Here is a 72,089-nt window from a genome sequence, read left to right as displayed (position 1 = left end):
ATATGGCCGCTCTTTGTTAGTTCATATTGAGAACTTACAGTAACTGGGATTTTGAGTCTCGTTGAGACCAGTATTGCTTCTAGTAATTAAGAACAGATACAAGAATCAATTAGCATACTAAGTATATGAACATCTCCTGAAGAATTTCATGATAACTTAAAAGATAGGTACTGGTAGAATATAGTGTATGTACTGCATGCATATATTTACTGACCTCATCAATTTTTATGTATATACTTGAATAGCATTGGACAATCTTACATCAAAGAACCAACCGCGTTCTGAAAAATCCAAATTCTGAAGGACTAGGGTTTACATGCATCTTGCTTAAGGCTTCCTGAAGGAGAGCTTGTATAATTTGAGTTTATGCTTAGTTTCATTTTTGGATTACAGATCAATTGTATGTTTTGTAGTACGTTTTATTAATGTTGTAGTTAATCGATATGTAGTTTGTCAATAGAAACTATAATACTACAACTGTGAATGTACCGTACGTGAGTTGAAAAAAATGTCTAATATATGAACAAAGAAGTAGCCAAGGATGACTTTTGAATGCCTCCTAAAAAGAGGTTTAGTTATGACAACCTAGTTGGATTCTCACACCGTCAACTTGGCTAACTTGACAAGCTCTTTTCTCTTCATGCTCGATCCATCTTCTCTTCTTTATATCTATATCGACTATATATGCGCATATTTTCTTTCTGTTAACTTTTTTTTTCTTTTTAATCAAAGAGAGACTATTTCATTAAGAGCTACCTCAATGGAGGTGCCTGTGATCAAAGTTGAGTACATCAAGAATGCAGTCCGGCACAACATCAAGCCAGACTATATGTTGCATAGCTTCAAAGCCTATTGCTGCAAGCCTATGAGCTACCATATTAGTAGAACGTGGTGCATGGCATATTTGAACAGAGGGGATATTTGCAGCAGCTTGTTTGATGCCATGAATTAGTCCCCCATTAGCGATCGAGTAGAGCATGATCCATGCATTGAACTTCAGCCACAGCTTCCATACAGTCACTTTCGACTATTACCTGCTGAAGTTGTAGTGCGTTGACTAGATCAAGCCCCGCCCTGATGGCAAACAGCTCACACTGTTTTGGTGAAGCAGTATGTGCAATTGGACCAGCAAAAGCGGCAATGAACTTGCCGGTAGTGTCTCTAATTACACCTCCAATACCCCCTTTCGTCTGTTGTGGCAGAAATGCAGCATCCACATTGAGTTTAAAATGTAGAATATACTGTAAATATTTACTTTCCTTGTATGTGTAGATTACGTATTCTGTATAATTGTAGGAGATCCCTTCCTATTAGGATTACACTTGTATCTCTATATTTACCTCCTAGCTGGAGATGAATAGATTATTGAAGTATTCCAAACACATCGAATTCTTATTTTCTACTTGGTATCAGAGCAGGTTCAATTCTTTGAACTTGCACTGTATTATTCTGAAACCCAAATACCGAAAAACATCACCAACCTTTGAAGTCAAACCATCTTGAAACTACCGCATACCTTTACTTTATTAATCCTAGCCGACAAGACCTCCTGCATAGCCGACAAGACCTTCTCCTGCAGTTTAATTAAGTCTAGCAGCACACCTTAGTTTGATTAAGTCAAACTGACAAGCCTCCTGCACCCTTGTTTGGTTACGTGTAGATTGTTATTTTCTGCTCAATGGATGACCCAGCAACCCTTGCACTCCACAACATGCCTCCAATCATCAACCATTATCATACCACCGCTCAAGATAACTCAGCATTTCCAACCGGTGTTGCCTTGAATGAATCCAATTACACCATATGGGCACCTCTTATGAAGATGAGGATTGGAGCACGAGGAAAAGTCGGCTATCTCACTGGAGCCAGAGCTGCACCAGATGAGAACTCTCCTGAATTTGAAGTTTGGGCCACAGACAATGAAAAAGTGAAGAGTTGGCTCATCGATTCCATGGAGCCTTCACTCATGAATCGGTATATCTGACTCCCAACAGCTAAAGATGTTTGGGAAGCTATTGAGAAGACCTTTTATGATGATTCTGATGAAACCAGGATTTTTGAATTGAACAAGAAGAGCTTTGGAGCGAAACAGAATGGTCGAACTCTTCCTACCTACTACAAAGAATTGGTGGGAATGTTTAAGGAGATTGATCAACGTATGGCCTCTCAAAATAACACAGTGGCTGCAATTGTTCAAGAGACCACTGCCATGGCACGAATGCGAGTTCACATGTTTCTTAGTGGACTCGATTCAAAGTATGATCAAGTCCGTGGTGAGATTCTGCGCAAAGACCCGAAATTCGACTTGGAGCAAAGCTATGCCTATGTTCGAAAGGTACATTCTGAGAGGCAGGCAATGGGACACGCCTCTGAGTCCACTGTCATGGCTGTCCAACGCAAACATGGTTCTCTCCCAGGCTTCTCAACTCCTCCACCACGCCGCCCTCCGAGTAAAACAAATCCATATGCAAATACAAAGTGTCCGGTCTGTGGAGATTTGGGTCATAGCAAGCAACGGTGCTATGAAGTAATTGGCTACGTACCCTGATTGTCACCAAGAAACAGCGAAAGAACCTTGGAAAAGCTGCCGTGGCTACTACAGAGGAAGAGCAACCATCTAATGCCTCCGCTAATGTAGCACAGTCAGATATGAAGGGTAAGATATCTATGAATAATTCTTGGATAATTGATACAGGTGCATCTGACCATATGACTAATGATCCTAGCCTCTTGAAAAAGTTGAAACCCTCCTCTCAAAATATTGTTTCTACTGCTGATGGTACCCCAACTCCGGTTACCAGAGAAGGCTCTGTTGTCCTATCTGACACATTAACCCTTGACTATGTATTGGTTGTCCCTTCATTAGCATATAATCTCCTATCTTTTGGTCAGATTATTCTAGCACTAGCATGTATTGTGACTTTTTATCCCTCTTTCTGTGTGTTTCAGGACATTCTGACTCGGCGGATTCTTGGTTATGGTGTTAGAAAGGGGAAACTCTACTACTTGGATCTGACAGAAAGTGGAGAGCAACAGCTGTTAGGACAAGTGAATCAGGTCAATGGAGTAGAAAATGCTAAGGAAACAATGTGGCTGTGGCACCGTCGATTGGGTTATCTGTCTTTTAGTTATCTTAAGAAACTACAACCTTATTTGTTTTCGGTTGTTAGTGATTCAGATTTTCATTGTGATGTATGTGAACTAGCTAAAAGTCATCGGATTTCATATTCACCTAGTCTTAATAAAAGTCCCATTCCGTTTATGAAGATTCATTCTAATGTTTGGGGTCCTACCAAGATCCCTTCTCTTTTTGGAGCTCGATATTATGTGACTTTTATTGATGATTGTACCCATATGACTTGGGTGTCTTTATTGAAGAACAAGAGAGATGTGTGTTCCATGTTCAAAGAGTTTCACAAGCTGGTGTCTACACAGTACCAACAGACTATTCGAGTTTTCCAATCTGACAATGGCGGAGAATATGTTAATGGCCCTATGCAGGAGTTTATGCAATCTCAAGGAATTCGACATCAGACGTCGAATTCGTATACTCCTCAGCAGAACGGATTAGCAGAAAGAAAGAATCAACAGTTGCTTGAAGTTGTCTGTGCCTCCTTGTTTGGCATGCATGTACCTCGTGAATATTGGGGAGAAGCTGTGAAGTCCGCTGCCTACCTTATTAATCGTACTCCTTCTCGGGTGATTGATTTTCAAAACCCTCAGCAGCAGCTTCAGAAACTTCTTTCCCTTCCATCGTTACCTAACCTAGAGCCTTGTGTGTTTAGGTGCGTCGCCTATGTTCATATTCCTAAGCCTCAACGCAGCAAGCTTGATCCCCGTGCCCGTAAGTGTATATTTCTTGGCTATGCTGAATTCCAAAAGGGATATCGATGTTATGATTTCTTACTGGCACTATACATGTCTCTCTTGATGTTGCTTTCGTGAGTCCGAGCCTTATTATTTAGGGGGAGCTTCGGAGTCTTCCCTTCAGGGGGAGAGAGATTGTGAAGGAAATCCTCGAGATTCATGTACGTTTGAAGAATTGGAAGCCTTGGAATCAAGATTTGGGGTTGGAAATTCTCCAACAAGGGTTGAAAACGAAACTAGGGCAGTAGGAAACAGAGAAGAAACAGAAGCTAGGATGATTGATGGTGGGCCGGTGGCCGTGGGGTCCCCATCTAGCCAACATTATGACATAAACGAAAAAGAAACAGGAGCTGGGATAATTGATGAAGAAACAGAAGCTAGGATGATTGATGGTGGGCCTGTGGCCTGGGGTCCCCATCTAGCCAATGTCATGACTGGTTGAATAATAAAGGGAAGGGATTCTTCTGTCCCCAAAAACCCTGTGCCAACCCTGTCTCCACACTCTGATTGGCTCAGAATGATTAAACAATGAAAGAAAACTTAAGATAAGGATTTTTTAATCATTCTGAGCCAATCAGAGTGTGGAGACAGGGTTGGCACAGGGCTTTTGGGACAGAAGATTTCCTTCCATAATAAAGATGCATCCCAAAGTGGCTTTGTTCCTTCCAGCCGACATCATGAATTCCAAAGTGGTCTTGTCCCATCCAACCAACATCATGACAAGTCAAATAGGACAGATGCATCCCAAAGTGGTCTGGACAAGTCAAACAAGGAGGAAACGCCTTCAATGCGTCCTGGAATATATGACACACCCAATGAAGATGATATTATTTAGAGTTCTCATCTGTCAGAGTTTTTACCCCTCTCTACATCGTCAACTGAAGAATCCGCTGCGAATGTTCCTCAGGTACCTTTAATTTCGAATGAATCATCTGGGGTAGATAATATTGAGTCTAGGAAATCACAGAGGGTTACCAAGGGTATTCCTAAGAAACAGTATGAACCAGACATCAAAGCCAAAGCTAAATATCATATAGCTAATTACATATCTAACCATAGGTTGTCTGGGTCACATGCACTTGCTGTTGATCAATTATCTACTGTATCTATTCCTATTAGTGTACATGATGCATTGGCGGATCCTAAGTGGACTCAAGCGATGAATGAAGAACTAGAGGCCTTGCAATAAAACTTGACTTGGGATATTGTGACTATGCCTGCTGGAAAGAAGACTGTTAGATGTCGTTGGGTGTTTACAGTAAAACTTAAAGCTGATGGGAGTATTGACAGGTACAAAGCCAGATTAGTTGCCAAAGGATACACCCAGCTCTATGGAATTGATTATGAAGAGACGTTTGCCCCTGTAGCAAAGATCAACACTGTTCGAATCTTGATTTCACTTGCAGCAACTAAAGATTGGCCTCTACATCAGTTTGATGTGAAGAATGCTTTCCTCAATGGAAACTTGGAGGAAGAGGTGTATATGGATATGCCGCCAAGAGTCAAAAATATGCCTTGTGATACTAGCAAGGTTTGTAAATTAAAGAAGTCTCTGTATGGTTTGAAGCAGTCTCCTAGAGCTTGGTTTGGAAGGTTCTCTAAGTCTATGAGGATGTTTGGTTATAGACAAAGCAACTCGGATCACACCTTGTTCATCAAGCGTAGTCAGGGTAAGATTACCGCTCTGATAGTATATGTTGATGATATGATTGTCACAGGGGATGATCTAAAAGAGATGGAGGCTCTACATAAGTATCTTTCTAAGGATTTTGAGATGAAGGACCTTGGGCAATTGAAGTACTTCCTTGGAATTGAGGTTGCAAGGTCTAAGAAGGGGATTTCTTTGTCTCAACGTAAGTATGTACTTGACTTGTTAGCTGAGACAAGAATGCTTGACTGCGGACCTATTGAGACACCGATCGAGATGAACCACAACCTCGCCATCTATCCGGATCAGGTTCCAACTGATAAAGGAAGGTACCAACGTCTAGTGGGGAGGCTCATTTATCTTTCTCATACTAGACCTGATATTGCTTATACTGTGAGTGTGGTTAGTCAATTTATGCATTGTCCCAGTGAAGAGCATATGGATGCAGTACATCGTATTCTGAGGTATCTTAAAATGGCATCTGGAAGAGGTTTGTTGTTAAAAAAGAATGATGAATTGGAAGTTGGGGGGTACACGGATGTAGACTGGGCTGGTGATAAGACTGACAGACGGTCTACGTCTGGGTATTTTATATTTGTTGGAGGAAACCTTGTGACTTGGCGCAGTAAGAAACAGAAGGTTGTTGCTAGGTTAAGTGCTGAAGCTGAATTTCGAGGTATGACACATGGAGTTTGTGAGATGTTATGGATTCGTAATGTGTTGAAAGATTTGGGTTTTAAACTCAAGAAACCTATGGACTTGCATTGTGATAGCACGTCTGGTATTGAGATTGCTCATAATCCTGTTCAGCATGATCGGACTAAGCATGTGGAGGTAGATCGACACTTCATTAAGGAAAACCTGGACAGAAAGATTATCCATTTCCCCTTCGTGCATACAGAAGATCAATTAGCAGATATTCTTACGAAATGAGTGTCAAGGAAAGTGTTTGACAACTCGATTGGCAAGTTGGGCATGATCGACATCTATGCACCAACTTGAGGGGGAGTGTAGAATATACTGTAAATATTTACTTTCCTTATATGTGTAGATTACGTATTCTGTATAATTGTAGGAGATCCCTTCCTATTAGGATTACACTTGTATCTCTATATTTACCTCCTAGCTGGAGATGAATAGATTATTGAAGTATTCCAAACACATCGAATTCTTATTTTCTACTTAAAAGCCCCATTTACAGCAGGCTTCCAAGTGTGTTTCTGCTGTGTCGTAGTGCGTGTAGTGGTAGTAGCTCTAGCTTTTTGAAACTCCTCGAACCATGCAAAGCTGCTTAGACAGATATCTGATGCAGTCTGCTTAGCACCATTCCAAAGACAAATGTTACGGTTTTTCCATAAGGCCCAGACTATCATCAGTAACTTTGCAAATATTTCAGGCTTGAGACTGGTGGCTCTTTCCAGCATCCAGTCCTTAAAGTGAAGTGGAGGAAATGTAGTGTCCTATAAGTTAAAAGGGTGAGCCCTCAGAATCTCAAAAGCACTGAGCATTTACAGAATATATGAGCTACATCTTCCGCAGGATGATTGCAAAGTAGGCACTGCATAGGGCCCTCGTACCCTTTTTTTTTTTTTTTTTTTTAGATCAAATTGTAAAATGCATTAATTAAAGGCAACAAGCCCAGCATAATACACACAGCCCAAAAGGGCCAAAGACACTAAGCCCAACAGGGCAAACAGCATAAGCCTAAAACATGAACAAGATCCCACAAAGGGGAGACAAAGCCCAGCCCAAAAACTGTAATCTTCATCTTCCTCAGCCAGATCAGAGAACCACCGATGGAGGGGGGTGGAGGTATTTCGTCGACGCCGATCAATGGGTTTCCGGATGCCAGATCCATTTCTTTTTCCCCGGTCCGAAGAGGTTTGGGTTCCCGTGAAGGAGATCCCAGCCTCACGCCTGTCACGGGGCTTGAACCATGTGATTGCTTGTGACAACTGCCGAACAGATCGGTAAACTAGACAACCACCCAAGGAAAGGAAGGGAGGAACAAACAAACGGTTATCCACGAGGAAGCTTCGACGGTGGAGGAGGACTGTGGGGTGGTGGAGGGTAGTGGGATGGAGGAGGGTCTCAGATCTGGTGATTAGGATGAGAGAAAGCAAGGTTTGGATTGGGTGAACTGAAACTAAACACAGAAGGAAACACGGCTGGGACATGTGCCCGGGCAGGGAAACCACCCTCCCTCACAAAGCCTTCAATCTAGATCTCACCGGAGCGGATCTAGATCTAAGCTCAGAGGGAGGGGGGGACGAATGGTTACTGTTTGGGGTTTCTGCTTTCTAGAGAGAGGCGAGACCTTCTCTCTCTAAACACGAAGTATAGAGTCGATCTCGAGTAGGCAAGAGAAACATATCATATAGTTAATTGTGAAATGCCTATTAATGCATGAAGAGAACAATATTAATTGTTAGAAAGATTAGTTTCAATTATTTCTTTACCAATCTTTTGTAACCAAGAAAGAATGAATCCAACTATTGTTAGAAAAGATTAATTTCAATTACGTACTAAACAAGCATTCAACTAGCTTCTTTTTTTTTTTTTTTTTAATTTCTCATTCCATTCTTTCTTGGTTAGAAAAAAAAGGGAAAATGTCCATTTATCCAAATTTGAGCAACACTAACCCCACTTACCCAAACATCTTATGAGATTGCCCACTTACCCAATAATTTACATATCTTTTGCCCTAATACCCAATTAAGTATTTTTTTTATTGTTTTCTATTTATTTTTAGGACAATTTTTCCCTCCCTCACTTTGTCACTTAGAGAGAGAGAGTCATCGGAGATTTCGCCGGACTCCGGTGGCCGGATTCAGACAACCGGTCACCGGAATCCGGCCACAGGACCGTGATCGGATTCCGACAACCGGTCACTGGAATCCGACGTCCGATTTTATTGCCCCCCCCCAATAATCTTATTATTGCCCTCCAATAATCTTATTATTATACCCCCCAATAATCTTTTTACTGCCCCCCAATAATCTTATTATTATCCCCAATAATCTTTTTACTGTCCCCCAATAATCGTTTTATTTCCCACTAATGATCTTATTATTGCCCAACCAAATCATAATAAACAAAACAATCACTACTAGCAACATCCCATATTGAAATCGGCCAATTTTTCGGAGAAACAAACCACCGCAACAACATGACGAAGTTGGAGGAGCTCCTCCTCGCCTGCGCCTTCTGCCGCTACGACACTCAGAACTGGGACTCAGTCGCCGCCCAATTCCTCAAGCGCAGTTCTAACCTCCACCGCCTCACTCCTCAGATATGCAAACGTAAGTTCCACGACCTTCGACGCCGCTTCAACCACCTCAAAGACGCCGTTTGCAATGATGACGACGCATCCTCCCCTATTCCATGACTCGATCGTCCGCGGCTGTTCAGATCGGAGAGAGAGAAAAGTCCCAGTGATTCGCGCAGAGAGAGAGGTCACAGTAATTCCAATCGGCGACGGCATCCGTGGCTGTTCAGATCTGAGAGAGAAGTTTCCGGTGATTCGCACTTTGCAGAGAGAGAGAGAAGTAGTCACGGTGATTAGAGAGAGCAACTTCTTAAGCCACTGAGCCACCGCCGATGAGCGACGCAATTCGACCTACCCAGATTTTCAGGTTTCTCCTTCCACGATGGCGACGACGAAGCCTCAGATGATGGCAGCCCAGGCCTCGACGATGGAGAAGCCGACGGTGATGGCCACAAAGCCGTCGAGGAGTTGCAGTGGCCGGAGCGAGTTGACTCGGATAGATCGACGATGGAGGACGCGGATTTGTGTATGTGAGTGTGAGAGAGAGAGAGATGCTTTGCAATTTTTTAATTATTTGGAGGTTAAAATTGTCTTTTAGTCTTTTAGTCTTTAAACTAGGTAAGTGGGCACACTAATCTCTTAATGGAGTAAATGGGTTCATATTAGCCCAAATTTGAGCATTTAGTTAAGAACCCTAGAAAAAATTGGTGCGCTACATAGTTGTTTTATTATATTTGTTGAATACTTGACTGCATTTTCCATTGCTCAAATATAAAATAGTTGTGCAAAGAAAACTAGCAATATTGTTGCATCAAATGAGCATAATTAATTTAGAGCACTCTGTTCTTAATGGTGAACCTAGTTTCCATTGTTTGGAAGAAGGTCCTCTATGGCATATGGATCAGTTTTAATTTTGATGTACCTTAATGTTCTTAGTGCATATGGTATGCGTGTCCCAATTAGGAAAGGGAAACCATGTCTTGTTCACTCAATGTTCAAGGAGTTTGTTTCTCTTCGGATTGCCATGGGATGTGTAATGCTTTACTGCTTTGGATTGCCATAGGAGAGGAACTTCAGATAACAAACAGCAAGTATTCCATACCTGTTTAAGGAAAAGACAATTGTAGAGGAGAATTGAGAGAATAGTTGTGTCTTTCATTAATAATATGAGCCCCTATATATAGGGAGTACATGTACATAATCTTTGAGTACAAGAAATCTTATTCTAATTAGAAATAGGAATCTAGAACATTCTCTCCTATTACAACTATAGAAAGTAAGCCTAGTTTGGTAAGGCATACATAATCATCCTGATATCCTTCAACACTCCCCCTTGTGTCTTCCAAATGTGATGTCATCGTGACACCATGGCGCTTCAAATGTTGCCTCGTTAAAACCTTGCTCGAGTAATAAAAACCATGTGGGACAAAAACAACCTCGAGGAGGAGAAAAAGAGTACAACACGCCCTTCACTATTCGAGATCAAACATGTACATATCATGCCTCCCCCTGATGTCGAGATCTCCCCTTGATTGCTAAAATCGTGGGAGTTCGGATAATTTTCGCATTCTGATACTCTTCACATATTTCTCGAAAGTGGATTTAGGTATCGACTTAATGAATAAGTCCGCTACATTATCTTCATATCAGATTTGATTTATTTCAATCTTTAGAAGTGTTTGTTATTGCTGATTATAAAAGAATTTAAGCGATATATGCTTGGTGTTGTCGCTCATGATGAAACCTAGCTTCATTTTTTCAATGCAAGGTGCATTATTCTCATACATGCACGTAGGTTCATCTGTGGTAGACTTCAAACCACAAGTTATTCGAATATGTCCAACTGTGGATCTCAACCATATGCATTCATGAACTGCTTTATGAAGAGCAATAATCTTTGCATGATTTGAAGAAGTAGCGACAAAGGTCTGCTTTGTAGACCTCTAAGATATCGACGTGCTTCCCATGGTAAAGACATAACCAGTTTGGGAACAACCTTGTGTGGGTCAGAGAGATACCCTGCATCAGCAAAATCCATCAAAAACAACACCATCGTTTTGACGGAGGGAGGGAGGACGTCGGCTACCCTTGGTGGCGGCGGTGGTGACGATGGCCTTCGGGCCTATGGAGTCCGATTCCATCTTGTCGTCCATTCTTTTCTCTTTGTAGAGATAGAACAAGCCCATATCTATCGTACCCTTGAAGTATCGAAATATTATCTTTACACCAGTCCAATGGTGTTGCGTTAGCGCATGGCTACATCTAGCCAACAAGTTCACAACAAATGAGGTGTCCGGTCTTGTATTGTGTTAAGTACAATAATGCGCCTATTGCACTTAGGTAGGGCACTTCTGCCAATTAAATGTCTTCGTCATCATTCTTGAGATGAAACGGATTCCTCTTAGGGTCAAGACTACGGACAGTCATGGGAGTGCATCTTGACTTTATTAAAATGCCAAAGCATTCATTGACACAGTATACAAGTTATATATCCAAATAAAACCGTGTTCTCCCAAGGTCCTTCATCTCAAACTCGGATTTCAGGTGTTAAGCGGTTTCCCTTAACTCATCAAGGGTTCCAATTATGTTCATCAACATAAACTGCGACAATTACAAATCCGGAACTTGTCATGGAAACGCGCGGGCATAGTTCATCATATCCCGTCCCAATCAAGTAGTCACTTATTGAGCATTACAACCTCATTACAAACTCACTTTGTGGCCTAGAGCCACTTGATTTGGGTAAATGAAGTCCATCAGGGACCTTAATTCATGTATATTTTTGTATCTAGATCCCCATAAAGATATGTAATGGTCACATTCCTAAGCTGCATGTTCAGTTATTTGAAAACTACCAAACTGACAAGGTAGTGAAGTGCAATGACATCCATTAATTATAGAAGAATATGTCTCCTAGTAGTCGATTCCAGGGCGTTACGAGAAGCCTTGCACCGGCGAGTCTATAATCTCTTTCTTCTTATCACGCTTTCTAACGAAAACCTATTTATGTCAACATGTTTTATGTTAGGAGGTATCGACATCTCTGGCCGGTAATCCTTCCTCTTTGTTAGTGAATCCAATTCTACCTGAATGACATATTTCCATTTAGGCCAATTTTCTCTACGTTGACATTCTTCAATGGAGCAAGGTTCGATGACATTGGTCTCAATATTCCACGTCTTCATGTACACTAGTGTAGTTTGTAGAGATCTCTATATTCACAGGAATTGGTTCTAACATTGAGGCGTCCCCCAACGATGTCTCTTGAACATAAACACAATCTAGAATATTCCCATGAGACAGATTTTGAGTATCAATTATCAATGGATCAGGTTGTGCCAAACTTGCTCTCAACTTAGGGAGAGAATCCATCGAACATATGGGTCTCCTACGCTCTCTAGCGAAACCCACGGCCTGTGACAGCATTATGCCACCTTGTGGCGTCACCATGCCACCGTTCATGGCGGCAGGGCCGTGCCCAGCTCCTCTTGGTGGCGCCATGTCCTCTTGAGGGGACATCAATCCTTGTAGGCATGTTTGCTGCAGGCATATGTGATCTCATCACTTTTAAGGGATCTATATGAGACATAGTGGGGACAGACCACGACAATGCTTGTCATTCCTGTTGAACGTTGACATTCTAATCTCCCCCTAACGACGGGAAGATTGTCTCATCAAAGTGAAAATTTGCAAATCTAGCGGTAAAGAGTTCTACATAGCGGACTGATAGTTGGAGATTTATATCCAACACAAATATGTATGCATTTGTCGCTAATGACCCATTTTGATGCGCTGCGACGGCGCGATTGGCACATAAACCGCAAACTCAAATATGCGTAAGTCCGAGATATCAGACTGGCACCCAGTCACTTGCTGTAATGCAAAGAAATGTGAGCGGCGGTGGGTCGTAGATGAATTAATATAGCTGCATGCGATATTGCATAACTCCAAGCGGAAATCTTGGTGCGCATTACCAGTGTCTGGGCTACCATCGTTGTTGTTTAATAGTGGTTTTCCGCAAGATCATTTGGATGTGTACATGTGAATATAATGTTCAACATCAATGCTCATTGATATGCAATAAAGGACTTAAATATCGAAAATATCGCCGAAATATCGACGATATTTTCATCTTTTTGAGTGAGCGATATATCCTTTGCCTTCCAAGAGAATTTCGTGCGAGATTCCCTAAATTTTCCGAAATTTCGGGAAATATCAATAATCTGGCGAGATTTCGGCTAAATTTCCGCATCCAACTTCCTATTTGCTGATTTCTCTCACATGCAAATTCAACCCACGTCCCCACCACGTGACCAACTAATATTCAGACTAAAATTTTCAATCAAAAAGCAACTTGGGGTTACCAAGGTTCGGACCTTCGTCACCTCAATACTCTTTAAATGCCTTGACCAACTCGGCTGCACTTGCCCTTGTGTTATAATTGCAAGATTCTAATATATATTTGTTTCCCTACGAATCTGAAAACTTAGGTAAATGTCCAATCAATAACTAACTTACAACCAATCAATATATATTCCTTAGTATTTACCAACAGTTCAAAATTTTTACAATAACATTTCAAGACTACAAAGGGGAGGTATCATTTAATGACTATTCTTCACAATACACTCAAGACTCTACAAATAGAGATGATGAAGATAATGAAGATTTTGTACCTCATAGGTCTTCTACGTGGTTCTAAGTTACTTATGTAATTCAAGGTGTAATATATGATATGTACAAAGAATGTATATAAGGCGTGATGACCTAGCTTCCCATTAGGTTTCTAGCCATCAAAAAAAAAAAAAAATGTTTATTTCAAAAAATTTAATAGTTGTCAGCGATTCAGACAGTTACTGTTTCATCTTAAATTGTTACAACTCACTATGTAACAATGTTTATTCAAGGTTTTCTTTTCATATATAGTAGATAATTGATCAAACAAACATATCCAAAACTTTCACTTAAAATTTCCATATTTTTCTTCAAATTTCCATCATTTTTCTTGATTATTTACCGAAATCGATATATCCACGATATTTCCTCAAAACTCGATATTTTGGTCATTGTATGCAATAGTCATCGAAAGTCTTCAATGTAAAACTCTCCAACATTATCAAGTCGAATTGACTAAATGGGATGATCCGGGTAGTGAACATGTACGTAACCATATGATCTGGACTAGGAGTTTATCATAAGCAGCATTATGAGTGGACGATAGCGCAACATGTGACCAGCGTGTCTGCGCATCAACCAACATCATAAAACATCTAAACGGTCTGCAAGTTGGTTGAATCGGTCCACTGAATTCCCTTCGATTCTATGAGAACACTTCTGTCCTTTGCATAGGATGGTCTCAATCCTAGTTTAGCTAAAAGCAGGCTTTGCAGAACAAAATATGGGCCTTAGAATCAACCAATGAGGATTTTGGTTAAGCCACAAAGTCACAATTGACTTGAGAAGTGGAGAGAGGAGACAAATCTTTCATGTATGGCGTCAATGCCATCTCCACACCGTAGGGGGATGACGGTGCCGGTGTTAGTCTGTCGGTGGTGGATGGTGGCGGCACCTTGAGGCATGGCGGCGGTCTGTTTCCCTCCTTGAATCGATCTTTGATTCCTACTTCTCTTCATTCTGAAGAATGGATGTCTGTGTGAAGTCTTTAATATACGGATCATTATATCACGACTTGGGTGTCCCAAACGGTCATGCCAAAGCCTATATGTGTCGGTGTCCCAAATGTCATCTCTTATGACGTTGTTGGACTCAATTACTCGCATAGTGGTTACATATAACCCACTAGAGCGACACATAATTAAGCTTTTCTAATACTCGTTTTCTTCCGTAGTCATTAGAGGCAATGCAAAGGAACTCATGTCCATTCTCACTATGTGTTTACACATGAAAACCATTGGCTCTAATATCTTTAAAATAATAAAGTTCGAATTAAGATATGTCCAAGACATGAAATAAAAGAAACTGATACTTTATTAATAATAGCCAACGATTACATCAAAGTTTCTTACCAAAATCTAATCCAAAATAAAAATCAAACTTAGACAAATCGTAGTCACTCAATCCTTTCAGTAACTCCAATTTAGTTGTGACCAGGTAAGGTAAATCGAGATTTTGGTGGAGCTATGCTCTCTTGTAAAATCGTTCTCTCAGTTCAGACCTTTCCTAGACATCACAATTAATTGGATGGGCCTAGTTGAGAAAGAGTTATAACTATTGTCATTTATTGATTTAAGGCAAAATGCCATTATATGAATTCTTGGAAATAGAAGACCATTTAATCAAAATCAACAGCATCAACAATGTTATTTCCGTCGCCAGATTTGAAGTCTGCAATAGTGACATTGACGTCATTGTCATCTCTATTATCTCCTTCAGCTGTGAGATAAGCCTCATGCTTTCTCATATCTTTATACACTACTACAAAAAGGTCATCTGACGACGGTGAATTTCTGTTGTGTGATGACCAAGCTCACTGTGGTCTAAGTGAGTGTTGTGTGATTGAAAAATCAGACAACGGTGATTCACCGTTGCACCGTTGTGTGATAATAGTTTGCTCAACAGAATACCTATTTTTATTGTGTGAATTCTGCACAGGCATGTGCCTAGCATGGCATGCACGGGGATGCCTCAGTACATTCAGACAACAGAAGAAGAAATTTTGCTGTCGTCTGAGATTCATAACACATAACATATATAACTCATTCTTTGTTGTCTGAGATTAATAACACACAACATATATAACTCATTCTTTGTTGTCTGACATAAGTAACACACAACTAAAGTGAAATTATCTCCCTTGTCTGTTGATTCACTCAGACAACAGAGATGATTTTATTTCTGTTGTGTGTTATGAATCTCACACAACAGAATTTTATTTTCTTTTGTTGTTGGTTGTTAGTTCACACAACAACTATATTTGGTTAGCTGTGGTATGAATATTGTAATCAAATTGGGTAACAACCAGTGATTGTTGTAGGAGAAGCCTCAATTTTGAACTCTTTTACAGTCATACAACACATAGTTTTGTATTGTGTTGTATGATATCAATGCTAGGTGAAATTGTACAAAATCTGCTAGAGATTATTACCAATGAACAATAATTTTATATTAATGCTTAAAGTAACTTTGATACATCAAACAAACTCCAATCGATTCACCATATACAACTTTATAAGCATTTAAACATTTCATTGAACTATGCCTTCCAATTTCATAAGCTATACAAGATTGTGTTCAATCCTCACCCACAAGTAATGCTGCAATATACACCTTATATAGTGCAACTTGTTTTTCACTCGCATTACAATGCTTAAACCAATGCTCTGAAGATCCACATCTATAGCATACCTCACTCTTTAATTGAGATGCACCGTGTGCATTAGGACGTCCCTTAGGGACGTTGGCGGCAGACTGGCTGCACCATCACGGCCGACAAAGCCGGCTTTTCCTCTCCACACTGGTCAACTTTTCCACGTGTCCGCACATCGATCTGGCGGTTTCCTTCCTTTGTATTGCGGTTGTATGGACTCACACATCCATTTTGCTGTCCTTTAGTTTTAGAGTTCCGCTCTTTGCGCCCTCCTTTAGATGCGCTATTATAATTCGTCTCGTGAATGCTCTTAGTTCCAACGGGCCTTGAATTATAGTTTTTCACGAGTATATTGTCATGTTTCTCAGCAACTGACATAGCAGTGATAAGCTGATGAAACCTCGTGATCCGTCTAGCATTGCACTCAAGCCTATATTGCTTTGCAACCATTAATGCTGAAACGGAGAAAGTTGAGAGGGTTTTCTCAATTAATTCCTATTCTGTGAGCTCTACTCCAAGAATCCCATTAGTAGTGAGGTGATTCTTGACGTTATTCACCCATTGGTGATAACCAATGTCATTCGAATCTAGTTTAGTGAAGTCGACTTTTTGTAGGTTTGCATTCGACATTCAAAAACGAAGGAGAATAGATTAGTTTCAGAGTAAAAACTTCCACGACAACTAATATAAGATTTTTGAGCCTCTTTGCTACCAAGAAATCGATTTTCAAGAAGTTTGGATTAGACCGAAATAATGATGTTTATATATATGGTCAATTTTGATGCTTACGAACGCTCTTAGTTCGTAGTTTAGCGTGAACTCCCCACGGTTCCGCTTTAAGAAACGAACCCATGTTACAAGAAAGATGGGATGTAGAAGAAGGGAAGTTGCAAGTCCTCGAGAAAAAGAAGAATTAAAATTAAATTACAAAAAGCAGGAACTTTAATTTAAAACTACTTGGTGCTTTCTTGATGCTTGATTTTCTTGTTCTTCTTTTCCTTGTAGCCTTGCGGTTTTCTTCCCAAAGCCTTGCGCAGAGATGGTGGCGCGCAGGAGGTAGAGTAGGATTCTAGGGTTTCATGGCAAGAAGAGAGAAGAAGAGAGTTTTTGGCTTCTGATTCAGGGTTAGGGCTTGTGCTGATAACGTGTTTAAGGAAAAGAGAATTGTAGAGAGAATTGAGTGCATAGTTGTGTATTTCATTGATAATAGGAGCCCTTATATATAGGGTGTACAAGTACATAATCTTTGAGTACAAGGAATCCTATTCTAATTAGAACTATGAATCTAGAATATTCTCTCTTATTACAACTATAGAAAGTAATCCAAATTTAGTAAGGCACACATAATCCTGGTATCCTTCAACAATACCAAATATTTTGTCTCAGAAAAACAAACAATTTATATCATGAACTATGAATGATTTAGCCGTACTACCGCTATGGCGCGCTCATTATATTTCTAGGAAAATATTGAAGTTCTCCCAAACAGACTCGGTGATAGCTCGGCCTTGAAGTTTGTTGGCTTTAATTGCTATATGGGAAAACAAATTGGTACGTACCAGTTGGCTGTAGATCACCAAAAATCAATTTCTTTTCTCTTTTTTTTTTGGCTGAATAGAGGGTTAAGAAAGGCAATGAACCTCCTTAACGCCTCAAAATTTATTTAAAGAAGTTAAAAGAGATACAAGGAGAGGGGGACTAAGCCAAAACCTCTCTAGTAAATATCAAACACACAATAAACAAACTAGCGAATGCGAAACTGTGGAAGACCTAAATGGTCACTATTACATGATGAGAGTATGAATGGAGGAGTCAAATCCCACCAAACCAAGGTTGTGGAAGTAGTACCATAGTTTGCCAACAAGTCTGCAACTTTATTACCTTCCCGAAAAATGTGAGACAAGCGAAAATGCATCATCGAAATACGGTGCAAACAATTCTGCCACTGCCCTTAATTGCAACGGAACCAACTGGGGAGAGCGTATGAAATCAAGGACAAGAGAAGAAAATCAATTTCTTTTCTTAGCTGCTGCCTCCCCCTTTTTTTTTTCTTTTTTTTCTTTTTTGTAGCGATTATTAGGGAAGAAGACATGCCAAACGAACGTAAAAAATCGATCTCACTTTAGAACACGAGCATTACTTGAGGGTTGACAACTGCTAGGTTTTTGTGATGAAGTCTTAATCATTGACTTCGTGAGTAATGCTACACAATAATTCAAAGGAAGATACAGAGCATGAAATGACTAATTACATCAGATTTCTGTTGGTTATAATTCATTTCTAATTTCCTAGATTGATACAAACTAGAATATCATTTTCCTTGATCAAGAAGATAAAGCTAATTACTTAATTATGTTGTAGTTTCCCATACATATACGTTAACCAAATCAATTATCATAGATCATGAATGGGTTTGGTTAGTATTTTGTATTATTGTGTGTGTTTCTTCCAGAAAACTCATTACGATAAATAGATATGCTTGTTTGATTATCAATAACTAAAACAGTTGACCACAAATCTGTATTATGATATATGTATTACTCAAATCACCATCTACCAACAATAAGTCAATACCATTAATTTTAGACGATAATGTTAATCAATTGGAAGCATTGGATTTGGTCTGCTAGCTACTACTTGTCCCTCTCGCTATATATGTTTAAATGAAGATCAGGTCGGCTTTAGCAATCATGCTAGTCAATGCCAAAGAATAATCTCTTGTATAATCACAGATGATATTGTTTAAAATCAATACTCATATACAATACAAGTCCTTGTGAATGAAAATTGGTTTCTCTTCATCAATAGAAGCATTTGATAATGGAATGGTCAGCAGATCAACTGCTGAAATGCACGAAGATTTAATTTATATATATACTTTAAATAAAGTGTCTAAAAAGATTAGATGAGCACGCTTAACACCTCCTAAATCCATCATTAATTAATGAGAAAAGAACTAAGCAAATCTATATTTAGTCAATAATGAGCAAGATTTTGAATATTCGCAGCTAATTCCAACGGGTTTATGGCTTGGTAACTAGATTTTGGGTATAAACTCAGACATCAGCTAATCGATTCTATGTCGATCCTATGAGTCTCGATGTAATTGTTGCATGAATTGTGGGGTTGGTTTGGATGATTGAGGTTTGCATGTTTTCTTTTCTGGTGTACACCAACTTCGATTCGATGATGTTGAGATGGACCATAATGATGTGTTTCACACACAAAGCATGATTATCAAGTGCACCCCAAATTGGTTCGAAACATATGTAATATATTCAATACTTTGCCTCCCACTTTCTTTTACTGAAAAGTAATGACGAATGCGGCATTAACCTTTGATAAAAAGACGTATGCTTTTGAGTAAAGGAAGATAGGGTTATTTGTAGCCTATGATAGTTGTGGGGATAATAAAGTTATACCGATAATGATTGATATTGCCTTAACCTAGCTTGCTTGTCTGTTTATAATTTTATTCTATATCGATCGTAATGGAACAAAAAGTAAAGTGACCAATTAAGAAACACATTAGAGAAAAGTATTATTAGTTTATAACTAGCTAGAAAACCTAATCAATGCAACATATGGAATAATTTAATCGACTACAGGAGCATGTCATACTCGACGTCCATATTCTTCTGCTCAAAGTTTTGCAGCAAAATCTTCAAAGAAAGATTTTATATCAATCCACAACTATTTTATTGATCAATTATACTTGTTTAAATTCTGAGGTATATTCTAGTTAGAGAGTAAGCCCTGTATGAACCATGTATGCATGTCTGGCTTGGGCTGGCATACAGATTTCTAAATCATGCATTCATTTACTGGTAAGGCATAATTACAAATCAATCTCTTTTTAATTTTTCTGGATAATTGAGTCGCTAAATTTTCATGAATCTATTCAACTGTTTAAGCTCTGCATATGAGGAAATAGGAGTGATGAATTACGTCTACGAGGTCTGTTGAACTGCAAATTGTCTGCCGTTCGTGAGGTTTGCCGGTTAAAGTAACAAAAGTTTTATAAAAACTTTGAAGTACAACACACACACACACATATAAACCGTTGAATATATATGATATGAAAAGCTAAACTTAACAGTTGAAAAATCTTCAGTTGCTGTACTCCAAAGTGTCTACGCTTGTGAATAATGAACATATATAAGACGGTTAAAGAACCTTAAATCACATAAGACTATGTGAACTATGATCGATGTAATTGAAAGACACCAATAAGATCAATTTGGGGAGAAATTGTCCATTTAAATTATTCTAGTATTAGTGAAGTGGTATTAACTTTAATATTGACTTGTTTTTTTGTTATTCTTTTTTTTCTTGTGTCAACAAGCATAAAGTTCTTTCCATGCAAAAGAAAATACCTATGCTTCTGGCATGAAAAATATCAAAGAAATGAAACTAATTGCAATGTACGTAGTGAAGTGCTACCTTTAGATTTCAAGCAAGTAACATCATTTAGCTGCAAAACGAGCTAGCAAATAAGCAACCCTATTACAAGATTGTGGGATATGAATTAAGTACCTATACAAAAATTTGCACAATGTGGGGCCGGGGTGGACTTATTAGCGAAAGGTCGATGTTTTTGCCAAAATCCAGTGCTTGGACTGACCACCCGATTTTTAAAATTATTCAAACCTTAACCTTAACCGAAATTGAAACAATAGAAATCGTGACGATGAAGATATTGACATTGTAGATCAAGCGGTGCGGCAGTGTCGGGTTTTTCAGTGCCAAACTTCCGCGGTTTGTTGGTTCCGCCCATATTGTAATGTACAGCGGACTTCCACCATTTATGCAAATTGCTAGCTTTTATACTTAATTTTCAGGTCAACACAGAAACACTATCTTCTCTCAAACAGGCATGAATGCACACCCATTTTTCTTCGTCCTTTTGTGGATTAAATAATCTGCACTTGCAAATTAAGTTGCAACCACTTGATATAAATGAAGATCGAGTACGTAACAGCCAGCCCTACTTTCTCTATATACATACAACATTTGTACCCAAACCATTAGGAAAAAGACAATCATTTCAGTCTATATCCCCTCCCTATACCAATATAATATACTCTTCTTCGCAACCACTTCTTATAAATCAAACCATTTTCGTTTCTGTAACTATCTTTTCTGATAAAGCCATTAGACCATGACAGCATATACTCTCTCTCTCTCTCTCTCTCTCTCTCTCTCTCTCTCTCTCATTCATTTTGTATAAAACCTAATGATGATGTCACCATGACAACATACTGAATCATTTACTTACTCTCTTATGTATCTGCGTTCTGAAGTTTGAATCACAACAGTTAAAAGCCCTTAGCTTGATCAATGATTATATGTATATATAGAGCCCTTCTAGTGAGGGATCTCTTTTTTTGGTCGTTTTAAGAAATTGCTTATTACTTTTCGATCACATATAGGCATCTTGACCGTTCAAAATTTTTAGGATCTCCATGATCGAGTAGATTGTTTCTGTATATTATCAGCTAAAATTGACATTTGTTAAGGGACTTAACTATATCAAATTAATAGACGAACTGAATCTGTCGAACCTGAAATGTTTATGTTCATTATGGTAAATTAAGATTATGTATATCCAAACAATCATCAATTTGGCTAAAAGTTTACACAATTGACTTGCTCATAAAGAACTAAAAACTGAATGGTCAAGATGCTGATATGTGTTAAAAAAGTGAGTCTCAAGATATTTTTCTTTAAGCAAGTGGCACGGGAATCTTCCTCATATGCACGCACATACTTAAATGGAACTACATTTACAGGATAAACATAGTAATTAATATAAATTTAGATACTAATATAAAAGGCAGAAAATAGAAAGAAGAAGAGAGAAATATGTCCTATATATATCTCTTCTAAATCAAGAGACTTAATTCATTCATTAAATAGAGAGGCAGCTAGCTCTCTCGATCTCTCTAGCTGGCTACTACGTACGTACGTACATTCATCCTTAATTTTGATTAACAACTAATTGATCAGAAAGATGAGAAATGATTTTGAGAAGGCTGAACCATTTGCAAGTCCGTCGTCGTTTGGCAAGAGTTATCATCACTCATCATGCTCCTGCACACATATTTATTAATGTTAATGATCAGAAATGTTCCCGTAACCCTAAATATCTAATTCAAAATAAGTTATAATAATCAAAAACACATATAGCTCAAAATTACCAATGTGATTGGATAAGGGTTCATTAAACCTCTTAAAAAAAAAAAGATATAGCAACTTTCATGCTATGCAAGTCTTACTCTCGTGGTCTTGATGCCCAAAGAGAACTAAGTGCTCTTAATCTTCCATAGTACTCGCCGATTACCAGAAAGCACCGCGCTGCTTGGCGAACTGTCAATATCCGACGCAACTGGTGAAGGGTTTGCTGTCTCAAATTGTCAGCCTAAATACAAATTAAGCCAAGGAAATAATCAGTACTTAATTAGTTATTAAAACAAACAAAATGCAAAAGAATCTAATTATACAAAGACCAAGATCTATTGTATATAAATTAGGAAATTAAACAAGAAGCATAATGTAAAAGTGGCAATGCATGGGGTCCTAGTGAAAGGGCCATGGGCAACAAACCTTTAAACATTTCAAAGGATTTGAAATTGGGGAGAAAAAAAAAAAAAAACTTGTTCCATCAATGGATTTGGACTTATTCCATTCCAATCATAGATTAGAAAACTAATAAATTAGATAAATATCAATACAACTATAAATTTTAAATTAGTAGATAGGTCTAGCTACGGTTTTTATTTCAACAAACATCACACTCAAACCTACCTCTGAAAGAAACATTTGGGATGGAAAGACCACACCAGAAACCCTAGCTAGTTTTCAGCAGATTGATTGACACCTTAGCTAAAAAGAAATACTGATCCAACCCCAAAATTATGGGTGCCTATATGATATTGAAAAAGCAATTGCGCGCGTACGTGTCAAGCATGTAGAGGATATGATCAATCTAAGTTGGCTGCATGATATAGCATCTGTCTCACAGTTTTGACAAAGAGCATGACAGTGACAATCCAATCGACCATCAATAGGAATATTCATGATCATCAAGACCCTAATGGTTAGATATTTACGTCTTCAACGGTGGGATGAGCTTGAACAGAAATGATGGATATTGATGTTCATACCTAGTTTACTATACTATAGCTTTTATAGATGCTGCCATTTGTATTTGTTTATATAGTAGTAGAGCCTCAAGTACTAAAAGTCAATTAAAATGTTGAATCAAGGGTGATGTAAGAAAATGAAAGCCCCTTTTGGATTCTTACCCTTCTTCTTATTTCAGGTGTAGGTTAGAGAATATGGCGGCGCAAGACAAGACATAAGGAATATATAGGATCAAATAATAGACTACAAAGAATCAGATCAACCACCATGTCACGTAGTTACCTACCCAAAATTTATCTTCAAATTTTTGAACATGTCTTACAAGAAAAACAAACTATGAACAAGGATGACTGATATCTGTTGATATATGAACACTCAACAGAGAAAGCCGACTGGACTATTTGCATATTCGTCAAGCAAGATCATTGATAAATTTGAAAAGTGGATTAGTCTATGTAAGACTAATGTAATTAGCTTGACCATCAATATGTGTTAGTCAAATTTTGTCTGCAATATGAATTAGGACAACTTTTAACGCTTTAGAAAAACCACCTGAATTTGACATATTTGATCATGACCTGCTGTTATTGTCAAGCTTGAATTTTACTAGCTCTTCACAATTTTATTTCAAAAAAGCACTAGGAAAATTGGCTAGTAATCTCCTTCTAGGGTTCTATAAAAAGAGAAAGAAAAAAAAAAGAATTATATATTCTGCATGTTTGTAATGTAATACATGTATGAATTTGGATGATGCATGCAAAATGGCTTTTGGTAAAATTGTCGTGGTGATAATGTGGTGATAATAACAAACTAATACTTTACTATGATGCACTTGTTTAAATTTACCTGGCGAACGAAGCCTTCAAGATTAGTGAGCTTGCCCAGAGCCACGGCCATCTGTTGCATGCCGTCTATGACGGTTCCACCGGCGATGGTGTCGATGAGAGACTGATGAAGCTGGTCTAAGCCTTGGGTGAGAGCCTCTTCAGCCTGTTGTGATGAATGTTGGAGGCTGCATATCCCCATCACTTGCTGTTCAGTTATTGGGTCTAACTGTTGTGTCAACATCTGATAATATATGAAACAAAAAAGAAAAAAGAAGAAAGCATAATTAAAAGTCGCTCTTTATGAATTAATAATAAATCATCTTTTTACGCTATGTATATACAATAAGTTTTTAATGCCAGATGAATTACATTTTCGGACCACGATAAAGTTTTACAGGACCGCTATTTAAATAGCGGTGGAAACACACCACATCTCTAATGTGGTCCGCCTATAGTTATACATTTCTACTGAAAAAAATAATAATAAATAAAATTTGTATAACCCTAAAGTAGTACAATTTATTAGGATAAAATATCATTGGAATGGTTTCAAAACAATTAAACCTATCTATATATATATAAACTCAAAAACCTAGATGGCTAGATATATATACCTTGATGAGGTCAGAGGGTCTAAAGCCACCCATCCAAAGGAAGCAACGTTCAGCTTGAGAAGCCCACATCCCGGTTATGAGATGGAACACATCAGATTTCGCAGCCACTCCTTTCAGCTGGAAAATCTCATCATAATGAGAAATGTATCCATCTACAACGACTCGGAGATCGTTGTCCGACAAATGTGCTTGTAGTCCGGTTCGCAGCTCCGACATGTGACGGTGGTCGTCTTCTAGCCACCTTGCATATTCCATATCAAATATTGCAGCAGCTGCAAATCACAAAAAAAAATTATTAAGTAATAATAGAAAATGACCTCATGCACTGGACCAATTTATTGCAGGTGCAAGAAATAAATTACATAATTTCAGAGTACGGTTTGTATTTATTTGGTGAAAAAGATAAGAGTACATTAACTTGCTGCAAGAGTACGGGAGATGAGTAATGCATTGCGCAGATAAAAAGTTAAAACCCAGTATGGCTTTTATGTTTGGAAAAGGCCAAACATGCATAGTCAAATATGTATGTAAGACAATATGTACGAAAATATAAGTATTCAAAATTTGGGAAAAAAATAATTTGGTCAAATATAGGGTTGTCTGCCATAAATTTATTGAAGAATTAAAATTACCTGAGCTGATATTGCCAAAACCACCTCCACAGCCACCCATCAACAATCCCTAGTAAAAAAATATATATATATTCAAAATCATTGACATAGTAATATTTGAAAGAAAAAAAAAAAGAACTACCAATGTAATTAGATGATAATTACCTGAGCACGCGCTCTTTGAAGGTCTTGTTCAAGCTGTGTGAGCTTGATCCTACTTGATTCTAGCTGTTGCACATAAGCCTGTGTATTGATATTGACAAGGAGAGAGAATGAAACATTAAACGTTAGTGGGCATACTCAGAAGACAAAAGGAAATCAAAAAGCAAAAAAATAGTGTAAGCTAAAGGTGCTTGAAAATGAAATATTTTAAGTCTGGAAAGTGACATTACCTTTTTCCTCAGGCGGCTTTTTCTCGCAGCTTCTCGATTTTGTGCTAAGCGCCTCAATGTCTGAACAAATATGTAACTTACTTAGTTTAAACATTGATGAATGAGATTAAAAAAAAATTAAAAAAAAAAGTGAAAAATTAACCTTAGCATCAAGCTGTTTGTTCTCTGACGAAGAACCAGCTCCCTTCCTCTGGAACATCAAGAACATGAATTAGAAAAACAGAGAGATAACTTTGATAAATTAGTGGGTTACAAACTAAAAAAATATAATGTAAACAAAGGTTGGGTGACATCTATGTTGGGTGGCTGCATGCAGGAAACAAGATGATAAGAATTAATTTAGTTTAAGGGATTCAAAAAGTAGGAGGAAAAATATATAATTATTTCTTTTGCTTAGTATGTTAGCAATGATTTGAGTTGGGAAAGAAGAATAAGAAAACTGTTTTATGACTGATGTAATGCTATTATTCCCTACTGTTTATGCTTAGGAATAGACAGACATAGCAGGTATCATAAGGGAGATTCTAAGATTTCTCAGAATTCAAAACGCAATGATTAGTGATGAGAGAGGGCTCACAGAATTTTTGGGAAACATTTCAGATTTGGGTTTTGTAAATTTCCTAAAAATCTGAGTTAAAGTAAGGCTAAAGAACAAGAAGTCTTGGTAGAGTTATAGGGAGGTGAGTAAGGTGAAGTGGGTCATTATTATTATTATAAAAAACCACTGTGAAGATTCTCTGCTCACTTTGGCTTTTCTTTTTGTGTACAAGGACTCATTCTCTCTCTTTGTGTCAGACATTTTTTTATCAGAAAATCATTCAGAAATCAGGTAAACTCTGGCTTTGCTTGATTTTCTGAGCAGTTGGGATCTGTGCCCCTTAATGTCATGAAGATATGCCACAGAGAAGAGAGAGGTGATGAAACAGTAAACATAACCATGAAGATGCCAACTTTCACTTTCCTCCTCATTTTTTTGGGTATGAGAAAAATTAAAATTAGAGAAAAAATTTTAACTGAGAAAGAGTTTTAACTTCTGAAAGTTCAAAAAAGTAGAATTAGAACCTTTTCATGATTTGACCAAAAAAAGAAGAAGAAGAACCTTTTCATGATTTGATTTTGGAGCTGACTGGCCTTTTGATGCTTCAGTTGTTCCTGTTGCTGGTACTGTAGTAGCTCTTGAGGTGTCACTTATTGCCATGTCTTGCTGTAGTTGCTGCTGCTGCTGGAACTGTAGATGATTCTGATCCAAAGCCTGGTGCTGATGATGATGATTGTTTGAAGAAGATGCTATTTTACTTATGGGGGATTCTGGCTCCAACTGAGTCTGATCTCCTTTGCTTGTAAGAGCGGTGGTGTTCACCTGTGATCCTGAGTCTGTGCTCTCCCCTCCTGCTGACTTCGAACTCCCCTGCATTACAAAACAAAATGAATCAGATAAGAACTCATAATCATAATAATTCAGAGGAGAAATCAAAGGACTTTTGAGATATGGTCAAAGATAAGAGGGAGGACTACTCTTGGGGTTTGGTGGAATCTCATTGGCCAAGAAGGGAACATTTCCAGGGTTGCGGCAGGTCTTCCTGTGAACAAAGCTGCAGGGAATCACAAAAGCAGAGATCAAAATCTCTCAGAGCATCATCACCAAAAGGATAAAGATAGCTTCTTTTTTTTTTTTCTCCATATTTTCTTCAAAGCCTGAAAAGGGGGAGAGACCTAATCCTACTTTTGTTCAGTTATGGAGTCGGTAAGTAAAATCATCATCATCATGCTGAAGGAGTAAGGAAGAAGAAGCTTTCCATGTTTGTGTATCTCTACTTTTCAAAATCATTACTACTGTAACCCCTATCTGGCTAGACATATTCAAACTGCTTTTTTCTCAAAGAGTTGGTTTATCAAACGTCACATAAAATCAGAGAAATGATAGCTAGGAGTTAATAGGAGAAAGCATACGTGCTTGAGCTTCATCATTTCTAACTTGACGAGCAATTGCTTCTTCTAGCTCTCCAAAATCAAAAGTAGATCCTTCTTGATTTCTACCAACAAAGAACCAATAGTTTAATAAACCCCATGTCAGAAATGGATGAAACTAATGGAAAATATTCTTAAAAACAGAAATCCTTGAAAAAAATTTGAAGAATGATGACAGAGGAAAACAGAGACAAGGATTTTGAAAATGAAAGAAACTTGAGTGGGAATTAATCTCAAAAATTGAAGTTGTGAAAGAAAGTTTGGAACTTGAAGATGAATCGTACAGGAAACTTGTTGAAGGACCATTAATTCCATGAAGAACAGTGGCATAAGGAACATGGTGATTTGAAGAAGAAGGGCCCGAGTCTGAAAGACCTGTCTCTCCAACGACTCTATGACTCGCCGCCATGCAAGACTTCCTCAGCAGACCATTTTCATCTTTGTACTCCAAGAAGAAGCTGGAATCGGGACATGTAGCAGAAATGAAAGCCATAAATAACAACAACACAAAGCTAGCTGTTAACCCTTTTTTTTTTCAGTTAACTAGAAGAAACAGAGGAATTTCACTTCTTCTCTGTTTACCTCAATTCTCTTTGGCTTTGAGATTCCTAGGCCAAACTCTATATGAAGAAAAGATAGAGCTTGAAAATTGAGAGAGACATGAACCCCAAAGAAAAGCAGCAAAAGATCAAAAGGCTTTGAACTTGAGAGCTTTCTTGTCAAAGTATATAATCTCAGAGGGTCCAGTCCTTCTCTCTCATTTATGTCTTTCTTTCCCTGAGGGGGTCTCTATCTCTTTCTTTCTCTGCTTCTTTTCGAAGAAAGCTAAATGATTATAAGTCTGTTTGGGTCTGTGTCCCTAGTAAATGCTTATCAAATTTTCAAACTCATCCTTCCTATAGTTACAGAAAATCTTGTCCTTGCAGACATGTCTCTCAGGCCTCTCTTGGCTGTAGCGTGTGGGGTTTGAAACAGAAAATCAAAGCTTTTTTTATTTAATTATAAAACCAATAAATTTCCAGAAAATTGAAAAACTAAAAAGGGTGGGGTCTTTCCTTTGGCAGGAACCCACTGGAATCACTGACTCCTACTCCACTCTCTCTCTCTCTCTTCTAACCGCCTGTGCTTTGCCATTGGCTCTTTTCTATTGTGCTCTTCAAGGATGCAAGTACTTGCTGGATAAAAATAAATAGCAATCAATTACAAAGATTTTGTGTAGAAGATGAGACAAGGTTTTCTTTCACATAAAGATGGGAAAAGGGGAAGGGCTGAGGCCTGAGGAGAAGAAAAGGAGAAAGCTGCAATGGGACTTTCTTTGATCCTTCAGAAAAGAGGGGTTGATTTTAATTTTTGACTAGGAGCCTTTGGAAGGAGAGGTAGTTTTTCATTTCTTAATGGTTTATTGCTGCTTATACCATTTCAACTAAAACATTAGAATAATGATAATAACAACAATCCAGAAGCAAATTAAGCCCACTTATGTATATTTAATACAGGTTTCTGAGATGGATTTGTTTGGTATTATCAGCTTTGTTGATGGGTCAACATCCCTTCCCTGTCATTACCTAAAACCATGGCACCTTATGATTCCTTACTATTAATAGAAATATAAATCTATTTTTGTTTTAGGGATTGGCTATAGGTAGAGGGTCATGGAAGATTGATTTCATTTATTAAGTTTGCTTCATGTACAGAGTACTCCTAATTCCAACATTATGTGTTTTTGGTTTGTTTCTCTGTGTACCAACCCTAGTTTATTTGAGAAGAAACCCAATTAGAACCATTTGTAATGAGGGATTCAATAGCAGATCAAGCGAAGGAAAATTAAGAAGCTCAAAACACTTGCTCTCAATCTCTTTGAGGCATCTCACTTCTTTAACATGTTAATAACAAAAATAATAGGGGAAAAAACATATGAAATTAATTGGCACTGCCATGCATGTCTTGTGCCTTAGCAAAATTTTGAGTGGGGAGATTGTTTTGGATACCCCCACCAAAATCTGTCTTTTAAAAATATGAATTCCATCGGTACAAATACACTAATAATGAAAAGTTTAGGAGAAAATATAAAATTTAAAAAGTATCAAATGAAAGAAAAAGAGGAGGATTAAGAATAATGTTCACATTAGCTAGCTAATTTAAGGGTTTTAGATACATATGTCTAGGAGTACCATTATTGAGGACATCATATAAATTATAGACAGAGAAAGAAAGAGAGAGATAGAGTTTGTAATGGACCCTTTGGTTTTAATTAGTTAATTAATCAAGAGATAAATATGCAGATATATTTTTATGTTCTGCCCATCTACTACCTTTGTAGGTAATATATGCTTCCTACCAATTATTCCTTTCTGATATATATATACACCAATGATTGGCTCTTAAAAAAAAAAGGTGGGATTGGTTCAAATTAACAAGTAGTTTTGATCATGGATTAGGTAAACCATGTATTTTAAGTCATGCTTTTGTTCCCAATAAACCTTACAACATGTTCTTCATAGGTTTCTGGGATTTCTTACATTCCTTCACACTCTGGTTCTTTATCTGTTCTTTTTTGCTTGTCTGTAGAAAGGTGATTAGGTTAGCTCAAATATTGTTCAGTATGCCCCCTCCCTAACTTTGAAGCTAGATTTAACTAATCATGTTCTTCATAATTGCTTGTCACCTAAGCAATGACGAGATTAACAAACATATATATAGTAGTTAATTATGCAAAAGACCAACTTGGGTTTTAATTAAACAAATTTAGCAGGGCAATCCATGCCATGAAGCTTAAGATATAGATGATGGGGTTGACCTTCCACTAATGAGAATATATAAGCTAGTCAATGATTAGTAGGAATGAAAATCTTGATTAGTAAAAGTGATCTCAAATCTAAGAAACTGGATCACATGAGCTCCATTTTTTTTCTCTCTCTCTCTCATTCATGTAATTTTGATGCAGATACGGTGCTGGTGTTGGAAGGACTTGGAAGAGTTGAAGTCCAAATGGGCTGTCAGAAAGTGCAGCGGTGGCATCTGCATAAGCCAAAATTGCTCACCAGAAAAGAGAGAGAAAAGAAGCAAAACGGTTTTCTATTTATTGGTGAGGGGGAGCATGTAGCCTTGGACTACAAAATTGTTGCTTCCCGATATGAACATGCATGTTGCTTTGGAGGTGAATGTTGTCCTTTCATACCGGCAATCTCAACTATCAAAAATAAAAAAAGATATACATTTATAGATATAGAAAAGGAAGGAAAAAAAAAAAAAAACAAACAAACAAAGTTTTTTTTTTTTTTTTTTTTTTTTTTTTTTTTTTTTTATAAGAAACAAAATCTTTCTATTCAATATATCAAACTACAGAATTGGAATGACCATGTAAAGGAAAATCATTGTATGATACACGTGGTGGTCCAGGTTGATGTTATTGGCCTATATGATATGTATTTATTCCTGATTGGTTTCATAATTAATTTTTTTTTTTTCACCTCTTGTAAGGTCCCCATCAAATTCAAGTGATATTATTGGTTAACACTACACCAAAAACGTTAACACACAACACTTTTTGCACAACGAAAAAAAAAATGTGTTGTGTGATGAAGAAAAGTGAATCACACAACATGTTTACTAAACTTGCATTGTATAAGGTGGTTAAAATTCTGAAGTTTTTGTTTAGAAGGTCATTGCACAACGGTTACAAGAATAATCTGTTGTGTGAATAATAAAAAAAATAGCGGCAGATTTCCCTCCTAGATCGACCCAAATTTGGCTCCAAATTGGTACTTCATTGTACAACAGAATAGTTATATCTGTTGTATGAGTGTAGTTTGCAAATTGTCATACAACAGTTTTTGTTTTTATGTTGTATGATCAAGAAAGATATATTAGAAGTTTTGATGCGTCTCCATTCCCCTGCTCCCAAACTGAATTTTGCTTACACATAGCGGGAACTTTCCCTCCTTGCTGCCATAACTCAAATTTAATGTGTGCGAAATCAGACAACATAACTTCATTATTTGTTGTCTGATACATGAACACAAAATAAAAATAGCCCAGCAGCCGGTGCGTTTGACAACTTAATTGGCTAGGGCTAATGACTTTTGTCTCCCACTTCATTTTTTTCCAACACCCAGACGGACAAAACACCATCAAAGCACAATTTCTTTTTCATCCGTCTTTTTCTCTCCCCAAAAGACAAGTACCTTCATCTTCATCTACAACCAACCTCTGTGTCACTGAAACCTGCATCGCTGATCCCTAATCATCAACCCCTCAACTCCCGACCCCAAAATTTCTTCAACCGTCGAAACCCTAACTCGCTCTCTCCAACTTATTCGCGAACCCCTCATACTCCACCGCACTCCGACACAATTCCTGCATCTACAAAAAACCAAAGAAGTAGTTAGTGAGGAGAGGAAGATGAATGAGAGGAAGTAGTTAGCATTCTCCACCTCTCTCTTCTATCTTCTTTCTTTCCAAGCTCCACTCCCCCAATTCCTCCCCCAACTCCAAACCCTATTTTTCTCTCCGCTGCCTCTATTTTCTGCCGCATCGATCAACACTTGTCTCGGACAAGCCAGTCCTAGACCTTATACTAGATGATATCCGACGAGCAACACGGGGATTCCAAGTTCGATCTTCGATCGGAGTCTCCACCAAAAAGTCCACAAGCTCCTCGAATCGGCGCCGTTTCAGCTAGTTTCTGGTGATGTGAAGTTCACGGTGGTGGCCAAGGATGGGTTTTGTTAACAAGTACTTCACTTGCCTCGAATTTTCATGTTTTTGAAATCGATTGTGTTTTAGGTTTGATTGATTTTCTGGTTAAAATGGATTTGGGGATTGGGGACGCTGCCGCGCCATCGTGGATGCCTCCAATTTATTCTTTTTGTCTGGTAAGCATGTTTTCATCAACCCTCCCCCACCCCCCTTGTCGATTGAGGTCCTTGCTTTGATTTGGATTGGGAAAACCCTAATTACTTGCTGTTTAGTTTGGAGAAGTTGAGGCTTGAGGAATCTGGATAATAGAAGTTGGAGAAGGGAAAGTTGCTGGGTCAGTTTCAAATCGGAAATTGGTAAGGACCTTGAACTCTGTTTTGATTATAAGCAGCAGGATATGTGTAATTTTAAACTCTAAGGTCATTCTCTGTTAGTTGGTTTATTCTTTTGTGCTTACCATCTTCTCTGATTTAGATTTGTTCAATTTTTTTTTTGGCTTCTAATGCAGTTTTTGTTACATCTTTTGGATTGGCTGGGTTATGGTTTGAAAAAGGGTGAGAGCAGTTGTCAGTTTCTGATCATCTGTGGAGGAATTTTGGTTTGTAGTTTTCAATCGATTTGATCTGCAGAGGGAGCTATATTCTTCAGTTTTGTTCTGCTGGAGAAGAAGACAAATTTGGGTATATTCATGGACTGCAATCTAATTTATTGTTGTGAATTTAATCAAAATTGTTAATTGACTTGTTTATAAGTTGAATATGGTTTTTTACTTTTGTTGTCTGTTTTTAATTTGCAGGTTGTGCCTATTGAAGGGAGAGAGGTTTGAAGTGGAAGCAAAGAAAAGAGGTTTGGTTGTTAGCTTTATTCATCTTTGTCGTTATTTTATATATTGTATCGGTTATGGATGTTGGGTTTATGAGATTACACTTGATCAGAATAAATTGTTAATCTGTTCAACTTAAATCAGTTTAGGTTTTCCTGTTTTTTTATTACTTGCATGGATGCTGCTTATGCTTTGAAAAGGCAGGAAAGAAATGTGTATGGATTTGGGGACTGAATCAAATTAGGATTTGTTAAGCATTTGGGTTTAAATTTGGATTTGTTTAGCATTTGAATTTGTTTATGGATCAGTTTGATTTCTAAGTAGATCTTGCGGTTTTGTTTTCTTTTGTTGTGCATTTTCAGCTTTGTGGTCAAATGTTTTGGAGTGGTGATCAAGTGTTTTATGAGTTTATGGTTGGTTTTCAGTTCTTCCCATGAAGTAAAAGAATAATGGCTTCATTTAAGATCACCATATGTTTAAACCAGAAAATTGTACAATCTACTTTTTCTATCATACGTAAATTGGATATGCCTTAGATTCTCTCAGTTTGAGGAATCGTAGTGTAACCCTTGTACTCACTCTATTATTAACCACCAATATCGTAAGGAAGTCTACTTTTAAATTAGTCAGAGGTATTGAGTTTTACATTGATAGTCACTCTATATCGTAAGGAAGTCTACTTTTAAATCAGTCAGAGGTATAATACTCAATAGTGTCAGCCATATGTTCTGGCACTTGGTGAACCTAATCCCACTAGTATTGAAAGACAGATGACTGTAGTTAGGTGCTAAAAGCGCCTGTGTGATAGATATATTTAAACAACAATGATTAACTCAACTATTGAATGGTTCCATATATGGCATTGGTCATGAAATTTGAAGCATCAGCACAAAGCAAAGCACTCCAATAAATCAACTTATCATGAAACGTTTTTACTATAAGAATCTATGTAACATAGTCTGAAGTAGTTAGGATAAAATGCTAATGAGGCAACTCAGGTGATTATACTACTTAAGTTAGAATAAGTTACTCCTTTAAATATAGTAACATTCTGATTGTTAGTCAACGTTCATTTGTAGACCTAATGTTTCTGAGCTGGAGCAGAAGCTTTCAGAACAATCCAAGACTCTCTTACATCTTCAACAAAAGGTTGATGATTTGGCATCAAAGGTTTGTTTCTTTTCTTTATGTAATTTTTGGCTTTGGACAGTATTTGCTTGTTTGTCTCATCGTTTGTATTCCATAAGTTACTGTTATTTGCTTATTTTTCAACTATAATGCTTCTGTTAAACTTAGTTTGTTCTGCCGGATTCCCGAGGTTACTGCTGATGATTGCTACTGCAAATATGCTACATTAGTTGATTACTTCAGTGGACTTATTGTCCATTGTTTTGTAGTAGTTCATTTTCTCCAGTGCAGTTTTGTTTTCCATCAAAAAGAAAAAAAAAAAATGTCCCATCTTTGGTGTATGGTTATGGCAATTGTATATCAGCCTTCTTTGACTATAATTTTCAACTCAAATCACAAACAAATTCCTCCTCATTTTGAAAAGTTGCTGTGCCCATCTTCGTTTCTCCTGTTGACGTTAGCTCCACTACTGTCATTCCCCTCTAACCATAGGCTCAGAGAGCCAGTGTTACACGAGTACTTGAGTTTTTTTTTTAACTCTTTGATACATAAAGAATCTGCCTCATTACCTTTCCATTTCCTTTTGACGTTCAAAGGGTGCCCAAAGATCCATTTTCATTTTAGCATTTTGTTTTAACATTCCTTTTTTTTCCCCTTATTTATCTTGAATTACTTTTTACCAATGCCTCAAGTCTATCTTATTACTGGTAATGAACGCTCCTGCAATTTTGGGTTGTTCCTTTACATATTGTGTACTTATAAACTGTTTTTTCTAGTTCTGTTATTATTGCTTTCTTTTTCCCGTTGTAATAATTAACTCCCCTTAATGCATATAGCATGCTTACAACCCACATGGTTATAACTCTTGCCTCTAGCTCTTTTTACTTTGGATGGTTATTTATTGTTGGACCTTTTGCTATGTAATTATACCTGTCTTATTTGCAGAAACAACATTGACAAAGGGGAGGCATTAGATAACCTGGATATCATATATCATATTTGTTCCTTTATTTGAAGGGTGAGTGGATTTTAAATAATGACAAATGGTTATGGGAAGTTCTTTGTTAGGTCGTTAGATTAGCCACCACGAAGTTGGAATAAATTTCGTATTTAGATTGAGGCTAATCTGTAATCTTTATTTGCAAAAATTTCTTTTGGTACGAGGCATGCTTTTTGGGATCGTTGAGTCCTTTGAGTTTTTGGGTTTCCTGTGTTTGCATTGGGAGATAATACCAAGGCTTTTCTGAACTTGATGGATATTGACTAATTTGAATGTTGATGAATATTAACGGTGTTATGGGTTTCTGTTTTGTTATAACACACACTTGATGGATATTTACTAATTTGAATGTCTGTTCTCGGATGCATATTATAAACTTCATAAACTTGGTACATTCACTTTGATACTTAGAAAAAATAAGTGTGATTTCTAAATTCCTTGGTGTGTTATCTTTTGTATTGTTTTATAGTAGGATTTACAGATATACTATTATTTAAAATACCATATTCTTGACATACTAGAAACTAACATGTGTTTTTCTTGATTGGTTCTGCATGTTTCTCTATTTGTTAGTGTATTTGGAGTCTTCTTTTTTGTCTTCTAAGTCACTGTTTTGTTGCAGTTGAACAAAGATGTAAATCGAACTAGGAGCACTGGAATAATTGGTGATAGAGGATCCAGAGAAAGTGAGTGCTCATGTTGCATCTCTTTTTGTGCTCATGTTGTTGTTTGATCAAAATCTAAATTTGCAACTGTCAATCAGATTAATGTCCCAATCTCCTTTGATTTACAGGTCAGGTTTCGGTCGATCACCCCAATCTCCTTTTCAAGCATAGTTGCTGCCCTGTTTTGGCATAAGTCGAGTGGGATAGAGCCTATACTTAATATCCAGGTAACCTTCAGATTCCATCAAAAACTAATTTGATGAACTTTGCATATGCTTTTGGCAAAACCGGAAGGAGTTTGCTGACTTTAATCCTATATGTACTATCATCAATTGTGATCCTTTGTGTAAAGGGTGATATTCGATATATTAATGCAGACATATATCTAGAGTAAATTGGATGTGCTTTATTTGTTTGTATGTTTCTCTAGGTTCCAACTATTGTGGTGTAAATGATGATAAATACAGCAAGACAAGCATGTGATATATATATATATATATATATATGGGGAGTAAACATATAGATATATGTATAGTCTGCTACTGTAGAGGGAGATGGATATATAGTTTTGACAATTGTACAAAAAAACTTCAATCACTGGATTACAAAAGTGCATGTAGAAATTGTTCCCCACGCATCCCACTTCAGTTTTCACCTTTTTGTACTATTGTCTCATTAATTTTCATTTGCTTTAGTTCTGTTTGAATCAATTTTATGCATCTCTGATTACTGGAAACATTAAAATTGAAGATGTATAAACCATATCTTCTACAATTTCAGCAATCAAAAGAAGCATTAGCTTTTTTTTTTTTTAACCAAATTTTAATTGAGATAGAACAACAGGTACAAACCTAGCTATAAATTTTGTCAGTTTACTTGGTTTCTATTCCCTTTGTTATTTTCATGCCTCATTCAACAAATTGATTAAGTACTAATCACTTTGATTTATGCTTGACTTTAGCGGGAGAGGAGAGGCAGCAGCCAATATACCCAAGAAGATATTGATCAGTTGCGAAATGAGTGGGAGAAGTTTGTGGTGAAGAGGTATGTGTAGGAGCCATGAAGTAGTTTGCTAATGAAGTAGTTTGTGCTTCTCTGCTAGTACATTATTCATGCACCATATATGTGGCATGTTTAATTGAACAATATATGTAATTGTATACGCTTTTGATGTCCCAAGTAGATGGACATGTATATGAATGCTTTTCTTCTATTAATGGTTGCTTGGATGATGGGGAAATGCTCCATTTTAACATTTAAGGTATATGAATGGGTTGGATTACTAATTTAATGGTTTGCAATGTGTTTTCTTTCCAATTAATCATTGTTCATTAGTTAAAATGGAGCTATATATGCACAAAATATAGCAAATGAATTTGATCATACAACAGGTTTATAGTGTGGCAATCCAACGTTGTCTGAATACATAAAAAATTGGTCATTCAGTCAATGCATTCTTTCCATATCACACAATGGTTTTTTTTTTTAAATGTCTTCTTATTGTACAATCACACAACGATAAAAACTGAACTAATGTTGTCCAAAACCAATTCACACAACAAACAGACAATAAAACTGAAGTGTGATAGTATATCAGACGACAATGACATTAAAGAACACGTTGTCTGACTAGGCTTTCCAACAACAGTTTGAAAACAAGTTCTGTTGTATGAATGATGCATCTGCCATGCTGTGCAGCAGCTCTGCCTAGCATCTGCCGAGAGAAGACACAACGGTGATAACGAAAATCTGTCGACTGATTGCATATCATACAAGGGTGTTCCACCGTTGTGCAAATTTTAAACACACAACGCTCCGATACACAACGGTGAACGTCCAAATCAGACAACGAATTTTGCCCGTTGTGTGTTTCATTTTTTGGTGTAGTGTAAGACCATAGAATCATTACTCCCATGTAAAATCTCAAGTACTCTAAATGGAGAAAATGACATACTCATGTCTCTATTATAGAACCCGCGGTTATAAATCCATAAGCCAAAGAGGCCTAAACTCTAACCACAACAATCATCCTTTTCTCAAGGTTAGTGCAGACAAGCTGACCCAAGAGTCACAATACATCCTCTCAACCAACTTCAAGAAGAGATCTACCCTCTTCTGCATTGTGTCTCAATAAAGCTTGACCACATGTAGGGACACCTCCCATAACATTGACAACAAGAACAAATTGAGAAAAAACATATAGTCCCTAGGCTTCCTAATAACGTCTCTCAATACCAAGACTAATAAACCCTAACTCCACAAAATAGGGACTTATACTTGACCAAAACCCAAAATGCAAAAATCTATTAATATAAAAAATAAAAAATGATGCTAGTCCCCCCCTTGTATTCGACAGTTTCATTAATCAAGGCTTGAGGGCAGCCGCACCAGCCCTTTATTCAAAAAAATAAAAATAAAAATAAAAAATGATGCAACAATCTGCTAATCTCTTCCACAAAATTGACTTCGACTCTTAGCCACCTAAAAAAAATCGCCGTTAAGTTGGAATCTCAATGCTAGTAGTCTTAGTTCCTACACGCATAAACTCTAGCTAAGGAAAAGAGCATTCCCGCACCTTTGAAAGAAGCCCCTAAGCTCAACCCCTTTCTTAGTAGTCCAACATTCAAAACAAAGAACATCAAATTCAGACCAGGAAGCATCCATTTGTGTTGCTTGAAACCTAAGGTAGACTAATTGATCAAGTAGCAAAGCAGCAACATCCGAGATCTATACGATAATTTCTTGGTTAATTTGCTCTGTTCTTTTGTTTAGAATTAATCTCTTGATGATCCTTTAGGGCTTGATTAAAATCGGTTGTAAATATTAAATTATTTCAATGACGTTCTTGTTGTGTTTACTGTTTAATTAGTTGGTTTTAATTTGTAACAAAAAAAAAAGTTCGTTTTGTTTTAGGAAAAGAGATGCAGAGAGAATAGTAGAGAGAATTGGGAGAATAGTTGTGTATATTCATTGATAATAGGAGTCCTATATATAGGGATTACAAAGTACAATTTCTTAGAGTACAAGGATTCCTATTCTAACTTGAATTGGGAATTCTCTCCTATTACAACTATAGAACTAATCGTAGTTTGACAAGGGACACTAAAGTCAACATTTTTCAACACTCCCCCATGTGCCGCTCAAACTTGGTGATGACGCTTTGATCGTTGCCTCGTTAAAAACCTTGCTTGAGTAATAAAAACCCTGTTGGACAAAAATAACCTCGAGGAGGAGAAAAAGAGTACAACACATCCTTCACTCTTTGAAATCAAACATGTAGACATCATGCCTCCCCCTGACGTCAACATCTCCCCCTGATTGCTACAATCATGGGAGTTCGGATAACTTTCTCAATCTGATACTTTGAACATGTTTCTCGAATGTGGAAATAGGTAACGACTTAGTGAATAAGTCTGTTACATTATCCTTTGATCGGATTTGATTTACTTTAATCTTTAGAAGTGTTTGTACGTTGTTGCTGATTATAAAAGAACTTAGGGAATATATGCTTGGTGTTGTCACCCTTGATGAAACCTAACTTCATTTATTCAATACAAACTGCATTATCCTCATAAATGCATGTAGGTTCATCTGTGGTAGACTTCAAACCACAAGTTCTTCGAATATGTCTAATTATAGACCTTAGCCATATGCATTCACGCACAGCTTCATGTAGAGCAATAATCTCTGCATGATTTGAGGAAGTAGCAATAAGAATCTGTTTTGTAGACCTCTAAGATATCGCAGTGCTTCCCATGGTAGAGACATAAACTGTTTGGGAGCGACCTTTGTGAGGGTTAGAGAAGTACCCTGCATCAGAAAAACCCATCAAAACATCACCATCGTTTTGATGGAAGGAAGGAGAGTGTCGCCGGCCACCCTTGGCGGCGACGGCGGCGATATGGCCAATCACGACATCATGGTGGACGGCGGCAACTTGCCTTGTGGGGTCCGATCCATACTTCCGTCATTCATTTTCTCTCTATAGGGATAAAACAAGCTCATATCAATCGTACCTTTTAAGTATCGAAAGATTGTCTTTACACGAGTCACATGGCGGCGTGTTGGCGCAGAGCTATGTCTAGCTAACAAGTTCACTGCGAATGAGATGTCTGGTCTTGTGCATTGAGCTAAGTACAATAATGCTCCTATTCCACTTAGATAGGGCACTTCGGCCTCTAATAATTCTTCGTCCTCATCTTTTGAACGAAACAGATCTTTTTCGGGCTCAAGACTACGGCTGATCATGGGAATACTTACAGGCTTCACTTTATCTTCATTAAAGCGCCTTAGTATTTTATGAGTATATGCTGACTAATGGATCAAAATCCCATCACTACGGTGCTCGAGTTCTAATGCGAGACAAACTGTGTTTTCCCAAGATTTTTCATCTCAAATTCGGATTTCAAGTATTTAGCAGTTTCCTTTAGCTCATCTAGAGTTCCAATTAGGTTCATGTCATCAACATAAATTGATACAACTGCAAATCAAGAACTTGTCCTTTTGATGAACACGCATGGGCATATTTCATTGTTGATATATCCCTTCCCAATCAAGTAGTCACTTAGACGGTTATACCACATCTATCCGGAATGTTTCAATCCATATAGTGAACGTTTTAATCTTATTGAAAACGCGCTCCGTGGTTTAGTGCTACTTGATTTGGGTAATTGAAGTCCATCTAGAACCTTCATATATATCTCTGAATCTAGATCCCCATAGAGATATGCTGTAACCACATCCATAAGTTGTATGTCAAGTTTTTCAGAAACTACCAAACTGACAAGGTAGTGGAATATTATAACGTCCATTACGGGAGAACATGTCTCCTTGTAGTCGATTCCAGGGCGTTGTGAGAAACCTTGCACCACAAGGCGGGCTTTATATCTAACAACCTCATTTTTTCATTACACTTTCTAACAAAGACCCATTTATGGCCAACAGGCTTTACACTTGTGGGTGTCAGCGTTACCGACCCAAATACCTGTTTCTTTGCTAGTGAATCCAATTCAGCCTGGATCACATCTTTCCATTTAGGCCAACCCGCTCTTCGTTGACATTCTTCAACAGAGCGAGATTCGATATCATCATACTCTATAATTCCCTTTGCAACAGAATAGGCATCATCAATAGTAATAGTCTTTATTCAACGTCTCATGTACACTAGTGTAATTCATGGAGATCTCTCTATTCTCTGGAATTGGTTCTGACATTGGAGCGTCCCCCAATGATGTCTCTTGGACATAACCATAATCTGGAATATTCTCATGAGACGGGTTATTTATATTGATGATTAATGGATTGTTTTGTGCCAAACTCGCTTTCTTTCTTATGCGAGAATCCATCGAATCTGTGGGCCTCCCGCACTTCTTGGCGGGAGCCATGGGCCTATCCACAATGTCACCACTAGGGGGAACGTTGGCGCCATGCTCAATCTCTCTTGAGTTGGCGTTATGTCCTCTAATTTTAGGGACATTGTTCCTTGCAGGCACGTTTTCAGCTGGTATGTGTGATCTCGTCACTTTAGCAATATCAGTAAACGCATCAGGCATCAAATCTGCTACGTTCTAAAGATCGAGAATTCTCCGCACTTCAATGTCGGACTGTGCGGTTTGGGGATCAAGATGAGACAAAGTGGGGACAGACTACGACAATTCCTGTCGTTCCTGTTGAACATTCTTGTTCTTATCTCCCCTTAACGATGGTAAGACTGTCTCATCAAAGTGACAATCCGCAAATCTAGCGGTAAAAAGATCGCCTATCAAGAGTTCTAAATAGCGGATAATGGTTGGAGAATCATATCCAACATAAATGTCTAATCGTCTTTGAGGACCTATTTTGGCGTTGTGGCGGCGCAATTGGCACATAAACTGCACAACCAAATATGCGTAAGTGTGAGACATTAGGCTCATACCCAGTAACTATCTGGTACACAAAAAAGTGTTGAGTGGCAGTGGGCCTTGGACGAATAAGCACAATTGCATGCAATATTGCATAGCCCCAAGCAGAAACAAGGAGATTGGTGCGCATAACCAATGCCCTAGCAACCATTTGAAGTCTTTTAATGGCAGTTTCTGCGAGACCATTTTGGGTGAGAACATGAGGAACTAGATATTCAACTTCAATCCCAATGAACATGCAATAATCATCAAAAGTCTTTGATATAAACTCCCCAGTATTGTCAAGACGTATTGATTTAATAGGATGATCTGGGTGGTGAGTTCTTAACTTGATAATTTGTGCTAGGAGTTTAGAAAATGCAGCATTCCTTGTGGACAAGAGCATAACATATGACCAGTGTGTCGATGCATCAATCAACACCATAAAATATCTAAATGGTCTGCAAGGTGGTTGAATAGGTCCACAAATATCACATTGGATTCTTTGCAAGAATGAAATATTTTCTTTAGTATCTTTTGCATAGGATGGTCTCGATCCTAATTTTGCTAAAGAGCAGGCTTTGCAGAACAAAAGATGGGCTTTAGAAGCAACCAATAAGGATTTTGGTTAAGGAATGAAGTCACAATTGACTTGAGAAGTCGAGAGGGGAGCCAAATCTCCATACATGGCGTCAAAGCCATGATTTTGCAGCAGGGGGATCACGGCCCCGACGTTAGCCGACCGATGGTGCAATGCTCTCTTTGAATCGACTTTTGATTCTTACTTCTCTTCGTTCTGAAGAAAGGATGTCATGTGAAGTCTTTAATATACGGATCGTTATGTCACAACCTGGGTGTCCCAAACGGTCATGCCAAAGCCTATATGTGTCAGAATCTCATAAGTCATCTCTCATGACATGGTTAGATTCAATGATTTGAATAGTAGTTGCATACAACCCACTAGAATGACACATAAGTTTCTCTAATACTCGTTTATGTCCGTAGTCATTAGAGGTGATGCAAAGGAACTCTTGTCCATTCTCACAATGTGTTTCCACATGAAAACCATTGGCTCTTCTATATTTAAAGCTCAAAAGGGTTCTTCCGGCCTTAGGAGCATAGAAAGCTTCAGTGACATTAATGATTGTGCCATTTGACAACAAGAATTAAGTTGGTCCTCGACCATGAATCAATTTAGATGACCCTACCATCGTAGTCACTGACGATTGAGTAGGCGTCATCTCAAGAAATAACTGCCTATTTCGAAGTATGGTGTGCATAGTAGCACTATTCATGAGGCATTCTAGCTCTCCGGGAAACATACTGGAATGAATAAAGTTAGAATCAAAATCGACACTTTATTTCAATGAAAGCCAATGATTACGTCCAAGTTTCTAGATCAAAATTTTAATCCAAAAATAATAATCAAGTTTTAGACAAGTAGTAATTACTCAATCCATTCGGTAACTCCAATTAAGCATGTCCAGGAAAGTAAGAGGAGATGTCGGTGGAGTAAAGCTCTCTTAAGTACCACTTATCTCAACTATTTTCCTAGACATCACACTTAATTTGATGGACTTCGTTGCGAAAGAGTTATAACCAATGTCTTTGTTGAAAATAGTTTCCAAAGTTTGGATTTAGATCGAAACAATGACGTTTAAATGGTCAACTTTTGATGCTTACGAACACTCTTAGTCCGTAGCTTACAAACGCTCTTAGTCCGTAATATTTCGAAGCTCACGAACGTTTTTAGTCCGTGGTTTACGAACACTCTTATTTTGTATATAGTGTGAACTCACCATGGTTCCGCTTTGAGAATCGAACCCACGTTACAAGAAAGGTGGGATGCAGAAGAAGGGAGGTTGCAAGTCCCCGAGAAAAAAAAAAGAATTAAAAGTACTGAAAGCGGGAACTTTTAGTAAAAAAATACCTCGAAATAAGGTGGCAGGAAAAGTTGGTCAGATTCTGGTCGAAAAATGTTGGCCGGTGGTCGGTGGCTGGCCGGAACTACCATAAATAGGTTATGTCCGATTTTTTTGTAGGCGGTTCAGGAAGTTTGATGGCCAGTTCAGTTACTTCTTGGCTAGTTCTTCAGCTTCTGCTTTCGGTTCCTGAATCATGTGGTTGAGACTGTGCTGGTGGCCAAGCTTGGTAGCCGTAGGCGGTCTGGAAGGTGGCGAACCGACGGATGATTTGCTGCAGACTGTTTGGAGCTTTCGGTGGCCAGTTCGGTCGGTTTCCGGCTAGTTCTGGACTCCTAGTATCGAGGGCTTCAAGGTGTGGGGAAGAGGCCGAAAGGGTTTCAAAGTTTTGTATTCGGATTTAGGGTTTTGGCTTCTTGAATTAGGGTTGGGGCTTTGTGCTGATAACATGTCTTATGAAAAGAGATGCAGAGAGAATAATAGAGAGAATTGGGAGAAAGGTTATGTATATTCATTGATAATAGGAGCCCTATATATAGGGATTACAGAATACAATTTCTTGGAGTACAAGTATTCCTATTCTAATTTGAATTGGGAATTCTCTCCTATTACAACTATAGAACTAATCGTAGTTTGACAAGGCACACTAAAGTCAACATTTGTCAACACATTTCAATTTGTATGTACTTAATTGGGATCTACTACTGCCATGTATGAAATTGTACGTTACTGTGGACAGTTCATGGGTTCACTATTTCTGTGAAGGGAAATTATACAATAGCCTTACTCCTGGGTGAACCTACTCGTTCACCCCTATCCCAACTCACCAATCATGGGTTACCACTTGTATTTTAAATAAAAGCCAAAACTCTAACTTAATCAGCTGTTGTCTTTAACTAATGGAAAATTTTCACATTCATTTATATAAACTCTTTGCCTCCATCTAACGTTCCAACTTTTGAAACCCAAATTTGATTATTGGCGACCGAAGGCCATATCGATGGACCTCTGACAAGGATGAAGAACAAAGGGAGCTTGGAATAAAGGTAATATTAAGAGTCTAGGTTTCTTTGGTAGTATTTAGAGTATTTGTTTCCAATTTGTTGATTAACGTCTGGTAAATCATTAATTGGATGGCTATAGAACCCGAGAGCAGGCAATATGATAGCATCATTTCCCTCTTCATCTGGGCCTTCGGGAGCCTCAGGCACCATTTTTGTTCTCTCTGAGAAGAAAAAATCAAATATGTAGATATAGTCTAATATATTAGCAAATTTATGCTGATAAGAATAGCATAAAGTTATACAAAAATCAATACACTTTCTTGTTCTAGTCTATAATTATCTCCAAGCTCAAAATACATTTCAATCAACCACCATTAAATAGTGGTCCCCCCAAAACTATTCGAGCTAAGATTCTGCATATCTTCAACCTCGTAGCTACTATTTGCCTCCTTCATTGCTTTGTGAAAAACTACCATGATTCATTGAAATTTTCTATAAAATATTAGTTCAAAATTTTAAGGAATTGAAATAGATTAAAAATAATTAACACTAACTAATCAAGCAACTTATCTGAAGCATTTGAGTGAAAGAAGAGTTATTCTAAAAGTCGCAAAGTCGCATATGGGCCATTAGCTGACACATGTCTATCAGTGCTAATACTGGATTCCTGTCAAAAGCATGTCGGAATATATTATCAAATTAGTAAATTCAACTTTGACAAGACTGGGAAAAAATGACATAAAAAAAGAGCGCAATGTAAATATTAGTTATGGTTAGGTATAACTAGATACGAAGCCCGCGCGATGCTGCGAGTATGTTACATACCTGAAGTGGCGAGAAGTAAATAATGTCAAAAGACATCAGATTGATGCAAAAATTTGAAAGCTAAACTCAGTATGTGAATTAATCAAAAGCTAAAATATTTAGCTTGAGAAACATGATGGTCATGATTCCGTAAACAAATTATTATACTGGTTTGAGTAATAGATAGCACAATTTTGTAGAAGTTACAAACATCTGATATAATAAAAAAAGGGAATCATAGGGGTTTCCCGAAACTGATTTGGTTCATCATTCTCAACCTGAAGTCCAACCAATATCATTCACATTTGATTATCAATCACATTTGATCCAGATTGTGGTTCAGTCCCTGAGATTATTCCCAACCTGAAGTCCCACCAATATCATTCAAAATTGATCCAGATGTGGTTTAGTCCCTGCAAGGCAAAATAGTCGATCATCAAATTCCACATTGCACATATGGAAAATTTTCCTCAATCCCAAGTATTTGAGCCTACAATGTGGAACTATAGCAAGAGTTGGAGCATTGCGTTCTTCAATTTCTGCAACTTGATATTAAACAGCAAAACTACTTTCAATTGATTTAATACCACTACATAATTATATAGGGTATGAGACCAAAAACCCTAAACCCTAAACTTTACTAATTGTCATACATAACATAAAAAACCCTAAGCGTCGCTCACCTTGCGTCGCCGGCAAGCTTTAAAGCTGAGGCCCCCAAACCGCCTGGGATGTTGCAAGGCAAGATCATTGTTTGGAACTGCAGAGGAATCGTCAATAATGAACCCAACGTGCCTTGATAAACATGGTACAAGCTCGAAAACCTGCCCTAATTTTTCTGTCAGAAACCCTAGCCAAGAAGGATCTCATTGACTGCCTCACAAAGAATCTTGGTTTCAAAGACAATATCTGTTTTCCCTATTGAGATGAATCTCAGGGATTAGCACTACTCTGGAATGAAGAAACTCATGCTGAACTGCGAACAAAATCTACACATCATATCAATGTTATTATTGGCAAGCCTGAGGAAACTAAGAAGTGGAGGTTTACAGGAATCTATGGTTTTGCAGCACGAAGAGACCGAGCACAAACATGGTCTCTAATAGAAACCCTAGCGAGGGAACAGCGTACTTTGCCATGGCTAATAGCAGGGGACTTCAATGAATTTATGTCACAGGCAGACAAGTCAGGAGACCTCCTAGGGCTCAGGGACCGATGACGGCTTTTAGGAGAACCATGACAACATCTGGATTCATTGATATGGGATTCATAGGTAGCAATTTTACATGGAGTAACAAGTTCACCAAAAAAGGTCTGGATCGGGGTTTTCAAACTCCTCTTTGGCGGAATGGGTTTCCCTGTAGTAGGGTTATCACACTTGATCCTTCAGGATCTGATCATAGCCCCTTACTTATTGACGTTCAAGCGGAAAAACAGAGAAATTGGAGAAGCAAGAAGGCATTTCGATTTGAGGAGATATGGCATGAAAACTCTGAATGTAGCACTATTATCAAGAAAGGATGGGCGCAACCTCTGACGGGGAATGGTCTACAACAGTTGGATCAAAAAATCAGGGTCACGGGTCAACAGCTAATGCAATGGCATACCAAAGAATTTGACAAACAGAAGATGGAATTGCGTGTCATTCAAGAAAAGCAGAACGACATCATGAGAGCTCCCTACTCGCTGGAGCAGTATGAAGAGCAAAGACAGTTACATGTCAAGCATAGTCAACTTTTTACCCAACAGGAGAAATATTGGAGGCAGAGATCAAGAGCTATTTGGCTCAAGGAGGGTGACCGTAATTCAACTTTCTTTCACAGTGGTGCAAGCAACATAAAGAGTAAGAATATGATTAAAGGGCTAAATGATGAATGTTGGCAGTGGAAGTATGAACCAGAGGTTATTAAGAAACTGTTGGTAACCTATTTTCAAGGTGTTTTCACCTCTGAAGAATGTATCTATAAGGCTATTCAAACTGTCATAAACGTTACTCCTACAAAGGTAACAGGTGAAATGAATGAGTTGTTGATGCAACCATACTCTGATGATGAGATCAAGGAGACACTCTTTCAAATGCATCCCTCTAAAAGCCCAGGTCTCGACGGTATGTCTCCATTTTTTTACCAAAAGTATTGGAATATAGTCGGTCTTGATGTTTGTAGTGCAGTTAGAAACTCGCTGGAACATGGCGAGTTCTGGGACCAATCCAACTACATGTACCTGTGTCTTATACCAAAGATAAAGGATCCAAAGGAAGCAGGTCATTTCAGGCCCATTGCCCAATGCAATGTTATCTGCAGAATAAGTTCAAAGGTGGTTGCAAACCGACTGAAACAGTGCTTGCCTGAGATCATCTCACCTCTTCAAAGCGCATATGTGCCTATAAGATTGATCTCAGATAATACATCAGTGGCAACTGAGGCAGCCCATTTCATGCACAAGTTAAGGCATCAGGAACAAGGTTTCTTCTCCCTCAAGCTAGACATCAGCAAAGCTTATGATCGTCTGGAGTGGCAATTCTTACAGGCTATGTTGACGAAATTGGGTTTTTGTTCTCAATGGATTGAAAGAGTGATGAAGTGTGTTACCAGTGTAAGTTATGTTATTCTTCTGCAAGGAGAGCCAACATCCACAATCCTGCCCATGCGTGGAATCCGACAAGGAGACCCTTTGTCTCCTTACTTGTTTATATTATGTGCTGAAGGGCTTTCAACATTAATCACAAGTGCGGTGCAGAATGGGGTAATCACTGGCCTAACTATGTGCCCTCAAGCCCCCACTCTCCACCATTTATTCGTTGCAGATGATAGTCTCCTCTTTAGTACAGCCAATGCAGAAGAATGCCAACAATTTTGTGCAATTCTAAATGTGTATGAGAAAGCCTCTGGTCAAAAAGTGAATTATCAGAAGAGCAGCGTGGTCTTTAGCAAGAATGTTTCCTTGGAACAACAAAACTTCTTGGCTTCCATCGATGTGTAGCGTGTTGAGGAGCATGACAGGTACTTGGGACTCCCACTTCGGGTAGGAAAATCCAAAACAACAATTTTTGAGTATATAAAAGAGAAAGTTAGCAAGGAGTTAATTGGATGGAAGTCAAAAATCTTGAGTACCGTAGGAAAAGAGATTCTTATCAAAGCTGTTGCACAAACTATGCCAATGTATGCAATGAATTGCTACCTCTTGCCAAAGAGTTTGTGTGATGATATTCATCAGTTATGTGCCTCTTTCTTTTGGGGGGATACATATGAGAAGAGAAAAATTCATTGGCGTAGTTGGGAAAAAATGTGTCTCACAAAGAAAGAAGGTGGAATGGGATTCAAAAATATTTACGCATATAATCTTGCTATGCTTGCTAAGCAGGGATGGAGAATTATCTCAAACCCTCAATCTCTAATTGCGAGATTGTATAAAGCCAGGTACTTTCCCTATTGTTCCTTTTGGGAAGCAGATATTGGGGACTCTCCATCTTTCTCTTGGAGGAGTATCCTAAATAGCAGAGCAGTTCTTCGAGCTGGAGTATAATGGAAAATTGGGAATGGGCAACAAGTAAATATATGGACTGATAAATGGCTTCTTGTGACATCACCTTACTCAATACAGAAGCCCCCTAATACCACTGTGGAGTGTGTAGTTGACCTCATTAATGCATGAGACGACTAGGGAATGGGTTCCTACCTCAATGAAGAGTCTTTTCCCATCTGATATTGCTGCAAGAGTTTTAAGCATACCTTTAAGTAGGCAAACTTCTCTAGATCGGATCATTTGGAGCTTGGAAAAGAAAGGTTTTTATTCAGTAAAGTCTGCTTACTGGGTAGCTAGGGATCACATTCTCCAACATGTATTAACCTCTACGTCGAACGGAGATCCCTTTCATGCGCTCTGGAGGCAAATGTGGAGAGCTAAAGTCCCTGGAAAAGGTCAGGTATGTATGTGGAGAGCATGCAATAATCTGCTACCAACGAGAGAAAGATTGATCCTCAAGGGTTATCATGGAGATGTGAACTGCATATTATGCGGCTCAAGGGTTGAAGACACTTCACATATCTTCTGTAAGTGTCCTATTGTCAAAGGTATCCTATCTGCTCCCCAATTAATTTACAGCACACTTTGCTTCCAAATATTAATTTCAAGGAATGGATGTTGGAGAGGGCTATGCATTGTCAACCGAATATTTTTGCTAAACTCCTCATGATTTTATGGGCGGTGTGGAAAAACAGAAACTCTATGTTGTGGCAACATAAATCTCAGACAGCTCAAGACCTTCTTCTCAGTAGCTTTGCTTGGCTTGAGGACTTCCAAAAGGTGCGTTCTGGTAATCAAAAGCCTGCAGCACCAAAACAAAAAGTGTGGAACCGGCTGAGCAAAGTTGACCGACATTAAATGTGGATGCAGCTTTTCTCCCAAACCACCATCAGGGAGGCATAGGCGGTGTGTTACGTGATGATAAAGGTAAGTTATGGCTGCCTTTGCACGTGTTATTCCTTATACAGCGTCACCTAAGCAGTGTGAGATGCTTGCAATACGTGAAGGTTTGGACTTGCTCTACTCCCTTCAAGAGTATAATGTAACAGTGCAAAGTGATTGCTTAAAGGCCATCTCTAAGATACATTGCCAGGATCACAATTTACTCGCGAATGGGGGGATCACTGATGACATAAAGTAGGTCTGGAATGAATTGGCAGGCATTCAAATAGAACATGTTTCTAGGAATTGTAACGCGTTTGCTCACCGCTTAGCTGCTATAGGCTTTGAAGATACTCAGGCTTCTACATGCATGGTTACACCAACCACCTGAATGCATCATTGATGTACTCCACCATGACTGTAAAACGCTCAAGTGAGCAGATTATCTATAAAAGCTCGTGTTTTGTCTTCAAAAAAAGGGTATGAGACCAAGCAGTACATTACCATAAATGGAATTCATCTAAAGAAAAGTCAAAGAAATACATGCATGTTCCAGTTAGCATAGAGCCCTAGAGAAACAATTAGTACAGTTTATAAAAAGACATCTAATGAATAAAAAGCTATTTCTGTGGTATGTCAATTTCCGTTAGAATTTTTATGTAGAGTTCTCATACATAATTTTATGAATGATGAATACCATATACTGTATTTTTTGACTTTTGGGGAAGCAAATAAATATAACTAAATCTATTCAAGTTTAAATGGTTTTCTAGCTTATTCAAGTTTAAATATAACTAGGTTTGCCGACATTGAATATGAATCATACAACACAACTCAAAAATATTAAGCTATTTCAAAGGGTAGTCTAGGGTTTTTCCGTTTTCCATCTCTGCGTCTCGTCCGGCGACTCCCGCTCGAGGCAGGCCTCCGGCCTTGTCGAGGTGTGGTGAGTGCAGCCGGACGAGGCTTTTTCTTGAGGCTATTGCTTGGCAAGTTTTGGGGGAGGGTTACTGCTCTACCTTTTGGCATGGTGGTTGAGGCAGAGTTCTGGGCACCGAACCTCTGATGCGCGGTGGCTGGGGTGTAAGGTGGTGGAGCTTCGTCGCTGGTATCCAAGACTCGTCGGCAATGGGAATTGGGTCTAGCAGGTCGTGATGATGATGAGCATGACGGTGCAAATCATGCAGTGCAAGCGGGGTGATGTGGATCTTGCGGCGCAGGCGTGGCGGCGTGGTCAGACCGGCATGGTCGTGGTAGCCTTGATCGATCGAAAGTGATGAGGAAACTGTGCATGAAATTGTCGTGTAGAGGTGATTGGTACTGGGCTTGGGTCTGACCATGCTTATTGGGCTGGAGATGGTGACTTTCCTATGGTCTGCCCTCTTGGGCTTTTCTAATAGTTAGTTTTTACTTTCTATTAATAATCCCTTGATTGTTTAGGGAACTAGGCACTTTTGTGTCTGTAGTGTGCCTATTTGCTATGAAGTTCATAATTATAGGCTCACTTCTTTTAAGTGAGAGGTAAGTTCAAATACAGTTGGTCTATCCCTATGTACAACTGTGGATTTCATCATGAATCCTTGTTCTGTCTATAGAAGGCAGTGAGAGGGTATGTAATGGCCCTCTTGGCATGCGTATTAATGAAATCTTGACGGACTATTTTTCGTCTTCTACTAAAAAAAAAAGTTTAAACATAACTAATTGTTTTTTGCTCATGACTCTCATAAAAGATATCTTTGATTCCTCCCCTAATTCTCTATTCTTTTTTTGAAATGAGAGCTTTGTGCGGCTACCCTCCAGCCTTGATTAATGAAACTGCCAAATATAAGGGGGGGGGGGGACATTGTGTCTAAACCCCTGATTACAATAAGCATCTATAGCGCGTCCTGAAATAATATCAGAAAACTCTACAAAATACATTATTCTAACAAGCACCAATTAGCAAAGAGTGCACTATTGGCTACTCTATTTGCTTTGACAAAGCGGTGACATAACGGAAAGATAACTCGATTACAACGAAGCATAAATACCAAAATCACAGCTTTCCTACTATGTTGCCGCCGGAAAACAGATCCGACGACACTTAGTTTCATTCTGCCACTAGGAGGTTGCGACCATTTAACAATAGATCGTCCCCTCGCTAGGGCAGACAAGGCACTTAGAGTGCACACACAGGCATGTAGCCCGACTCTCCCTACAAAATATATGTAGGTACTTATTACACGCCAAAGGCGAGACAACCCTAACCAACTAAAATAAATAAAGATAAAAGCAGAAATAAAGAGATCAACCTAGGCCAGGCCCAAAAGGAGGACCCAAGCCCAAACCTCGACCCAGGAATCAAGGGAGACCCAATCTGCCAGCCAAGTCTGGCCCACCCCCACCACAACCATTGCCGACGAACCACCGCCTGCACCGCGCCGCCAGAACCACCGGACCGCAGCCATCATCATGCTGCCTTCCATACCGCACCATGGAAGAGCGCCGCCCCTGCCAAACAGAGTCAACCCCAGATCAGATCGTGAGCTAGCGCGTTCCTTTTTTAAAAACCGATGTGTTTTAGAATACTGAAAGGACTATTTTGTGATTAGAACAAAAAGATTATCCTATTTTGCGATGACACAATTCAACTTAAGGATAGAGTTATTATATTTGTCATATTTGTATAGCAATGCTCCGATGCACTGCATGCTTGGAAAAGAAACAGGAGTTTGGTGTATGATGATTTCCATTCGAGGTCGTTTTAGGTGTAAAATCTATTTTTAGCTTGTATCTCATCATTATGAAATGCTAACTTGATAAATGCAAAATGGAAAGACAGACGAAGCTTAATTAATATGATCCCACTCGCCAGTATATACTATATGGTAATGATGCAAGTATGGTTGATGGTTGTGTTACTTTTGTATGAACTGTGTTCTAGAGCATCTGGATTTCTGCCTACAATATTAATGAGGAAGGAGTAGAAAACTTTGGCAGTGGCCTAAGTATTTGTCAACTATAACAATGTTTATCAGATAGTTAAACTTCTCAGGTAATAGAAAGTTACGGTTCCAGTTATATTGATTGTTTCTAGTTAATAATATTAGGGTTCTAACTCTTATTAATTAGTTTTATATAAAAACTTCCCAATGTTAGAATCAAACATGGCATAAACCCAAAACCTAAAATTAGAAAGAGGTAGTTCTTACCACACGCAGAGGTGCTAAAACTCAAACTGCAAACAATAAGAGCTCCCCGACAACAGTGAACAATAGCTTCCCAATCTTGGATCCACACTTCCTCTAGACAGCAAAACAAAAACCAACATTGCTTTGGTCATCAGTTGGTGGCAAAAACAAAGAGAAAGCTCTTGTAAATTTAGCAGCTAATAAAAAGCTAAAAAGACAGTAGCTTTTTACTTGTACATTGCCAAAACACATAATAATCGACGAACCCAACTCATTAGTCTTTCTACTATGCTAATTATTATGCCAATGTAAACAAAAGTCTCTGTTTTATATGAAAAATCAACATGAAAGGCAGAAAAATGTTAAACCCAGAACAAAAAAAGAACTTTCAAGCTCAAAAACCTATCTCCAATACAAAACACCCAGATCTGATACACACCCAATACAAAGAAACAGAAAATACATACAAACTGGGGAAACAGAAATACTAAAAGCTAAGAAGAGCCCAAGAAGATTGAACAAAAACACAGAGATCGAATATAAACTATTGATAAGCATTGAAACATGAATAGAGAAAATATATAAAGAAGCCTAATTTGTGCTCGATTTTTTTATTTATATAAAATAGCATTACACCAATCATTTTGATCAACCTGTTAGAACTTAGAACATAATGAATTATCATTTAATTACATCCTTCACAGATTCGGAAGAAAAAAAAATTCCCTACACATTCAAACAATTGTAGGTTTCTTAACGCCATTACCCTCAATTTCAACAATCTCATCTGTTATCAATAATTCCCTACACATTCAAATAATTCTAATCAACCGGAAGGGCAGACAAATGAGAAGAGGAATCCAAGGATAGGAGTTGGGCCAAATTCCAGGCAGGGGAGATCTGCATGCCGAAATTTGGTACATCCTAGCTTTTGCATGGTATAAATTAAGTTGGAAAACAAATTCAACTAAAATATAAAAATTAGAGAATGTTAGCCGAATAGCCACCCTCAAGTATAAGGGGTACAATTAATAGTAGAAGGATTTAAGAAAAGTTGTCGAAATGGATTCCTTTCACTAGTTAGGGTATTAACCTAAGGAGAACTAGAATATGTAAATGTATAATCACAAACCTAAATTCACAAGGAAATCTAGGCTCATGGTGAGTATGTGCATTGTGGTGGTAGTGAAATTGTTTGTTGGATAGAGTGGTGAACCAAATTAAAATAAATGCACGAGTGTAAAGTAAACTACTCTAAACTAAACTAGTAATATAATGGATGAAGTTAGAGGTTGGATTGTCTACCACTAACCTCCCTTATAAGTGTTGAAGTTCAAATACAAGTGATGCTATTCTAATTTTCCAATTACCCTCTTTGCATTCGGATAAGACTACAAAGGGTTAAACTCCTTTAATGTTATCAATTCTAACCGGATAAGTCTAGAATTAACTACCTAAAAACAAATCCTATTAACAGTTAAGTCTCAATTCATTATTCCTAGATGCATAAAGCTTTGAGTTTAGATAATCATGCAAGCAAACCAATCCTAGATCTAGGTGATTTTAACTCACAACCTTCAAATGCACATAGAGGATGCTATCATGCTATCAATGCTTAAGGTTAACTACTCCTCCCTAAACATTTTTTTATGAGATGACAAACACAACACATTCAAAGTAGTTAAGTTTGAATAAATGCATTCACTTCTTGAATTAGCATATGAAGAAGAAAATCACAAATAGCATCAAATGTAAATTAAAACATCAATTCATACAAGATTGGATAAGGCTTTCAACTTTATCCCCAACAAAGTACTACTCACTCATAATTACATATACTAACTTCATAATCAAATTAAACACCAAAATATAATCTAGAGTAAAAGGGATAAAGTTGGCTTAGTGGTGTGTCAGATGGCCACCAAGCTCAAGTCTTGGTGGTGATGGTGGTGGTGATTTCCTCTCCTTCTTGCTCTTGAAAATTTGATGACACAAGATAGTGAAGCTTGTATTATGTATTGTGTGAATAGGTGGAGTAGATGGAGAAAATAATGATAAAAAAGAGAGTGGAAAAATGATGTAGTAGTGGTGGTGTTAATGGAGGTAGAGGATAAGAAATGTGGTGGTGATGGAGGAGATAGAGTAGTATGGATAGTATGGATAGTATGAGCATTATGGGTTTGGATTTTGGGAGGTGGAGATGGAGGTTTTGTGGTTGAGATGGAGATAGAAAGAAGTGTAATTGAGTGATATGGGTGATGCCTTAAGAGTGTAATGAAGGGATGCTTATATAGAGAAAAGAGAGAGGAGTAAAATGATGAATGGAAGCAAAAGGGAGCAGCTCAAGCATTGTAAGAAGCATGGAGGTGGAGTATAAGTGTGGTAATAGATCCCAAAAACAAGGGAAAAAGGTATGAAAGAGATGGAGTAAAAAGAGAGAAGTAATGATGAGCTATTAGAGTGTAGAGTAGAAAAAGATGACTTAGGGAAGAGAGGAGTAGCTAGCTCTCTTTATTGTGCATGGGAAACATGAAAATGAAGAGTGTTGGGAACGTTTTGGGTCACCAAAGTCAATGTGACAAGCATGGGAGAGAAACTAGATGGGAATGTCTATTATCTAAACGATAATATGATTGATTAATCTTGCCATAATCTTGTAGGATTCTTCTAGGACTCTCATTGATAATTTTATCATTATGAACCTTCTAAAAATGCATAGCAAACCCGTCCAAAAAGGATTCTTCGCCAAGTTACCTTTATTTGACTAGGATTTGTTTTCTGCTTCTGAAGCTTCGTTTTTGGACTAGGTTTGACTTGCTATTGCCATGTTTTTGGATGATTGTCGACTCCTACATACTCTATGACATCATGTATTCTAGGATGATTAACAACCTTCAAAAAAACTCCAAGTAAGTCGCCGAAAAAGATCTTTGAAAAAACTTCGTGAAAAGCTGACAATTTCTGCCTTCTCGGGAAGCCTAATTTGAGCGTTAATTCCCGCTGCCTTGATGGCATTTATGACCAGCTCTTGGGCTCATTTGTACTACAACATCATGACTTTAAGGAATGATAGTCCTTTCTGCAAGAGTCTACTTGGAAGATTGCAAGAAAAGCTCTCCAAAACTGTTCCCGATAAGCTGATTTTGAACTGCAGTTTTCTGCTTTGCAGCAACTATTTTGCACAACTATTTCAATGGACTTTCCTTGTAATTTCCGGCTAAATAAGTGATCAGACTTAGTCCTTTGCATCAGTACTTCATGGTCCATGGCTTTATTGCTCCATTTAAGCTCCTATTTTTCTGAGATTGCTTCACGAAGTACTTGTGCCACCAAAATTGGTTGTGAAAGTAAAATTCGCCTAAATTTCATTTTTTCTCCTCTTGTCAAGATTTTCTACAAAATATGGAATTAGATTAATCATCACTAAACTGGATTTTTAGAACAAGTAATTTCCATATTTTAGGGCACAAATATATATATATATATGAATTATGATCCAACAGAGAACAAAAGAGCTTAAAATCTATCCTTTCACTTGAATTATACCGGCAAATCTTTGTGATTTCTGCAATTTTGAAACACTATCCAGATTACATAAATTAATGTCTCTACGTCTGCCAAGTTCCCATCAACATCTTCTTCCATGTTTGCACATTAGTATCATCTTCAACATGAAAAATCAATAATAAATTAGTGCAAAGATTGAGACAAAAATGAATTTTCAATAGCAGACTAACCATCTTATAAAGAACAAAAGCATTATAAATTTTTTGTAAGAACGGTAGCGAACACTATTAGAAATTTCCCCAATAGCACCTTTTTTTAGCCACTAAAAATCATCAGTGTGAAAAGAGAACAGTATCACACTGATTTAAAATATCAGTGGGACTTTTTTACCTTCCACTGTTATCAATGCGTGTTAAGTAGGGTAAATGACCTATATAAATATTTTATTGGGGAGCCTCTGTTATCAGTGGGTATTAAGTAGGCCAAATAGTCCAAAAGTGCATGCAAGTGGGCTCCTCTTTCCACTGTCAAACTATTTGCGGAACTGATGGATGAAGAAATTTGAATTGGGCTCAATTTTTGTGATATTTTATGATACTGGTGTCCATCAACTTGGGGGTTTCTCCCTTTTTGATATTCAGTGGTAACCGTCGGATCAAAAAGCCCCCTCTCTCCCGGTCAGATCTCTTTCTTTAGTTCTTCTAGATCCATCTCTCGTACTTTTTAGTTTAACCCTAGATCCGTATCTAGATCCATCTCTCACACTTCTCACTAACACACACTCTCTCTCTCGAACCCACACACTGACACACCAACAGTGCGGTCTTAACACTCTCAATCACCTTACCAAAATTTATATATGACCTAGCTCTCTCGAAATGAGATGGAAGGCTAAATCTTCTCAGAGACGTCGTCCATGTTTGGTCTCTGTAACCTCGCTCACCTTGGATTGCTTCATCTTCTCCTCTATATCTATATGTAGCCTTCAAGGAGGAGATCAAGGAATTCGAGATCCGATACGCTCTGCCGGGGGTTTCGACATCGATCAATTATCAGATGCTGTTGGGGCTTCGATTCGGTGCATTTGACACCCTTCTCTGACTTCTTCTTGTTGGACTGCGCAGGACGCACCGCCTTAAACGAGCTCTCATCTCAAGACTGTGAGAATTTCACCTTAATTTTTTTTTTTTAAATTCTTCTAGCTTCTTCAAATTTTTCCATAAATCTCATTTATCAATGCTCAAATATGTGTGTGGATCCAGGAACGATTTATGCATGTTTGATTAATTTATGCTTCTGCATATCTCATGCTATCTAATTTACTATGTTGACCCCATTTCATGAATATCACTATAGCATCAGCATATACATTATCTAAAGTGGCGAATTTAAGGGCCAAACTTGAAAGTAACTTTGTTTTCCCAGCTTGTCAATTATAAAATGTCTCTCTTTTGGATATTGGAGCTCAGTGGTTGTAATAATTTGCTTATGCTGCAACTACTGGAGAAAACAATAAAAGAGAAGATAATACTTAGCCTTCTTTTGAAGGTAGTAGTCCCGCCATTTTGTTCTTTTGCAAAGAATGGAGGCTTTTTTAGTTGCTCAACTTGCAGTATTTTGTTCTTTCCTAGAGAGACGAGGCTTTTTTAGCTGCACAGTATTTTGTTCTTTCATTGAGGTGCTTAAATTATTGATCTTTTTGTTGTTGTAGGTATGAATATTCAGACGCGTGAAATAGGTTGTGATTCAGCTGGTAAGTGTTGCTGTTGCAATTGAGCTCCTGATGTTGACTTTTGTTTTGATGCTTACTCTGTTCTATTTGATGCCAATTTGTATCGGAAAATTGAGTTTAATTTGTGCTCTGAAAAGGCTTATGAATTGAGTTTAATCAGAAAATTGAGTTTAATCCGTTCTTTTAGTTCTGGTTTGTAATGCATCACAATCGCCTTGAGGCTATGAATTTTAGGTTAATAAGAAGAATCAGTACCACTGGGCCAAATCATCTAATTTTCTTGTTTCTTTTCGTCTTGTTGTGCAGAGGCTTTGGTTGAAGGCAAATTTTAAGCTTTGCAAAATTTGGTTTGATATGGGCGAATATGGGAGAATGAGTTAGGTAATATCTGTTTATCTTATTACCTATGCTGGTTGTGAATTTGTGATCTTGAAAGACTGAGAGTAACTTGTGTTGCACTATTAGATTCTTAAGAAACTCCATAAGTCTTGTCAAAAAGAAAATGGTACAGATGATCAAAAGAAAGGAAGTCAACATTTGGAAGTTTATGCAATTGAGATTCAAATGTACATTGAGACTAAAAATAACAAAAAGCTCAAAGTAAGAATCGATCATATGTCTTATTAAACTGCCTTTCTAGCTATTTCAACGTGTTCTATGAATTTTTGTCTGTGATGTGTTGGGTTGGTTTAGTTACCATTTTTATCACTGGTCTGTTTTGTCTAATGAATTGGGTTGATTAATATCTAAAAAGTGCTTGAAATTGTATTTCCTTGTGAATTGATAGTTTTTCTGGAGCATATATAGCTAACGACCATGTTTCCGATGTTTAGGAAAATGTGAATACAAAAATTGTATTTAGGCCAGATGTTTCTATGGGGTTGTTCTCTGAACACTGCTTTGGGGCCACCTTACCAGGTTTCAGTAGATACCAACTTTATCAATTTCTCGACCTAGTCAAGGGCGACTAGGGTTTACTTTCTTCTTGAAGAGAGCAATTTTGTATCCATGAATTTGGATATTTTGAGTTGGAATTTTCGGGGTATAGGTAATGCAACGACGATGAGAGCTTTGAGGGATTTGGTGGCTCAAAATAGGCCTCAGATCGTATTTTTGATGGAAACAAAAATCAGCCACTTGAAGGAGTTTCAAGATCTGCAACGCGAACTAGGTTTTGATCATGCAAAGGAGGTTCTCAGCGTTGGACAGTCTGGTGGTTTGGGACTATTCTGGATGGAGGATGTTGATGTGCGTGTGCGTACGTCGTCGGCTCATCATATTGATATGGAAATCAGGTCGGGTCCGGGAGATCCTCGCTGGAGGTTGACTGGATTCTACGGATTTGCACGTACCTGTGAGCATGACAAGTCATGGAAATTGATACGTGATCTTTGTGATATGGACTCGCTGCCTTGGGTTATCATTGGCGATTTCAATGAAATACTGAATAACAGCGAGAAAACGAATGGTCCTCTACGATCTGAAAGACAGATGAGAGGCTTTAAGGATGCACTGGGGTATAGCGATCTGATCGATTTGGGTTTTCAAGGAGCAAAGATGACCTGGTGGAATTCAGAAACGCAGTTGAGGTTGGATAGAGCTGTTGGGACTCCAACCTGGAGTGATATCTTCAGATGCTCTAGGGTCAAACATTTGGCCCCTAGCGATTCTGATCATACACCAATTTTGTTGCAAGCAAGCTCTGTGCCATTGCCTAAGAGGCCTAGGCATCATAGATTCAAGTTCGAATCCTTTTGGTTGCAGCATGAAGAATGTGACCCTTTGGTAGTGACGAATTGGCTGTCTCAGTTTGAGGGAGTTCCCATGTTTAATCTTACCAGAAAAATTTTGTGTACAAGTCGTGCTTTGGAGGCATGGCAGCAGAATACTTTTCGCTTGAGGCAGCAGCAAATGTTTGAGGTCAGAGGGTAATTGGAATTTCTCATGAATAAACCCTTAACTCCGGCATACCATGAGGAGAAAAAGAACCTGATGACATCCTTACAGAACTTATTGTCTCAGGAAGAAGCTTTTTGGAAGCAGAGAGCTAAGGTCACATGGTTGCAGGAGGGTGACCACAATACTGGTTTTTTCCATAGGAAGGCAGCGAATAGGAAGAGGAAAAATGCTCTCTTAGGCTTATTTGATTCGGAGGGTAAATGGAGAGAGGATGATGATGGGATGGAGCAGGTGGTTACTTCCTATTTTTCAAACATGTTCACTGCTACTGCCTTGGATGTGGAGGCAGTTGATAGGACCCTTGCGGCAATTCAACCTTGTGTGGATGGTGCAATGAATCAAGGTTGTGTGCTCAATATTCTGAGGAAGAGGTGCGGCAGGCTTTGTTTCAAATGTATCCGACAAAGTCTCCAGGGCCTGATGGCATGCCTCCCCTATTTTTTCAACATTATTGGGATACCATAGGGGCAGATGTTACTGCAGCTGTGCAAAATTTTTTACACACGGGTTCACTTCTGAAGCAAATAAATTTTACACATATATGCTTGATCCCGAAGGTGAAACAACCAGAAACAATGGGAGATTTGAGGCCTATTGCACTTTGTAACGTTATTTACAAACTCTGTTCAAAGGTAATTGCCAATAGACTGAAAACTATTCTTCCTGATATTATATCACCCTTCCAGAGTGCATTTGTACCAGGGAGACTCATTACAGACAATATTCTAGTGGCCAATGAAGTTGCACATTTTATTCACAACAAGAGAGAAGGTCAGAATGGTTACATGGCATTGAAGTTGGATCTTAGCAAAGCCTATGACCGTATGGAATGAGAATTTCTACGTAAGGTAATGCTAAGGTTTGGTTTTGATCGAGTTTGGATTGATATTGTTATGCAATGTGTCTGTTCTGTCAGATATTCGTTTCTTGTTCGAGGGAAACCTAGAGGCTTTGTAGTCCCATCAAGAGGACTGCGGCAGGGTGATCCACTCTCACCTTATCTTTTCTTGATTGGGGCCGAGGGCTTCTCTGCTTTGCTTCAACAGAAACAGCAGATGGGTTTATTACCTGGGATAGCTATTTGTCGGGATGCTCCTTCTGTTAATCACCTATTGTTTGCGGATGACAGTATGTTGTTTGCTCAGGCTAGCCCAGAAGCTTGCTTTCAGATAAAAGAGGTAATTGAAGTGTATGGTAGAGCATCGGGTCAAGTTGTGAATTTTCACAAAAGCTCGGTTGCTTTCAGTAAAAATGTTGTGGAGGCAGATCAAGAGGTTGTGGCTAATCTGTTGGGTGTTGACATAGTTGAGTCTCATGAGAAGTATTTGGGACTTCCTACTTACGTGGGGCGTAAGAAAACTGCTACTTTTGAGTTTATTAGGGAGAGATTAGCTGAAAAGTTAAAGCATTGGCAAGGAAAATTACTTAGTGGTGCTGGCAAGGATATTTTAATTCGTGTGGTGGCCAAAGCGCTTCCTAACTATGCTATGAGCGTTTTTCGGCTTACGAAGAATTTTTGTGAGGACCTTGAACAGATGTGTGCAAGGTTTTGGTGGGGTAGTACCACAGATAAGAAAAAGCTTCATTGGAAGAAATGGGATGATATGTGTCATGCTAAAGAAGTGGGAGGATTGGGTTTTAGAAGTTTGGCTGAATTCAATATGTCGATGCTCTCAAAACAAGCTTGGCGTGTAGTTTCACATCCGAATTCTTTGATAGCTCAGTTATACAAAGCATGTTACTTTCCGGATGGGAATTTTTGGACTGCAAGTGAACATGCAACTCCTTCTTTCTCTTGGCGTAGTATATTTGCTACTCGGGATTTACTTAAGGAAGGTGTATTATGGCAGGTTGGTAATGGTGCTAGTGTGTCAGTTTGGAATGATTCTTGGATTCCTACACTGCCTTCGCATAAACCACAAGCCCTTGTTGGTTTGCAGCATGATGTGGAACTAGTTAGTGAGCTGATTGTACCTCCTAACTTGTGGAATGAGCAAAAAGTGCGTGCTTCTTTTGTTAATCATGAGGTTGAGGCTATTCTTTCAATCCCTCTGAGCACTAGAGGTCCTGAAGACAGGCTTTCATGGCACCTAGAATGAAGAGGTATGTTTACGGTAAAATTTGCATATCGTCTTGCATTTTCCAAAATAGCTTCTTCTCTTCCTCCTTCGGTGGTAACGAACCAACGAGTCTGGAAAAAGATCTGGCAAGCTAAATGCCAAATTCGGCAAAAGTGAATGCTTGGAAAATTGGGCAGAATATTCTTCCAACACTGGACCGACTGGCTGCTAGGCATGTTCCTGTGGAATCTCAAGTTTGTGTACTTTGCAATACTGAGAATGAAACAATTATTCATTTGTGTCGCAATTGCTCTTTTACTAGAGAAGTGATGGTTACAAACCATAGTCTGAGTGGAAACTGTTTTGGTATGGATTCTGATCATCTAGATGCCCTTAGTTGGCTTAATTTTTGCTCGGAAAAATTGTCAAAACAGCTTTTGCTCAACTTCTATTCTTCATTTGGAGTATCTGGAAAGAAAGGAATGTGAGGGTTTGGGACAATAAGCTCACTTCATCAAGTGATGTTGCTCTTATGTCTTCTACAAGGCTAAGCAACTTCATTTTTCACAATTCTAAGCTTCAGAAAGTGACGGCTAAGCGAAGGGTCCTTAAGTGGAGAGCTCCTCCATAAGGGTGGTTGAAGATTAACTTTGATGGTGCATTTGATAGCGGTACTAGCAGGGCAGCAGTGGGCTTCGTTGTGCGAGATGATACTGGTACATATATGGGTGCTGTTGGGAAAGTTATCTATCATATTGTTTCAGCAGAACATGCAGAGTTGGTGGCTTGTAGAGAGGCAGTTGGTTTTGTTATCAATCATTCTCTACATCCTGTTATTTTTGAAACAGACTGTTTGACTTTGAAGCAACAATTGTGTCAAGCTAGGACACAAAACATTTCAGCTCTTGGTAGGCTGTATGATGATATCAGTGAAGATTTGGCTTCTATTCCAAACTCTCGTTTGGTTCATGCTAGGAGGGAAGCCAATAAGGTAGCCCATCTTCTAGCAACTCATGCTTCTGCACATGATCTAGACTTCTATTGGTCTCATGCTCCTTTCTTTATACAAGATGTAATAGATGAAGAGAAATTTGTACCCTAAAGTTTTTTGATTATCAATAAAGTCTAACCTCCTTCAACTCAAAAAAAAAAAAAACTTTATCAATTTCTCTATCCAGAATAAGGTGAGTGTTTAATGCTCATTGCTTCATGTATAAGCTACAGCTTGTTCAAATTTTCTGTATTGGATATATAATTGTTTTCGTTCACTTTCTGCAGTTGAATTTGGAGAAGGGAATGATGAACTGCCCATATGCAAAGTGTGATTCTTAGAGTTATTCACTTGTATAAATGTTTAGTGTTCTTACAAATTGGTTTTGAATGTTCAGTTTTATATATAACAAGAATGATTCAGAGAAATTGGTTAACTTATGATAGTCACCAAAAGTTTTGATAGTTAATGCACGGCAATGTTCCATTTCTCTTGTTTATTTTTCTCTAATTGTTTATCTGTCTTTTAAATATACAGGCAATCCTGGTATCACATATTATGTAATGGCAGAGCTTGAGAAGTTGGGTCAGAAATATCGTGTGGCTCTGAGGTATTTTCCTATGTTTTCTACAAATTGTTTTCATGACCAAAAGGGTTTGAAATTGAGAGTGTATATGCAGATGTGCACTGCTATCCCTTTTCATTGTCATGTCCGTCAGTTTTTTTATACCTATTGTTCTGTAGTTATGTTTATTCGAATGCTAAATTTCTATAATAGCTGATATATTATATCCTTGTATAGTACATGTTCAGAACCAAAGAGACACCTCTAGCTTCACCCTAATGTTTTTTATATGTTAAGTTGGTTGGTTTGTGTAATTGTTAGAATAAGAACAAACTAACCTGATATAATGTGCAGGTTGTCCGTAACAAAAGAAGAGTTGCAGCTGTGAGATGAAGTCTTGATGTTTATATATTGATGGGTGCATCTGTAAATTTATAGTTAGTACATTTATTGTATTATACAATTTAAAATACAATATAAAGTACAGTACAAGAATGTAAAGGTGCCAAATGGCACCTTATTTTTTTAATACAACCTCATAAATTTGCCACTGATATTAGTGGCATTCCAAAGCCACTAATGTCAGTGTGAATTTAGATGCTGACTTTGCCCTGGATGAAGTTATTCCACTATTGTTTTATCAGTGTCTATTGCCCCAATGGCACCTGCTATAGAGGGGACTGATTCCTCAATAGTGGCTACATAGTGGCTAATTCTATTAGCAACGGTTATCAGTGTGCTTTGTCCCAATAGGGACTAATTGAAATCAGTGTGGAATGGGGAAATTTCTAGTAGTGGAAATACTCAGAGTAAAGTTACCAGATGCAGAGATAGCGAAAGTGAGACACCACTTCTATCAACACAGTCCACACCTATAACAGCAGAAAATTACAAACTTTATAAATAGACACATCATCCCAATCAAAATCAAATGAAGAAAATAGAGAACAATCCCATTTAAAAAGAGTGCTACCTTAATTTCATGTACTAACCCAAAATTTTTGAAACCACTACACAGAATGCATGCAATCATCGTTCAATTCCCAATGACCAATCATCCCGTCAAATTTGTTGATATGACTCGCATCAACAATTTGGTTACAAGAAGAAAATGTATGTTTCAATGAAATACATACGAAGTTTCACAAAAGGAGATGAAGAACACACCAAATTCATCTTGCTCTTCTTCGCCCAATCTCTGTGAATTCACAAAAATTCATAATTGAAATCAATCAAAATCAAAGTCCATTATTACTAGCATTCCGAGAAGAAGAAAGAAGAAAGAAGAAGAAGAAGGGACTGACTAGACTCACTAGAGAAGCACCATCGGAGGCCATGGTAGATCAAGAGAGAGGATAAGAAAAGCATTCTAAATGTACGTGACAGCACATACCATATAGCAAAGAACCAAGGCAAAAAAGTCATAGCAGGGGCTAGATGGACACATGTCTGAGGTAAAGCATGTAACATAGCAGAGAACCAAGGGCAAAAAAGTCATTTTACTGTTCATTTCGTTTGTCTTTTTGTGGTTTGGGTTTTATTATAGTTATAATTTCTTACCTGAGTTGTGAAATATATCAATCATCCGAACTCCATATTAATTTACATGCAATTGTCACTAATAGGATTGGCATCTTGTATTATCCAAACAAGAATAAAAACTAAGAAAATAGAAGAGATCACAATAAATTTTTTTTTTTTAATAGAAAAAGGTCATCTCAATGTTGTATTACAAGGCAGCCTCCGGTCGGGGTGCTCAACTTTATTGGAATAAGGGTCATTAGAAAGAGCCGTTTACAAAGTACCCTAAAAACCCATTCTAGAACCAGAATAAGAACCTAGTATACCCAAAATACACCCATCTTTTAAAGTTAAGCACTTTTATTCTAATAAAAACCTAGAAACTTCGAGGGAAATAAAAGTTTAACAAAGTCAATGGTCTTTGTGACTTGCAGTAAAACTTAAATAACATTGGGGGTAGAGGGTGATTCCTCACCCTTCACGCCCATTTCAGGCACCAACACCTCAGTCCTAGCATTCGACTCTACCTTAGTTGTAGTGTCTCTCACAGTATGAGCATTTTTAGGAACCACGGCTTCATCTCTATTGCTTTAGCCTCAGTACCCTTATTGGTGTCCTTGGCATGACACTTCCACTTCTTAGACTTCTTGACCTTGTCATCCATGTTTAGCTCATAAGCCAGCTTAGATTTATTCTTGCTACCCTTTGGTCTGCCTAGTTTCTTCTTTTTTGGAGAAATTAGAAGCTTTCCTTGTTTGTGCTTCAAAGCAAAAGCAACATTCTCCTCTAGCTGGAACGCCAGAGCATGCAAAGACATATATCTCTTACCATCCCTAATAGAATACTCCTTGGTGCTCTGATGGCCCTGACTATTACAAAATTGTCACTGACTTCAAACCCTAGCCTTATAACTTCTTCGTTACAATTCTGATTTTTGCGTACTTCATGTCTCCGAATTCGGTTTATCATCCTCTACAACTTTCGTGAAGAAAGTTTTTTCAAAAAGTGTACGAAACAAAAAGTCAACTTTTGCATCCACTAAATGTTTGAAATGAAGGTAAAAAGTATAGATAGTTGTCATTTAACGTCTAAATGCCTAGTAAACAGGTTTTTAGATATGGAGCATAACAGTTTTGTGATTTAAAAGTACTTTATCGAATTCATACTGCATGCTTTGCTTTTATCTGAAAATAAAATTGAGAAAGCATTAAATTTCTTGTTTTACTTTACTTGCAATTATTTATTTTTTTGTCAACTCACTCTTACAGTTTTAAATGCTTTTCCCTGAGCCTTTTGGATTTACATTGCCAAGTCTGCAGATTAATTGAGGTCAAGCATGCGTAGGAGTTGAGGCACAGTGTCCACCATCTTCATCTCTGTTGTAGGTTACATGTTTAACCTACTTGTATCTTATTTCAGTTCCTAGTCTAGATTGCACTGATAGCCGAATTCAGTTGTAATGGGTTTTTTTTTTTTTAAGAGTGTAATGATAAGTTAATGTTGGAGATTGTATTTGAGATTTCTTATATATTACTTGGTGGGAGCTGAATCTCTGAGGAGAGCATGTAGACTCTTGGGAGTTTGAATGGTTGTTGATTACATTAGATGTGTTGAATTTGATTTGTAGATTTGGGTAGTCCATCTTTTGGGGGTAATTTTGCCGAATTTTCAATAGAATTTCTCCTAAGATAGGCCGCACATGCCACTTCAGATTTCAGGCTGAAATCTAGGGCAGGTCCTATTACTAGGTCAAAGAGATTCCTGGAGCACTACAATTGAGTGCATTAGTGAAAGGATTCTCATTAAATTTTAACTGTGTGTACAAAGGCTATCACAGTCGTGTATGCTCATTTAAATTAAATGAGCACACTACTACAGAAATGGGTTTCGTAGACACCGGCCCAAACTAAACAATGACGCATTTTTTAACCAACGTCCTTGTAACCCAATAAGGACGCTTAAAATTTTGAACAGCACGGCCCTTAGCTATAATGATAAATGTTTAGAATCCTTCTCTCCTTTCGAGACGTGAACAAAATAAACAAAGAAAACTGAAGAGCCCCTTCTGCTCTCCACTTCGTCTTCTCCGGTTCTCTCTCTCGATCGAGTGAGAGCTGTATTCATGAAATCACCGCCGATTCCTAGATTAGCGACCATTCAACATCGAATCCCTTGTCATCTCCGTGTATGCATAAAACCTTCTCTTCTGCACACACATGCTGCCAAATCCCCTGTTTGTTTCTGGCAAGATCTTGTCCCTCGCCCTCCGCCGTTTCTCTTTCTAGGATTTATTTTTTTGTTTTTCTTCTTTTCTGGAAATCTTTCGATCTGTGTGAAGTCACTACTGAATTGTTCTTTTTTTTTTTTTTTTCTAGGGTTATATTTTCTTTTTTGGTTTTGTGACTAATTTTGTTTGATTGATATCTGCAATATCGTTTTTTCTTTATTTTGGTTCTAAGTGTGAAGTGGTTTGAATGGGCATAAGAATCTTCTAGAGAAACTAATCTGGGATCCAACCAGATCTGAGAGCTTTGGTGCTTCAAAAATTTTAGATATTATTTTAAATGAGTTTGCAGATTTTGAATTAGGGATTTAAGTTTTTGGTTGAGAAAAAGTTCATGGTCGGTGATGTGAATGAATTGAGACACCTACATCTGCTAAACTTGTTTTCTGTCGTTTCCGTGGCAGGTTTCAGCTAGAGCAAATGGAGCAGCAACTTGAAAAAATTCTTGATTCTGTACAGGTATTTGTTAAATATGTTCTTTCAGGGTGTGTATTTGATAGCTACAACATAATCTTGTTGTGTAATGTTTTTTGCTTCTCTGTTCCCTGTTTTCATATGTGATTATCCCAATCCTTATAGTAGATACAGGTTGAGGATATGATTTCAATGTTATTGGGAAATTAATCAAGACTTATCACTATCAATATGATCAAATGTCCTAAGAATTAGGAAATCAGACTGTCAGAAACTTGCTTTCATATAGGTGTAATCTCTTATTGAAATATAAAATTCTGAGTTGCACTTTGTTTCGTTGAGCCATTGTCATATTTTCATCTTGTTGCAGTGATTTCTTCTACAAATATGTATGAGTGGTTTTCCTCTCACTATTCAAGAATTTTGTATTTGCGATTCATGTTATTTAAACTGGTGTTTGAGAACAGGTTGATTCAAAGAAGTTTGGAATGCTGGCAAATTGGCAGCGGGATTTCACCATGGAAAACATATTGATGCAGCTGAAGAAGGAAATGACAGCCTCACACATACTTAAAATACCAGCTGCTGAAACTTGTTAGATATTCTACGTACTAATATTAGGCTTCAGACTCAGGTTTGTTTTACTGTATAATCTTGAGTATCCTTATAATTTAAAGTTCTAATGCTCATTTTTCAATCTATAACCTTATAATTTCAATCTATAATCTTGAGTATCCTTATAATTTAAAGTTCGAGACCAAGTAAAGGTAGCTTTTCTGTTCTTTATTTAATCATTGTTTTTTTTTTTTTTTACTTGGCAGAACACATGCTCAACTTAAGTTGCTAGTAGCTGCTGGCATGTTTAAATGTTAAAGTTTTTAACAGGTAAAGTAAGGAATGTTTGTATTTTGATTATGGCTTATTGGTTTACTCTACAAGTAAGGAATGTTGCGTGGTTCTGCATGATTTAGATGCTTGTTTGTTTTGATGTGGACATCCATATGTGGTTGCAATGTTGCATCTATTAAGTTTTGGATTAGGATGCTGCTATGTAGTATGTTTTGTAATTTAATCGATTAATAGTAGTGTTATATTGCTCAGTTGCACTAATGTAAAACTTTTGATATCAGGTTGAGGACTATCAAAAGAAAGATCAAAACGCCAATAAAGTACATTAACTACCGGGATTATACACGGTAATTAATTTTGCTTATGTCCTAAGTTTGGGATCATAGAGATTACATTTCGAAATATGACTGCTCTACAAGGGCAAATCACATAGTTCCAGATGGAACTTTGTTTTGCTTCTTTCTTTTGCCTCTGCCAAAATTCATGATTTGCCTTAAGAAAATCTGTCTTAGTTATTATGGTATAGGTGATATGTGGGCTGAGTTTCAAATAAGTTTATAGCTTAGAAAATGGAATCAATAATACCGTGGCTGGACAATATCACTGCACAAAAGAGAAACTGTAATGCGTTATTTTTAGTTTTGATTTGTTTATTTTGTTTAACTTTTCACCACTCAATTTTTTAACCTCATTCAAGTGTGACTACTATATCGCTATAATGGTGGAATGCTGAAATTACTTTGCTATTTCTATTCTCAGAGAGCTCAAGCTAAAAATGAATTCCAGCTATAACTATAGTAATCAGTAATCACCCTTCACAGAAATATTAGTTGAGTAATGCTTTAAAACATGATGATACCACAGTTATTTCGTTCACTTCTTATTTTCTAATTTGGACTTTCTGGAGCAAATACTGAATTGTGTTAGATAGTTGGGACAGTAGGATAGTTAATTAGCTGAGGAGAGATTCATGAAATGGGGTTAAGTTCCAGCTCTAAGCAATATCCATGTTTTATGTCTATTTTGTGGTCATTTTGTGAAGATACATAATTTAGAGTATGTTTCCTTGACCTGCATGTAGATGATTCTCTCCTATGTTTAACATAAAAGTTTCTTAAGCTAACAATGCACTAATTATAGTGATCATGATTTTATTGCGTTTGAGAATTCTAAGAAAAGGTATCGCAGCACTTCTGTTGATCATGTAAGTACAGAATAATAAGCAAGCATATGTTGAATATATGAAGATTAGCAATTGATCATTTACTGATGTTAAGCTTAGTGCTTAGTGCTTGTCCATGTTAATAAATGGTTTGCATTTGCTGATGTTAGTGCTTGTATCCAACTTTGTTTGATTTCTCTTAAACTAGACAGTTCATTTCTATGCACTAGGTAGACAGTTCTGAATAATTGCTGATATATTTTATTTATAATGTCCAGAGTCCTTCAATCATGGAGTACAAAGCTCTGGGTTAAATGTGAGCATCATTATATGTGTATCTGATTCATTATGTGTGTGTGTTATATCTATTATGCAGGTCTTATCACTGACAACTTGTAGTGCAGTAAGCTAAGCCTTAAACATACCATACATGCTAACTAAGAAACTTTTCTCTGTGAATAACTGCATTTTACTTCAAATTTTACAATCATTATCTCTTATTGTTTTTACTTTTGAAAATCCTTTTGGTGCAGGTTATTCACTACTGTCATGTTTCTTCAAACTGTATCAAAGGTGAGTCAAAGCTTTTGCATTCTATTTTTTTTTTTTTTTCCAGTGTTGTATTGTAGCAGATTTGAGATGTGTCATTAAGTTGGGCCTCTGATTTCTGTTAAATGTTTGGCATTTTGTTATATCTATCAGGTAGTGGATGAAGATATTGGAGATGATGAAACCAAGTTTTGTGCCTCTATAGTCATCTAAGATCACATAGGATATCAACATGTAATAAGGAATTATTTAGTTGGTTTTAATTGTAGCTTAGTTAACTATTGTCATCTAGGATTAGATAAGGATTAAATTATGTTTAGTCCCTGTACTATGACCCTTTTTTCATTTCAGTCCCTGACATTCTCAATTAATCTGAAAAGTCCCTAACGTCAAAATTTCCGTCTGATTGGTCCCTCCCGCGTCAAATTAGGAGTTGGTCTTAGGTGAAATGTCCAATATACCCCTCTGTTATTTCTTTTTCCTTTTTAATTTCTTTTTCTCCTTTTATTTTTATTTTTTCTTTTTAATTTCTTTTTCTCCTTTTTTTTCTTTTTTCTTTTTAATTTCTTTTTTTCCTTTTTTCCTTTTTTCTTTTTAATATCTTTTTTGCTTTTTCTTCTTTTTTTCTTGTTCCTTTTTAATTTTTTTTTCCTTTTTTTCCTTTTTAATTTCTTTTTTGCTTTTTCTTCTTTTTTTCTTGTTCCTTTTTAATTTCTTTTTTTCCTTTTTTTTTTCTTTTCATTTTGCCTACTTTCTCCTTCCTCAACCCACCAATCCCATTCTGATCAAACTCCACAACCCATCTTTTTCTCTCCCCAAATTGAAACCAAACCCAGCAAAGACCTAACTTGGCGGTGCAGAGATGGACATCGAGCAAAAGCAAGAGACTAGGAGCTGATCGATCACTTCTTCACCTTCTCTGAAGCCATCTCCCTCTGTTGGGATCTGCCCTCGCCTCCATCATCGCCGACGCCATCTCCCAAACACAAGCAGATCCCAATCAGCTAGGAAATTCGCCGCTAAACCACTCCCCTCTTGTTTTCACAGCCTACTTCTCTCTCTCCCACTCAAATCTCACTTTCTCTCTCCACATCAAGCCTCAATCTGGAAACTTTTCACTGAAAATTACCATTTTTTCAGACCCTGAGATTTTTGGGTCTTGCTCAAAATGGTGATTTGGATTTTGGGTCTGGTTGAAATGTTGGTTTTTGATGGCCAAGTTGACCAAAACCAGAAGTGAAGAAGAAGAATAGTGATGGAAAAGGAAAATGGCCGCCGGCGTGGAGAATAATAATTGGAGTTTCGGGTCGATGATTGGTTTGCCGACG

The 72,089-nt window shown here is 37.8% G+C and overlaps 1 protein-coding gene and 4 long non-coding RNA genes across 12 annotated transcripts; 4 read left to right on the top strand and 1 right to left on the bottom strand.

Annotated features, from left to right (window-relative positions):
* Window positions 1–21,954: 21,954 nt before the first annotated feature.
* On the bottom strand, window positions 21,955–28,963 carry LOC133733486 (transcription factor TGA9). Of its 2 annotated transcripts, XM_062161119.1 has the most exons (13): window positions 28,251–28,960; window positions 27,953–28,126; window positions 27,651–27,733; window positions 27,216–27,292; window positions 26,800–27,108; window positions 25,843–25,890; window positions 25,701–25,760; window positions 25,474–25,551; window positions 25,330–25,378; window positions 24,698–24,969; window positions 24,103–24,324; window positions 22,389–22,531; window positions 21,955–22,203 (listed from the first exon to the last, which is right to left on the bottom strand). In XM_062161119.1, exons 2-13 carry the CDS (start codon window positions 28,075–28,077, stop codon window positions 22,116–22,118), a joined length of 1,554 nt encoding a protein of 517 aa, XP_062017103.1. In that variant the 5' UTR covers window positions 28,078–28,126; window positions 28,251–28,960; the 3' UTR covers window positions 21,955–22,115. The 2 variants fall into 2 exon arrangements, with proteins under 2 accessions (XP_062017103.1, XP_062017102.1); XM_062161118.1 differs by having other exon boundaries at window positions 27,953–28,963.
* Window positions 28,964–31,761: 2,798 nt separating this feature from the next.
* Window positions 31,762–37,242, top strand: LOC133733278 (uncharacterized). 4 transcript variants are annotated; one of them, XR_009857597.1, is made up of 9 exons: window positions 32,409–32,542; window positions 32,639–32,722; window positions 32,875–33,046; window positions 33,163–33,212; window positions 34,269–34,359; window positions 35,263–35,335; window positions 35,940–36,003; window positions 36,111–36,209; window positions 36,944–37,242. It is a non-coding gene; the product is annotated as an uncharacterized LOC133733278 (long non-coding RNA). The 4 variants fall into 4 exon arrangements; XR_009857598.1 differs by lacking the exon at window positions 32,409–32,542 and adding an exon at window positions 31,762–32,402 and having other exon boundaries at window positions 32,649–32,722; window positions 34,269–35,335; XR_009857596.1 differs by having other exon boundaries at window positions 34,269–35,335.
* A 20,247-nt stretch (window positions 37,243–57,489) lies between these two features.
* LOC133733892 (uncharacterized) lies at window positions 57,490–59,366 on the top strand. Its single transcript, XR_009857965.1, has 4 exons — window positions 57,490–57,835; window positions 58,387–58,428; window positions 58,714–58,788; window positions 59,241–59,366. It is a non-coding gene; the product is annotated as an uncharacterized LOC133733892 (long non-coding RNA).
* A 4,223-nt stretch (window positions 59,367–63,589) lies between these two features.
* Window positions 63,590–64,571, top strand: LOC133733891 (uncharacterized). The gene is made up of 3 exons (XR_009857964.1): window positions 63,590–63,747; window positions 63,955–64,027; window positions 64,337–64,571. It is a non-coding gene; the product is annotated as an uncharacterized LOC133733891 (long non-coding RNA).
* Window positions 64,572–67,372: 2,801 nt separating this feature from the next.
* LOC133733566 (uncharacterized) lies at window positions 67,373–71,186 on the top strand. Of its 4 annotated transcripts, none has more exons than XR_009857788.1 (7): window positions 67,373–67,740; window positions 68,192–68,246; window positions 68,669–68,835; window positions 69,023–69,086; window positions 69,332–69,397; window positions 70,491–70,785; window positions 70,915–71,186. It is a non-coding gene; the product is annotated as an uncharacterized LOC133733566 (long non-coding RNA). The 4 variants fall into 4 exon arrangements; XR_009857786.1 differs by lacking the exon at window positions 67,373–67,740 and having other exon boundaries at window positions 67,857–68,246; window positions 70,491–70,528; window positions 70,746–70,785; window positions 70,915–71,177; XR_009857785.1 differs by lacking the exon at window positions 67,373–67,740 and having other exon boundaries at window positions 67,852–68,246; window positions 70,915–71,179.
* The last annotated feature ends 903 nt before the right edge of the window (window positions 71,187–72,089 follow it).

The sequence above is a fragment of the Rosa rugosa genome, chromosome 2 (genome assembly GCF_958449725.1).
Source record: "Rosa rugosa chromosome 2, drRosRugo1.1, whole genome shotgun sequence".
Lineage (NCBI taxonomy): Eukaryota > Viridiplantae > Streptophyta > Magnoliopsida > Rosales > Rosaceae > Rosa > Rosa rugosa.
The sequence above is the reverse complement of the archived record's forward strand: the minus strand, read 5'-3'. Positions and strand labels throughout refer to the sequence as shown.

Bases quoted from the DNA above. Each gene is read 5' to 3' on its own strand.
- LOC133733486 (XM_062161118.1), bottom strand. From the start codon at position 28,161: ATGGCTTTCATTTCTGCTACATGTCCCGATTCCAGCTTCTTCTTGGAG. The intron at 25,761-25,842 runs GTTAATTTTTCA...ATATTTGTTCAG, and splicing joins ACAAACAGCTTGATGCTAAG to ACATTGAGGCGCTTAGCACA. The intron at 22,532-24,102 runs GTAAATTTAAAC...ATTTGTATTTAG, and splicing joins TTGAAGGCTTCGTTCGCCAG to GCTGACAATTTGAGACAGCA.